Here is a 53,185-nt window from a genome sequence, read left to right as displayed (position 1 = left end):
CAACACGCCTCAATATCTCAAAAGGGCCAATAAACCTCAGACTCAACTTCCCTTTCTTCCCAAATCTCATAACACCCTTCATAAGCGAAACCCGAAGCAGAACCCGCTCTCAAACCATATAGGAAACATCACGAACCTTCCGGTCCGCGTAACTCTTCTGTCTGGACTGGGCTGTACGGAGTCTATCCTGAATCACCTTAACCTTCTCTAACAAATCCTCTGTGCCCAATAGTCTAGCCTCACCCAGCTCAAACCAACCCACCAGAGATCTACACCGTCTGCCATATAAAGCCTCATATGGCGCCATCTGAATGTTGGACTGATAGCTGTTGTTGTAAGCAAACTTCGCCAATGGCAAGAACTTATCCCAAGACCCTCCAAACTCAATCACGCACGCACGGAGCATATCCTCAAGAATCAGAATAGTGCGCTTGGACTATCCGTCCGTCTAAGGGTGAAATGCTGTACTCAACTCCACCCGAGTGCCCAACCCATGCTGAACAGCTCTCCAGAATCGTGATATGAATTGAGCACCTCTATCTGAAATAATGGAAATCGGAATACCATACAGACGAACAATCTTCCGGATATAGATCTCTGCCAACCGCTCCGAGGAATAAGTAGTACACATAGGAATGAAGTGCACGGACTTGGTCAGCCGATTCACAATCACTCAAATGGAATCAAACTTCTTCACTGTCCGAGGGAGTCTAACTACGAAGTCCATGGTGATTCTCTCCCACTTCTACTCCGGAATCTCTATCTGCTGAAGCAACCTACCCAGTCTCTGGTGCTCATACTTCACCTACTGGCAGTTGAGGCACCGAGCTACAAATCCCACTATGTCTTTGTTCATCCGCCTCCACCAATAGTGTTGCCTCAAATTCTGATACATCTTCGCGGCACCCGGGTGAATGGAATACCGCGAGCTATGGGCCTCCTCTAGAATCAACTCCCGAAGACCATCAACATTGGGTACACAAATCCGACCCTGTATCCTCAACACCCCATCATCACCAATAGTCACATCTCTGGCATCACCGTGCTGAACCTTGTCCTTGAGGACAAGAAAATGAGGGTCATCATATTGACGCTCCCTGATACGATTAAATAAGGAAGACCAAGAAACCACGCAAGCTAGAACCCGACTGGGCTCTGAAAGATCCAATCTCACAAACTGGCTGGCTAAGGCCTGAACATCCATCGCCATAGTCCTCTCCGACGCTGGTAAATAAGCCAAACTCCCCAAACTCTCTGCCCGGCGACTCAAAGCATCGTCCACCACATTGGCCTTGCCCGGGTGATACAAAATAGTGATATCATAGTCCTTCAGCAACTCTAACCATCTCCTCTGGCTTAAATTTAGATGCTTTTGCTTAAACTGGTGCTACAAGCTCCGATGATCCGATAAATCTCACAAGGCACACCGTACAAATAATGATGCCAGATCTTCAAGGCGTGAACAATAGCAGCTAACTCAAGATCATGGACAGGATAATTCTTCTCATGTACCTTCAACTGTCTGGACGCGTAGGCAATCACCCTACCGTCCTGCATCAAAACTGCTCCAAGGCCAATCCTCGAGGCATCACAATAGACAGTATAAGAAGTCGAACCTGTAGGCAATATCAAAACTGGGGTTGTGGTCAAAGCTATCTTGAGCTTCTGAAAGCTCGCCTCACACTCTTCCATCCACTGGAACGGAGCACCCTTCTAGGTCAGCCTGGTCATAGGTGCTGCAACAGATGAAAACCCTCAACAAATCGACGGTAATAACCCGCCAAGCCAAGGAAAATGCGAATCTCTGTAGCTGAGGATGATCTGGGCCAACTCTGCATTGCCTCTACTTTCTTCGGATCCACCCGTATACCCTCACTTGACACCACGTGACCTAAGAAAGCCACGGAATCCAACCAAAACTCACATTTCGAGAACTTTGCATATTTCTTTTCCCTCAAAGTCTGGAGCACTGTCCTCAGGTGCTGCTCATGATCTTCCCGACTCCGGAGTATATAAGAATATCATCAATAAAGTCAATGACGAACGACTCAAGATATGGCCGGAACATACTGTGCATCAAATGCATAAAGGCTATTGGGGCATTAGTCAGCCCAAATGACATAACAAGGAACTCATAATGACCATACCGAGTCTTGAAGGCAGTCTTCGGGATATCTAGCTCCCGAATCTTCAACTGATGGTAACTTGAGCGCAAGTCAATCTTAGAAAACACATGTGTGCCCTAAAGCTGGTCAAACAGATCATCAATGCGAGGCAAAGGATAATGGTTCTTCACTGTAACTTTGTTCAACTAGCGATAATCAATACACATACACATAGAACCATCCTTTTTCTTCACAAACAAGATAGGAGCACCCCAAGGCGATACACTTGGACGAATAAAACCCTTATTAAGCAATTCCTGTAATTGATCCTTCAACTCCTTCAACTTAGGAGGAGCCATACGATACGGAGGAATAGAAATGGGTTGAGTGCCCGGCAACAGATCAATGCCAAAATTAACATCTCTATCAGGCGGCATGCCCGGAAGATCAGCCGAAAACACATTGGCAAAGTCTCGTACTACTGGAACAGAATCAACTGAAGGGGTATCAATACTGACATCTCTCACATAAGCTAGATACGCGTCACACCCCTTCTCAACCATACGCTGAGCTTTAAGAAAAGAAATGACTCTACTGGAAGTGTGATCTAAAGTACCCCTCTACTCAACACGCGGCACTCCTGGCATAGCCAGCGTCACGGTTTTGGCGTGACAATAAAGAATAGTGTAATGGGGCGACAACTAGCCCATGCCCAAGATAATATCAAAATCAACCATGCCGAGTAATAATAAATCAGGTCTGGTCTCAAAACCACTAAGAGCAACCAAAGACGACCGATAAATGTGGTCCACAATAAGAGAATCTCCCACATGAGTAGAAACATAAACAGGGGAACTCAAAGAATCCCGAGGTACACCCAGATGCGGAGAAAAATAAGAAGACACATAAGAATAAGCGGAGCCTGGATTGAATAGAACCGATGCAACTCTGTGACAAACCAATATAACACCTGTGATGACAGAATCGGAGGCAACAGCCTCGGTGCAGGCAGGAAGGGCATAGTATCTGGCCTGGCCTGCCCCTCTAGAGCGACCTCTACCTCTCCGACCTCCATCTCTAGCTGGCTGAGCAGGTGGGGTAGCAACTGGAGCTGTAACCATAGCCTGAGAACTCTGCGGGGCACGTTATGGCTGGGAAGTTTGTGGAGGTGCACCCCCCCAAATCTGGGGAAACCCCTCACCATGTGGTGTGTGTCACCACACTCAAAGCAAGCTATGGGAGGACGTGGTGGCTGTGACTGGCTCAAGCCAGGTCTGCTGGACTGACCTCTGAAAGCACCCCGGGCAGGAGGCGCGCTAGATATCGAAGGTGCATAATAAGGCTCCTAAGGCCTAGGAGGAGCTAGAATACCACTGGCCGCTGGAAGAGCTGAATGAATAGGGCGACTCATATAAACCCTACCATGACGACCTGCAGCTGGGGCACGGGCACCAGAGAAATGGCCCGACTCTCGAGACCTCTTGGCCTCTCTCTCCTCTCTCTCCCTAGCATGCATACCCTCAATCCTCCTAGCAATACTCACCACCCGCTGATAAGAAATATCCATCTCCAACTCACGAGCCATGCTAGACCTGATGTTGGGAATAAGGCCCTCAATAAACCGGCGAACCCTCTCGCAAACAGTAGAAACCAAGGCTGGTGTATGTCTAGCCAAACTAGTGTAATGGATAACATACTCCGAGACAGTCATAGTACCCTGGCGCAAATGCTCAAACTCTATGCTCCATGCATCCCTAAGGCTCTGAGGAATATACTCTCTCAGGAACAGATCTGAAAACTGAGCCCGAGTCAGTGAAACAGCCTCATCCGGACTGTCTAACTCATAGGTGCGCCACACTCATAGGGGGCCCCTCGAAGCTAGAAGGTAGTGAAAGAAACCCCGCTCGATCCTGATATACCCATGGTACAGAGAATGCGGTAACACTCATCTAGAAATCCCAGAGCATCGTCCGATGCTAGACCACTGAATACAGGAGGCTTGTACTTCTTGAACCTCTCAAGCCTCAGCTGCTCATCCTCGGAAGCCGCTGCCCTGTCCTCAGGCTGAACTGGCACTGCAGGCGGCACAGGAATAATCTCAGGGACCTACTCAACATGCACTCGCTGCTTAGGAGTGCGGGCGGAAGGGGTCTGTGCCCCTCCCCTGACCTGAGACATAGTTGCATCAAGGGGAAGCAACCCTGCCTAAGCCAAAGTGGTGTACATGCTCATGAACTGTGCCAGAGTCTCCTGAAGAGCTAGAGTAGTAGTAGTAGTAGGCGTATCAGGTGCCTGGACTCCGGTTGGAACTGCTAGTGGTACCTCGGTGGCAGCTCATGCAGGTGCTCTGGCTGCACCACGCGCACATCCTCGGCCTCTACCCCTGCCTCTGACGGCTAAAGTAGGGGGCGCAGGTGCCTGATCATCTCGGGTAGCGCGTGTCCTCACCATCTATGAGAGAATAGAAGACAGAAGTTTAGAATTATGATGTCAAAATATCGCATGACAAGGAAATCAAATGAAATGGAATTTCCTAACAGTTACATAGCCTCTCGTAGATAAGTACAAACGTCTCTGTACCGATCAGCGAGACTCTAATAGACCGACTTGTGATCCATGACTTCTGTGAACCTAGAGCTCTGATACCAACTTGTCACGACTCCAGTTCGCCCTCCGTGAACTATCGTGACGGCACTTAGTCTCTACGATTAGGTAAGCCTAACAAATGCGGAAAATAAACAAAACCTGCGGAAGAAATAATCAAAAGCCAAAAATAACCGAATGAAACAATATTTAAAATGCCGCTCGGCATATACAACACAACTTCTCAGAACCTAATACACTATCCCAAAACTCGGAAAATCATAAAACCACAAGCCTTTGAATATCTAACAGTGTCTAACTTCAGAATATCTAACAAAGAAAAGAAATACTGAAGGGCAAATATTTAAAAGCTAGAATAGAAAGGGACTCCTCGGTCTGCGGATGCGGCAGATGTACCTCGAAGTCTCTAGAGCAGTCACATCCCCTCACAAGTGGTAGGACAGAGTCGACATACCTGGATCTGCACATGAAAAACATGCGCAGAAAGGGCATGAGTACACCATAGCGGTACTCAGTAAGTGCCAAGCCTAGCCTCGGTCGGGTAGTGACGAGGAAGGTCAGGGCCCTACTGAGGTTAAATAAAATATAAAGTTCAGCAGTATAGAACAGAACAGTATGAATAAGTGCAACAAGAAAAGTAACACAAGATATAAAGGACACAACAACTATTATAGAGACAAGGTAAACATAGAAAAGAAATAAGGTCCAGCACCAAATAGCAATCGGGGATCTCCCAGGATACCGTCCTGTAGTCCCAAATATACGTATCCAATGGATCTCCCGGGATCCCGTCCCGTAGTCCAACTCATAGTGCGCGGGGATCTACCAGAATCCCGTTCCATAGTCCCAAATGTAAATACCCAGTACTGGGGGAATCTACCGGGTGCATTCCCGTAGTTCCATATAACGTTGCAGGGGGGTCTACCGGAATCCCACATCCGTAAGTCCCAAATGTAAATAGACAAGGGGGAGCTACCGAAATCCCACCTCCGTAGTCCCAATGTAAATACATAGCAGCAACAAGAAAATACTCAGAAATGTCAAATTCCATATTAAGGCAAACAAGTAAGTCTAGTCTAGCATGCTGCACGGAATTCAGGTAAAGCAGGTTGAGCAAATAAGGTAATTAAATCATTTAGACATGCTTTCCTAAGCTAACAACAGGTTTAATAGTGCAAGTAATAAGAACCGAAAAGAAAACATACTAGTAATTACATAATGAAAAACCGAATTTTCAACAATTAGCACAAGTACGCACTCGTCACCTCACGTACAAGGCATTTTCAATTAACAATAATACCAAATCCTAGGGGGAGGTCCCCCACACAAGGTTAGGTAAGTCACTTACCTCGAACCAGTTCAATTCAACCCGAAACCACGCTCTTGCCACGAGTACTCGACTCCAAATGGCCCAAATCTATTCAATTCAATTGCATAATGTAAATAACACTTCAAGTAACTGATTCTACAAAGAAACTCTAAGCTAATACGCAAAATTAGGTAAAATGACCAAAACTCCCCTCAGGCCCACGTCTCGAAATCGGGTAAAATTTATATTTTCAGAATCCTCATACTCTCATGAGTTCATGCACACCAAAATTATCCAAATCTAATGTCAATTCCCAATCAAAAGTCGAATTCTAGGTCTAAGAACTTTCTTCCAACTTTTCCCCAATTTTCGTATCCAATCCGAAATTAAATGATAAAACTAACTATAGATTAATGGAATATAACTAGAAAGGGTTAAAGAATCGACACCCAATGATCTCCTCTTCAATTTCCTTTCAAAATTGCCCTCTCCCGAGCTCCAAATCGAATTTCCAACTTTTGAAACTAAACCATCGAAATTTCATATTTCTGCCCAGTTGTTTCTGCATCTGCTGTCCCGCTTCTGCGGAGACACGGTCGCATCTGCGACTTCCCACTAAAAGGCCAGATCCCGCACCTGCGGTCTCCCACTCGCAGATGCGGTACCGCTTCTACAGAAATACTCCCGCATCTACGGAACCAGCTGATCCTCCCAAATTTCCGCTTCTGCGATTTCTCCGCCGCTTCTGCGGCTCCGCACCTGCGGAACCCAAACCGCAGGTGCGCTTATGATAGATACCAGCTGAAGCTGCAACCTCCAAACTCCAAAAATCCTTTCGTCAACCATCCGAATTCATCTCGAGGCCCCCGGAACCTCAACAAAAGGCACCAACAAGTCACAAACCACTACCCAAACTTTTACCAATCCTTAAAACACCTAAAACAACATTGAAACCTCGAATTAACCATGGATTCAAGCCTAAGAACTCCAAAATTCTCACAATACTCTTTCGATCAAAAAGTCTATCAAGCCTCGTCTGAATGACCTAAAATTCCCATTATGCTATTCTTGATTGTCACGCCAAAACTGTGACGCTGGCTATGCCAGGTGTACCGCGTGTTGAGTGGATGGGTACTTTAGGTAACACTCCCAGTAGAGTTATTTCTTTCCTTAAGGCTCAGCGTATGGTTGAACAGGGGTGTGACGCGTATTTAGCTTATGTGAGAGATGTCAGTATTGATACCCCTTCAGTTGATTTAATCCCAGTAGTACGGGATTTTCCCGATGTGTTCCCAACTGACCTTCCGGGCATGCCACCTGATAGAGATATTGATTTTGGCATTGATCTGTTGCCGGACACTCAGTCCATTTTTATTCCTCTGTAATCTATGACTCCTCATGAGTTGAAGGAGTTGAAGGATCAGTTACAGGAATTGCTTGATAAGGGTTTTATTCGGCCCAATGTTTCACCTTGGGGTGCTCCTATCTTGTTTGTGAAGAAAAAGGATGGTTCCATGTGTATGTGTATTGATCATCGCCAGTTGAACAAGGTTACAGTGAAGAACCGCTATCCTTTGCTGTGTATTGATGATATGTTTGACCAGTTTCAGGGCGCACGGGTGTTTTCTAAGATTGATTTGCGCTCATGTTACCATCGGTTGAAGATTCGGGACCCAGATATCCTGAAGACTGCTTTCAGGATTTGGTATGGTCATTACAAGTTCCTTGTTATGTCATTTGGGCTGACCAATGCCCCAACAGCCTTTATGCATTTGATGCACAGTGTGATCCGGCCGAATCATGACTCGTTCGTCATTGTCTTTATTGATGATATTTTGGTGTATTCCTGGAGTCGGGTAGATCATGAGCAGTACTTGAGGACTGTGCATTAGACTCTAAGGGAGAAGAAGTTATATGCTAAGTTCTCGAAATGTGAGTTTTGGTTGGATTCAGTAGCATTCTTAGGCCATGTGGTATCGACTGAGGGTATTCAGGTGGATCCGAAGAAGATAGAGGTCGTGCAGAGTTGGCCCAGACCATCCTCAGCTACAGAAATCCGCAGTTTCCTTGGCTTGGTGGGCTACTACCGTCGTTTTGTGGAAGGGTTTTCATCGATTGCAGCCCCTATGACCAGGTTGACCCAAAAGGGTGCCCCATTTCAGTGGACGGAGGAGTGTGAGGCGAGCTTTCAGAAGCTGAAGACAGCTTTGACTACAGACCCAGTTTTGGTATTAACTTCAGGTTCAGGATCTTATACGGTCTATTGTGATGCCTCGAGGATTGGCCTCGGAGCGGTGTTGATGCAGGATGGTAGAGTGATTGCCTACGCGTCCAGACAATTAAAGATACATGAGAAGAATTACCCTGTTCCCGACCTTGAGTTAGCTGCCCATTGTTCATGCCCTGAAGATCTGGCGCCATTATTTATACGGTGTTCCCTGTGAGATTTATACTGACCATCGGAGCTTGCAGCATTTGTTCAAGCAAAAGGATCTAAATTTGCGCTAGATGAGGTGGTTGGAGTTGCTGAAGGATTATGANGCTGATCAGCTGATGAAGCGGTACGTGTTCTCGCCATCTATTTTTGGAGCCCAGTCGGGTTCTAGCTTGCGTGGTTTCTCGGTCTTCCTTATTTGATCGTATCAGGGAGCAGCAGTATGATGACCCTCATTTGCTTGTCCTCAAGGACAAGGTTCAGCAGGTTGATGCCAGAGATGTGACTATTGGTGATGATGGGGTATTGAGGATGCAGGGTCGGATTTGTGTACCCAATGTTGATGGGCTTCAAGAGTTGATTCTGGAGGAGGCCCATAGTTCGCAGTATTCCATCCATCCGGGTGCCGCGAAGATGTATCAGGATTTGAGACAGCACTATTGGTGGAGGCGGATGAAGAAAGATATAGTTAGATTTGTAGCTCGGTGCCTCAATTGTCAGCAGGTGAAGTATGAGCACCAGAGGCCGGGTGGGTTGCTTCAGTGGATAGAGATTCCGGAGTGGAAGTCGGAACGGATCACCATGGATTTTTTAGTTGCACTCCCACGAACTTTGAAGAAGTTTGATGCTATTTGGGAGATTTTGGATCGGCTGACCAAGTCCGCTCATTTCATTCCTATGTGTACTACTTATCTTCGGAGCGGTTGGCGGAGATCTACATCCGGGAGATTGTTCGTCATCATGGCATTCCAGTTTCCTTTATTTCAGATAGAGGTACTCAGTTCACATCACGGTTTTCCAGGGCCGTTCAGAGTGAGTTGGGTACTCGGGTAGAGTTGAGTACAGCATTTCACCCTCACACGGATGGACAGTCCGAGCGCACTATTCAGATTCTTGAGGATATGCTTCGTGCGTGTGTGATTGAGTTTGGAGGGTCTTGAGATCATTTCTTGCCATTAGCGGAGTTTGCTTACAATAACAGTTATCAGTCCAGCATTCAGATGGCGCCATATGAGGCTTTATATGGTAGGCGGTGTAGATCTCTGGTGGGTTGGTTCGAGCTGGGAGAGGCTAGATTATTGGGCACAGACTTAGTTCAGGATGCTTTGGAGAAGGTTAAGGTGATTCAGGATAGACTCCGTACAGCCCAGTCCAAATAGAAGAGCTATGCAGACCGGAAGGTTCGTGATGTTTCCTATATGGTTGGAGAGCGGGATCTACTTCGGGTTTCGCCTATGAAGGGCGTTATGAGATTTGGGAAGAAAGGAAAGTTGAGTCCGAGGTTTATTGGCCCTTTTTAGATATTGAGGCGTGTTGGGGAGGTTGCTTATGAGCTTTCCTTACCTCCCAGCTTGGCAGGAGTTCATCTAGTATTTCATGTTTCGATGCTCCAGAGGTATCACGGTGGTCCGTCGCACGTGTTGAATTTCTGTTTAGTCCAGTTGGACAAGGATCTATCTTATGTTGAGGAGCCAGTGTCAATATTGGACAGGCAAGTCAGAAAGCTGAGGTCAAAGAACATTGCATCGGTAAAGGTTTAGTGGTAGGGTCAGCCGGTCGAGGAGGCAACCTGGGAGACCGAGCAGGATATGCGCAGCCGTTACCCTCATCTTTTCACTATTTCAAGTATGTCTCTATGCTCGTTCGAGGACGAACGAATGTTTAAGTGTAGGAGAATGTGACGACCCGGCCGGTTGTCTTAAGAATTAATGCCCCGATCCCCTATTAACTGCTTTCCCCAAGTTTATTTCTGCTATTTTGATTTACCGGGATGTTCAGTTTTAAGTCTCGGAGAGTTTTGGGACACTTAGTCCCTAAATGTGAGCTTAAATGTTGGAAAGTAGACCGTAGTCGGAACGGTGTGAAGACGGCCTCGGAATGAAAATTCGATGGTTCTGTTAGCTTTGTTGGGTGATTTTGGGGTTAGGAGCGTGTTCGGATTGTGTTTTGGTGGTTCGTAGCTAATTTAGGCTTCAAATGCCGAAAGTTAAATTTTTGAAGTTTCCGGTTCGATAGTGAGATTTTGATCCGAGGCTCAGAATGGAATTCCGGAAGTTGGAGTAGCTCCGTTGTGTTTAATGTGACGTGTGTGCAAAATTTCAGTTCATTCGAACGACGTTTGATAGACTTTTTGATCGAAAGCGTATCTTTAGGATTTTGGAGTTCTTAGGCATAAATTCGTGTTTAATTCGAGGTTTCGATGTTGTTTTAGGTGTTCTAAGGATTGGTACAAGTTTGAATGATGTTTTAGGATTGGTTGGCATGTTTGGTTGAGGTCCCGGGGGCCTCGGGTGTGTTTCGGATGCTCAACGGATCATTTTTAAGTTGTTAAAAGTTGCAGGTTTTTTTCAGCTGTTGCAGAGGGATTTTACCCTTCGCGTTCACGAGTGGACCCTTGCGTTTGCGAAGAGTCAGTGGGGGTCGATGGAATTTTTCCTTGGCGTTCGCGAAGGGTGGTGATGTTTGAGCATCGCGTTCGCGGGAAGTGTATCGCGTTTGCGTAGAAGAAAGTGGTCAGCTGAGTTCGAGGTGGAATTGCTCTTCGCGTTCGCGAGAGGTGTAACGCGTTCGCGAGGGGTTGGTCAGTAGAAGCATCACGTTCCCAAGAGCAGTGTCGCATTTGCTTAAGAGGAATTTTGTTCAATGACCTTTTGTGCTTCGCGAACGGGAGGCCTTGACCGCGTTCGCGAAGAATGAATTAAAATACCTGGGCAGAATGTTTAAAAAGGGTTATTTCGCGAATTTTAGCCTAGTTTCCTCCATTGTTAGGCGATTTTGAAGATTTTTGAAGAGGGTTGAAGAGGGGTTCAAGGGGAATCACTTGGAGGTAACATTTTTGACTTCATAACTCATTTTTATGTGATTAAATACCTGATTAGTGGTGGAAAATTTGGGATAAATGGGTAATTAGGGCTTGAGTTTAAGAGAACCAAAAAGGGGTATTTGAGGGGTCAATTGAACTCCAATTTTTGTGTTCTTGTTATGCATAGACTCGTGAGAGTATGAGGATTCCAAAAATATTAATTTCACCCGATTCTGAGACGTGGGCCCGAGGGGTGTTTTGGTCATTTTACCTATTATCGCGTATGAGCTTAGAATTTAATTGTGGATTCAGTTACTTGAGGTGTTATTTACAACATTCAATTGAATTGAATAGATTTGGGCCATTTGGAGTCGGATACTCGTGGCAAAAGCGTCGTTTCGTGTTGACTTGCACTTGTTCGAGGTAAGTGGCTTGTCTTACCTTGTGTTGGGGACATTCCCCTTAGGATTGGTATATTTTGTAATTGAAATGCCTTGTACGTGAGTTGACGAGTGCGTACTTGCGCAAATTGTTGAGAAATCCGTTTTTCATTAAGTATTTACTAGTATGTTCCTTTTCCTGCTTTCATTACTTGTGTTATTAAACCTGTAGTTAGTCTAGGAAAGCATGTCTAATTGATTTCATTGCCTTATTTGTTCAACCTGCTTTACCTGAACTCCGTGCAGCATGCTAGGCTAGAATTACTTGATGCCTTGATACGAAATTTCCATTTCTGAATATCTTCTTGCTGCTGTTGTGTATTTACATTGGGACTACGGATGTGGGATTCCGGTAGCTCCCCCTTCTCTGATTACTTTTGGACTACGGGTTAGATTCCCGGTAGACCCCCTGCACAGTTATATGGAACTACGGGAATGCACCCGGTTGATTCCCCCTGTACTGGGTATTTACAATTGGGACTACGGGTCGGGATTCCGGTAGATCCCCGTGCATTGATAGTTGGACTACGGGACGGGATCCCGGGAGATCCTCCAGACATATATATGATGGACTATGGGACGGTATCCCGGGAGATCCGCTGGATAGTTGTAGTTGGGACTACGGTACAGTATCCTGGAAGGTGCCCCGTTGTTATCTATGTGTTGAGCTGTTCTTTTTCCCGTGGTTTGTTTGTCTCGGTTCTAGTTGTTGTTGTTCTTTCAATTCTATGTTATTTCTTACTGTTGCACTAATTACACTGTTGTATTTCATACTTTTAACCGTTATGTTTTATTTAACTTCAGTAGAGCCCTGACCTTCCTCGTCCCTACCCGTCCGAGGTTAGGCTTGGCACTTACTGAGTACCGCTGTGGTGTACTCATGCCCTTTCTGCGCATGTTCTTCATGTGCAGATCCAGGTACTTCTACTTAGGCCTACCATCCTTGAGGGAGTCATCTGCTATTGAGACTTCAAGGTACATCTGCCGCGTCCGTAGACCAAAGAGTCCCTTTCCATTCTAGCTGTTAAACATTGCCCGTCTATATTTTTCTTTCTTGTTAGATATTCTGGAGTTATACTGATAGATATTCCAAAGGCTTGTGTTCCCGTGAGTTTCCGGGTTTTGGGATAGTGTTTTAGAATTTGGAGATGTTGTACGGTATATGTCGAGCGGCATTCTATATACTGTTTTCCTTTTGGTTATTCTTCGCTTTTAATTTTTATTTCCGCAAGTTTCCATTTATTTTTCGCACTTGTTAGGCTTACCTAGTCGTAGAGACTAGGTGCCGTCACGACAGTTCACGGAGGGCGAACTGGGGTCGTGACACAAAAATCGGGTCAAACGTAGTTCACAACTAATTCTTGTTTTGTTTTTTGTTGCTCTTTTTATTTTTTTTTCTTTCTATTTTCTTTTTTTTCCTTTTCTATTTTCTCTTTTGTGTTTTTTTTCTTTTTGACTTTTCTTTTAGAATGAACTTTCTAAAACAAAGATATGGGGACATGAATTTTTTCTTTTTTTAATGATTCTAACTTGGTTCCAAAAGAGGGGAGGTCAAAGAAATCAGCACAGGCTCAAAAGGGCACCAAAGGGTATAAAGTGTTTGGATTGCTGAAAGAGGGCCTCCAAATCTCTAAGAATACCAAGTATAATACATGCAACTTGAAGATGAAAATTTGAAGATTACGCATAGCATTTCTTTTGCAGCATCGGCACTAGTATCACAGATATGCCTTCCACCTTTCATTAGTGACTTGTCAAGTACAGAGCTCTTCTTGGGTGATTTCTTCTTCAAAATGGATATGCTCTGTCAGTTCGGAGCAAACTCCCATGGCTTTATGTTGTAACTTGAGATGTACTTGAACTCAAAGTTGCTTGCTTCAAATTGTCTGGGACGCACTTTCTTGTAATAAATTCTTGTCGTCCTCTTAACTTCCCAACTTATCTGTCCAGTTTCACACAGCTCCGGCTCCAAATCTGTACTTATTTCCCTCAAGTGCCCCTAGCATCTTCAAAATTATTTCATTGCTTCATGATTAAACTAATTTTTAAGACCAGGCCTACAATTATGTGTGCATGTCATGTCACTAGATCCAACATGAAAAGAACTATAAAAGCAGAAGAGAACTAAAAAAATGACTAGAAATAACAGAAAAAAGAAATTTGCACTAGACAGATATATAAGCGGTTCGAATAACAAAACAAGCAAACTAAACCGGGGTTACAACCCCGGAACAAACCTAGACAACACTAAACGAGTTACTATGACTAAACGAACTAGGCAAAATAAAAATGATAGAAGGGTTTGAGTCACAAGACAATATCCAGATTACAACCCTGAAATAACCCGGACAACAGAAATGACAACAAAATAAACCACCAAGACTCCTCCCTGGCTAACAAAGAAAGAACGTCTTTCCAACTATCTAGCTCGACATCTTAGCCACTGAGTTCCACATCAGTATTATCAAGACCCTTACCAACTTCAATATCATTAACTTCAGTCGGCAGGTTCCCAGGAGGATTTGCATACTCCCTGTCACTATCCTTGATCACAATTATCCCTTCATGAATCATTCTTTCTATTTCCCTTTTCAAAGCACGACANATATATATATATTTCCCAAAGAAGAACCTCAAGAAAAAATCTTTTTGGATTTTTGGAATTAATATCTTAAAGAAAACTTTTAAAGAGGTACTAAAAGAAAATTCTCTCTCTTTTTTTAATATTTAATCTTACTATACTAAAGGAAATATAAAAGCAATTTTTATTTTGAGTTCTAGATATTTATTTCCTAAAGGAAAACCACCTCAAAAGATTTTTTTTTTAATTCCTAGAATTAGTATTCTAAAGAAAACTTCTAACGGAAATATAAAAACACAAAATTTCTTTTTTTCTTTTGGATTTTTGATTTATAACACGTTTTCCAAATACGAAATAGGAAATACAATAACAAAAGACTCGACAAACTTAACTAGACTATGACAAATTCTAACATCACCTAAAAAGACTCGACATTACTGTAAAAAACTAGAAGGTAAAAGATGACATAAAAAAGAACAACAGACTCAAAACATAATAACTAAAAAAAAAAAAAAAAAAGAAAACCCCTGAATGAGCGANCTTTACTAGTCATGGCTGCCTTGCTCTTTGACCTTGTGTTGTATGGATGAGTTACCTTAAGAACCACAAACCAACCACCCTTCTGCTCAATGAAGATAACAAAAGGGAAAAAAATAGGGTCATCGCGTTAGCGTTAGGGCATTTAACAGCTAAAAATATCACATTGTGTGCAATGCACCTAGCAACAGTTAACGGTTCAAGAATGACCTCGAGGATCACAGGGTCACTTGGCATCATCCCAATTTGTTCATTTCAATCTTCTCTTTTCTTTTCTATTCTTTTCTAGCACTTCTTGGCTTTCTTATTTTCCTTCCTCTTTTTTTCTAATTATCACTCTTTTCTTTCCTCTCATTTCTCACATCCTATAATTTCATCCTCTTTTTTTTCCTTTTATCTTTTTTTTAAAGAAAATGATTCGATCGAACCCTATGTAGGTTGCCTATGTATCATGACGCCGCATGGATCAGATCAATGCGTAGTTCTGGAAGATCGAGAATAGACTAACCAAACTAACATGCTCTTTTTTTTTACCTTAATGACTACTCTGATGAGAAAAAAGAAGAAAATCTTTCTCTACTTAATGCTCTATAATTTATTCAAAACTCAATCTTAGACGAGCACATTTTATTTTTGAAACAGATACTATATGAGAAATAATTAAGGAAAAAACCCTAGAAGAGAAAAATATTTTTTTTATTTTTTTTATTTTTTAGGTAGGAAATCTAAAGAATGAACTAAAGAAAAATATTTTGAATTTTCATTTGATATCGTGAGGAAAGATTTCGAAACAAGAAATGAACAAGTTAAAAAGATGTTTTTGGATTTCAACTTTTAATTACCTAAGGGAGAAACTCTGAAGATAAACAACAGATAAAGTATGTTATTTTTTTTTCTTCTATGTACAATGTCCTAAAGTTCTAGTGAAATAAAACAATATTTTATATATATATATATATATATATNCTAAAGGAAAACCACCTCAAAAGATTTTTTTTTAATTCCTAGAATTAGTATTCTAAAGAAAACTTCTAACGGAAATATAAAAACGCAAAATTTCTTTTTCGATTTTTTATTTATAACACATTATTCAAATACAAAATAGGAATAACAAAAAAAACTCGACAAACCTAGTAGACTATGACAGACTTCAACATCCCTTAAAAGACTCAATATTACTGTACAAAACTAGAAGGTAAAACATGACATAAAAAGAAAAACAGACTCAAAACATAAACAAAAAACCCTCCTTAAGAATCTCCTAAATGATCGATCTTGACTGGATGGTCCTAAGGCGTCTGTCATGCCCAAACTCTAGTAAGTAGATCCACACCTGTATGAGAAAATTAGACCAAATAAAGTTACTCTGTGTTGAGCGGCATTCCTTTTGTAATTTTTTTATCTCTGTTATAGTTGTTGTTATTCTTATTATCATGATACTTCTTACTGTTAGCATTTCCTATTCTGTTTTTCAGCTATAATCAGTAGGGCCCTAACCTTCCTCGTCACTACCCGACCGAGGTTAGGCTTGGCACTTACTGAGTACTGTTGTGGTGTACTCATGCCCTTCCTACGCATGTTTTTCAATGAAATCAACTGGGGATTGGAGGCCCTAAGTTGGAAAAGATTACTATGTTATGCTGGCATCAACTAAGGAGTGGGACCCCATGTTGGGAAAAGATTACCAGGTTATGCTGGCATCAACTAGGGAGTGGGATCTTATGCTGGAAAAGATTACCAGGTTATGCTGGCATCAACTAGGAAGTGGGACCCTATGTTGGAAGATTCATCAGGTTATGCCGGAAGAGTCATCGGGTTATGCCGGAAAATTCATCGAGTTATGCCGGAAGAGTCATCGGGTTATGCCGGAAAAGTTATCGGGTTATGCCGGAAAAGTCATCGGGTTATGCCGGAAGAGTCATCGGGTTATGCCGGAAAAAGTCATCGGGTTATGCCGGAAAAGTCATCGGGTTATGCCGTAAAATCATCGAATTATGCCGGGAAAGTCATCGGGTTATGCCGGAATCAATTAGGGAGTGGGACCTATGTTGAAAATATTACTAGGTTATGCTTGCATCGACTAGGGAATGGGACCCTATGTTGGAAAAGACGTAGCTAGAGATGTGATGACCCAAGCGGTCATCACTTGTTTTAAATTAAATTTTGTGCTTTCGAGGCCTTGAAAACCTCATTTAGAGTCACCTCGAATTGAGTGCGCAGTCGGGGGCGTAGCCGGAAAGCTTAAATATGAAAATCTATGAAAAATTATAAAATTTGGTTATAAAATGAGCAAATTTGACTTCGGTCAACGTTTTGGGTAAACGGACCCGGACCCATGATTTGACGGTCCCGGAGGGTCCGTAGGAAAATATGGGAATTGGGCGTATGCCCGGAATCGAATTCCGAGGTCCCGAGCCCGAGAAATGAATTTTTAAAGGAAAAGCGGTGTTTGAGGCTTGAGTTGGCCGTGGAAGTTCGAGGTAAGTATTTGGTCTAACCTTAGCTTGAGGGATTAGGAGTTGAGTCCTATTTTCTATGTGGTATTAGTTGTGTACGACGTATAGGCATGGTGACGAGTATCTATACGTTGGTGTCTAGCATGACCGTGAGTCTATATATTTTGAATATCTTGATTTCATTGTATTCTTCATGCTTGGTGATGATTTCTAGTTGTTGTGAGAAGTTTGTGGAAGGAATTGAGACCTTTGAACATCTTGGAGCATTGGCTCGAGTTATATTATGAATTGTGAAAGTATATGAGATGATTGAACCCTTTGGAGAATTGGCTCAAGTGGTAAAGCGAGTTATGAAGTATAAGTGAAAGATAGAGAAAGAGTTATTGAAATATTCCCTTGCCGGGATTTAATTATTTAATTGTTGTTCCCTTGCCGGGATTTAATTATTTAATTATTGTTCCCTTGCCGGGATTTAATTTTTCAATTGTTGTTCCCTTGCTGGGATTTCTCTATATTCTTGTTTATTTCCTTGCCCTTGTTTGTGATTGTTGTTTGGGTGAGGAAGAGTGTTAAAGCACGAAGGGTGATGCCGTGCATTGTTGATATTGTGAGGAAAGAGTGTAAAGCACGAAGGGTGATGCCGTGCCGCATGATGTACCATTCCGTGCTGATTATATTGATTACATGGTGATGAGAGAGAGTAAAAGCACGAAGGGTGATGTCGTGCACATCTTTGATAAATAATTGTTTTGGTGAGGACGAGAGTAAAAGCACAAAGGGTGATGCCGTGCAAACTGTTGATTTCTGTTCCTTGTTGATATTCGAGTTGTGTTGTTCCTTTCTTTACTTGATGCATTTCTATTCAGAACTGTTATCTCCCCCATAGCATGTTTCCCCCTTCCCACATTGACTGGTTATTTCTGTATTTCTTTTTCCGCTGTATATATTTAAACTGCACAGGTTTATTTGGTAGTCTGGTCCTAGCCTCGTCACTACTTTGCCGAGGTTAGGCTAGGCACTTACCAGTACATGAGGTCGGTTGTGCTGATACTACACTCTGCACTGTGTGCAGATCCAAGAGCAGCTTTCGGACAGTAGTTGGAGGGCTTCCTTCAGTCCACCCGGGGACCCAAGGTAGACCTGCAAGCGTCCGGGCGCCCTGGCGTCTCCCTCTATCTCTATTCCCTGTTTCATTTTCTTTGTTCAGAAACAGTTTATTTTATTTTCTTCAGACCTTGTATGTAGTGACTCTTAGACAGTCTGTGATACTATGACACCAGATTTTGGGTATTTGAGGTTTTAGAAGTTGTGATAGACGTTGATTCCAGATATTTTATTGTTATCTTCCGCTTAATTATTTAAAGTTTCTCTGATTTCATATTATCGCTTATATTTGTTAAAAAGAAGAAATTTGTTAACGAAGTAAGTAGTCAAGTTTTGGCTTGCCTAGCTCCCAATAGTAGGCGCCATCACGACTCCCGAGGGAGGAAAATCAAGGTCGTGACAAGTTGGTATCAGAGCTCTAGGTTACATGGGTCTCACAGTTCACAGACAAGCTTAGTAGAGTCTGAGGGATCGGTACGGAGACGTCTGTATTTATCCCCTAGATCCGAGTTAGGAAAAATCTCACATTTGTTCTTTCTTGTCGTGCGGTTTGGTTTCTCAACGCTAATTGAATTTCTACTCTGTTCTTTCGCAGATGGCGAGAACACGCGCTTCCTCATCTATCGATCAGCAGCCCGAGCCCCCAGCAGCAGTTCCCGCGAGGGGAAGAGGGCGAGGCCGTGCTAGAGGCCGAGGCAGGGGCAGAGCTCAGCCCCAAGCAGCAGCACCAGCAACAGAGCCTCAGGTTGACATTGATGATGAGGTTCCGACTCCAGCAGTTCCGGTGGGCCCAGCTCAGGTCCCAGGGGGTTTATTGCCACCCCAATTCTTCAGGATGCTCTGGTCCGCCTCGTGGGCCTCATGGAGAGTGTCACCAGGGCAGGTTTACTTCCTATAGCACCAGCCGTCTCTCAGGCTGGAGGAGGAGCCCAGAATCCTGCTACTCGCACTCTGGAGCAGGTAGCTCCCCAGTTTCAGACTCCAACAGCTCAACCAGTTGGAGCGGTTCAGCCGGGTGTGGTAGCTCAGACCGGCGATGGTGCAGCCTTGTCTGCCGACGCTTTGTGGAGATTGGACAGGTTTACCAAGCTCTTCACTACTACCTTCAGTGGTGCATCTACTGAGGATTCCCAGTATTATCTGGACAGTTGTCACGAGGTTCTTCGGACATAGGGATTGTTGAGACCAATGGGGTTGATTTTGCTACATTTCGCTTGTCTGGATCCACCAAGACTTGGTCGAGGGATTATTGCTTAGCTAGACCAGCAGGATCGCCAGCCTTGACTTGGGAGCAGTTCACACAGCTATTTCTGGATAAGTTTCTCCCTATTACACAGCAAGAGGCCTATCGGAGGCAGTTCGAGCGCCTTCAGCAGGGATCCATGACTGTCACCCAGTACGAGACCAGATTTATAGATTTGGCTCGCTATGCCCTTATTATACTTCCCACTGAGAGGGAGAGAGTGAGACGGTTTATTAATGGACTCATTCAGCCGATTCGTCTCCGGATGGCTAGAGAGGCTGGTAGTGAGATATCCTTCCAGGAGGCAGCAAATATGGCCCGGAGAGTTGAGATGGTTTTATCACAGGGGGGTGGTCACAGGGCAGACAAGAGACCCCGTCAGTCAGGCATATTCAGTGGTGCTTCGTTTGGAGGCAGAGATTCATATGGTAGAGGCCATCCTCCTAGGCCTTTTCAGTCAGCACTTCAGGTTTCTCACGGAGCTTCAGGCAGCCGTGGTCCCCAGATGCAGTATTCTGATCAGCAGTCCTAAAGTGCACCACCTGCTCCTATCAGTGCACCACCGCTTCAGAGTTTTCGGGGTGGTCATTCAGGTCGTCAGGGCCAGCAGTCTCAGCAGTCGAGGGCTTGTTACACTTGTGGTGATCCGGGTCACATTGCCATGTTTTGCCCTCGAGCACCGAGCAGCTCTCAGCATCAGGGTTCTCGTGCCATGCTATAGGCACCGGATGTTCCACAAACCACCCAGCCAGCTAGAGCTGGGGGTAGATGTGCTAGAGGTGGAGGTAGAGGTACTAGAGGTGGAGCTCAGGCCGCTAGAGGTGGAGGCCAGCCAGCAGCAGGCCGACCCAGAGATGTGGTTCAGGGTGGTGAGGCCCAGCCCCGATGTTATGCTCTTCAGGCCAGGCCCGAGGCTGAGGCTTCATATGCAGTTATTATAGGTACGGTTCTGTTTTGTGATAGAGATGCTTCAGTGTTATTTGATCCAGGGTCTACGTATTCGTATGTGTCATCTTATTTTGCACAGTACCTGGTCATGCCTAGTGATTCATTGAGTGTTCCTGTTCATGTGTCTACACCTGTGGGTGATTCTATTGTGGTCGATCGAGTCCATCGTTCTTATATTGTGGTGATTGGGGGTCTTGAGACTCGTGTAGATTTGTTGCTCTTAGACATGGTTGACTTCGATATTATATTGGGGATGGACTGGTTATCACCTTAACACGCTATCTTGGATTGTCATGCCAAGACCGTGACCTTAGCTTTACCGGGTATGCCTCATTTAGAGTGGAGAGGGACTCCTGGTCATTCTACCCGCAGTGTTATCTTGTATGTGAAGGCTCAACGTATGGTCGAGAAGGGGTGTTTGGACTATTTACCATATGTTCGTGATTCTAGTGTTGAGGTTCCCTCTATTGATTCTGTGCCCGTTGTCCGGGAGTTTCCTGAGGTTTTCCCTTTAGACCTGCCGGGTATGCCACCCGACAGGGATATTGATTTCTGCATTGATTTGGCTCCGGGCACTCAGTCCATTTCTATTCCGCCGTATCGCATGGCCCCGCCTGAGTTTAAAGAGTTAAAGGAGCAATTACAAGACTTGCTTGAGAAGGGCTTCATTAGGCCCAGTGTTTCACCTTAGGGTGCGCTGGTGTTGTTTGTTAAAAAGAAGGATGGGTCAATGCGAATGTGTATTGATTACCGGCAATTGAACAAGGTTACAATCAAGAATAAGTATCCGCTGCCGAGGATTGATGATTTGTTCGATCAGCTTCAGGGTGCCAAGGTATTTTCAAAGATTGACTTGCGATCTGGCTACCATCAGTTGAGGATTAGGGCATTCGATGTCCCTAAGACAGCTTTCCGCACCCGGTACGGGCATTATGAGTTCTTGGTCATGTCATTCGGGTTGACAAATGCCCCAGCAGCTTTCATGGAGTTGATGAACCGAGTGTTCAGACCTTATTTGGACTCGTTCATGATAGTCTTCATTGATGATATATTGATATATTCCCGCAGCCAAGAGGAGCACGAGCAGCACCTTAGAGTGGTTCTTCAGACTCTGAGGGATAGTCGGTTATATGCAAAGTTCTCGAAGTGTGAGTTCTAGTTGAATTCAGTTGCATTTCTGGGTCATGTTGTGTCAGCAGAGGGTATTCAGGTTGATCCGAAGAAGATTGAGGCAGTCAAGAACTGGCCTAGACCAGCATCAGCTACAGAGATTCGGAGTTTCTTGGGATTGGCAGGCTACTATCATCGGTTCGTGGAGGGGTTTTCATCTATTGCAGCCCCGATGACCAGGTTGACCCAGAAAGGTGCCCAGTTCAGATTGTCGGATGAGTGTGAGGCGAGCTTTCAGAAGCTCAAGACAGCTCTGACTACGGCACCGGTGTTGGTTTTGCCCACAGGTTCAGGGCCTTATACAATTTATTGTGATGCTTCCTGTATTGGGCTTGGTGCAGTGTTTATGCAGGATGGCAAGGTCATTGCCTATGCTTCACGGCAGTTGAAGATTCATGAAAAGAACTATCCGGTTCATGATTTGGAGTTGGCAGCCATAGTTCACGCATTGAAGATTTGGAGGCATTATCTGTATGGCGTGACATGTGAGGTATTCACGGATCACAAGAGTCTTCAGCATTTGTTCAAGCAAAAGGAGTTGAATTTGAGGCAGAGGAGGTGGTTGGAGTTGTTGAAAGATTATGATATCACCATCTTATATCATCCGGGAAAGGCCAATGTGGTGGCCGATGCTTTGAGTAGGAAGTCAGCCAATATGGGCAGTCTTGCTTACATTCCGGACGGTGAGAGACCGCTTTGGATGTTCAGGCTTTAGCCAATCAGTTCGTGAGACTTGATGTTTCTGAGCCCAATCGTGTGTTAGCTTGCACGGTAACTCGTTCTTCATTATTGGAGCATATCCGTGATCGGCAGTATGATGATCCCCATTTGTGTGTCCTGAGAGACACGGTACAGCGCGGAGGTGCCAAGCAGGTTACCTTAGATGATGATGGAGTTTTGAGATTGTAGGGTCGAGTTTGTATGCCTAATGTGGATGGGCTTCGAGAGTTGATTTTAGAGGAGGCCCAAAGCTCCCGGTACTCTATTCATCCGGGCGCCGCAAAGATGTATCAGGATTTGTGACAACATTATTGAGGATGAAGAAGGATATTGTTGCATATGTATCTCGGTGTTTGAATTGTCAGCAGGTTAAGTACGAGCACCAGAGGCCTGGTGGTTTATTTCAGAGGATTGAGCTTCCCGAGTGGAAGTGGGAGCGGATCACTATGGACATCGTTACTGGACTCCCGAAGACTCGAAAGAAGTTCGACGCAGTATGGGTCATTGTTGATAGGCTGACCAAGTCAGCGCATTTCATTCCTGTGGCAGTCTCCTATTCTTTTGAGAGGTTAGCTGAGATCTACATTCGGGAGATTGTTCGCCTTCATGGTGTGCTCGTATCTATCATTTCGGATCGGGGTACGCAGTTCACCTCGCGTTTCTGGAGAGCAGATCAGCGAGTTGGGCACAGAGGTTGAGTTGAGCACAACATTTCATCCCCAGACGGACGGACAGTCCGAGTGTACTATTCAGATTTGGGAGGATATGCTCCGAGCTTGTGTCATCGACTTTGGAGGTTCGTGGGATCAGTTTTTTCCTTTAGCAGAGTTTGCCTACAACAACAACTACCAGTCGAGCATTCAGATGGCTCCTTATGAGGCTTTATATGGTAGCCGGTGTCGGTCTCCGGTTGGGTGGTTTGAGCCGGTACAGGCTCGGTTGTTGGGTACGGATCTGGTTCAGGAGGCCTTGGACAAGGTCAGGATTATTCAGGATAGGCTTCGTACAGCTCAGTCCAAGGAGAAGAGTTATGTAGACTGCAAAGGTCGAGATGTGGCTTTTATGGCCGGTGAGCGGGTAGTACTCCGAGTGTCACCTATGAAGGGCGTGATGAGATTTGGGAAGAAGGGCAAGCTTAGCCCTAGGTTCATTGGTCCATTTGAGATTCTTGATCGAGTGGGAGAGATGGCTTATAGACTTGTATTGCCACCGAGCTTATCAATCGTGCATCCTGTGTTCCATGTGTCCATGCTTCGGAGGTATCACGGCGACCCATCCCACGTGTTAGATTTCAGCACTGTCCAGTTGGACAAGGACTTATCTTATGAGGAGGAGCCGGTAGCTATTCTAGACCGACAGGTTCGTCACTTGAGGTCGAAGAGTTTTCCTTCTGTTCATGTTCAGTGGAGAGGTCAAATCTTTGCCGAGACGGTTAGCCACGTGGGACTTAACCTTTTTCAACTTTATTTTTCCATTGTGGGCATTTGACTTTGATTTCCTTTCTTTTCACGAGTTTTTGATTTCAAAGCATCGGCCATCATGTCCAGTCGAAGTCGACTCGATGCACCTGCCGAGGCTGGGTATCTTCTTGAATATTGGCTCGTATCAAACAAAAGCCCAGTAAATCAATCTTGCCGTATTTTCTTTGCCTCAGTTTTGGAACAGAGTTAGACCGAAAGGGATTCAAAGAAAACAAACAATGGAATGGAGAATGAGTGTAAACAAGAAATGTCCCTATCGGGGAAAGGAAAGAAGGACTTATCTAGAGTGCATGCGGACTTCAATGAGCATGACATGCCTTTTGGACTGGATACCTGATCTGTGAAAACCGTCCGACTTTTAGAAATTCATCACAACTTTTGCCTCGAAACCGAGAAACCTTGCCCAGGACTGCGTCAATGTCAGTGACTGAAGATCCTCTTTTTCGAACAGTGGTGCCCTTTGCGGGTTTTCACGAGCTGACCTCTCTCATTTCTCTTCTCACCATCGCCTTGTAGTGCTCTTTGCGAGTTTTCACTAACAAGACTCTCTCATTTTAGTTTCTCCACTTACTGTCGCCTCACGGTTCCTGTGTGGGTTTTCACCAATAAAACTCTCTCATTTTATTTCTCTCACTTTAATTGCATCGGATCCAAGTAGTTGTATTCTCTGATCCTTGAACATTCTCACCGATTGATCGGAAGGACTTGAAAGGATTTGGGTAAAAATGATTTAGACTGAATTACAACTTTGGAACCATTCAGGCGGGATCATCGCCGAACTGCCCCAATTTCATTTTGGGGGAATTTGGATTTTTATTTTGGTGTGATTGAACCCCAGGGAGAGGCTGCATACGTATCCTTTCGGAATCAAGTCGAACGTAGTTCAGGGAACTTTGTTTTTAATTTTCTTTTTTTTTTTTTTGCTATTACTTCTGTTTTGTTTTGTTTTCTCCTTCTTTTTCCTTTCCTTTTTTTTTTCATTTCATTTTCTTTTTGTCTCTTCTTCCACCTTTTTTCTTTTTTTCTATCTTTCTTTTCTTTCTTTCTTTTTTTTTCATTCTTCATTTTATTTTTCAATCAATGTTTTTTCAATAACACTTTCAGGTTCCAAAGAGGGTAATCAAAGAAAAGCAACCGGCTCAAAAGGTTTACAATGGGTTGATAGTGTTTGGGTAGCGAGAATAAAAGCCTTCTTCATCCCAACCGGAGAACATTAATGTTATATAGAGGATCCAATATAGTACCTTTGACTGCATTTGCATTGACAGTTATTTCATAGACGTTTCCTTCGATGTCCCAAATACAACGCTCTCTTTTGGCAGTACTCTTGTTGCAATGTATGGACCTTTTCAATTTGGAGCCAATTTTCCTTTAGCTGTTCCAATTCTTTGTTTTATTTCCTTAAGCTTATCTTCTTTGCATTTTGACTCTTGATTCATTATTTTGAAGTCTAACAGCGTTTTGGGATCTCTGCATGAAGTCCGCAAGCATGTCATGTTATTAAAATCTGCATTTAACATAACTGAAAAGAGAATAAGAAAAGCGACAAGATTAAGCGGTAAAAAGCGGCATTTAGCACATTAGGCTCAAACATGTAAAAATCAGATAATAAATAAAGCCAAGTATAACAGTTATTCTAAGCTCGAATTCATGACTTCCCCAGCAGAGTCGCCAGAGCTGTCACGCCTCCTTTTTTCCCACCGGAGAGGGGATATAAGGGTGTTTTTCCAATTAAAGTGACATTAATTGAAATGGGATTATTTTATTTATTTTCAGAGTCGCCACTTGGGATATTTATTGTGGTGTACCAAGTCACCGATTTATTTTAAATCCCAAATCGAGGAGAATCGACTTTATTTAAAAGTCTGCGAAACCAGAAATTCTAAGATAAGGAATTCTGTTAACCCGGGAGAAGGTGTTAGGCATTCTCGGGTTCCGCGGTTCTAGCACGGTCGCTTAACTATTAATAATTGGCCTATTATCTGATTTACTACATGTTTTAAACCTATTGTGCATTTTTAACTTTATAACTGCCTTTTAATTATTTTAACCGCTTTTAGGATTTATGGAATTATTTCTTGAACAAGTTACGATTGTCGTACACTTGCCGTTCTGGGACACATCGCAAACCACGCTACATGAAATGCATCAGTGATTCGCGACATGTTTATTTTATTAGTGTTCAAAATTGTTATGATCGGGTCACATGAAATGCACACCCGATTTTGGGAATTAGGTATCATAACTATGTCACGAAAACCGTACCCATAGTCACAATGATTTAATTTCGCGCCTAAAGCAAGCTACGATGTTCATTACTTATTTCCCTAAGCTAACTTTGAGGTTTGTTGTAAGGTCACGACTTATGGAAGTAACGTTGTGGAAAAAGGATAAGTTTAATCACTAGAAATTATTTACAACTTTACACTTCTTACTATTCTATCTATTGACAAGATTCGTCCCAGCCGCTCATTTATGAGTTTTGGCCAGAGAACTCATGGGCATAAAAGCCCAATAGTGCACCAAACTGAATTTTAACCTGATTTCAATGTTGTCTTTAAAGCATATTACTCCAAACGTTACCACATGATTCGACCAAGTTGAAAAATCATTACACAAAATCATAGCTCAAAATTTTTAATAACAACCGATAAACTATCCTTATACAAATTGAGATTGGATAAGGCTGCCGACAAAGAAATCTCCAGTAATTGTTCTGCTCAAAGCTAGATTCTATATATTCATATTCAATACACAACAATTTCACCACTTTCACTTTTCAATTGTTCGAAACAGACACAAAATCATTTGGCTTCAAAATCCTATGATTCAGATTTAATAATCAATTACTAATTTCAGCTCAAGTAATCAGTTAAAATAATCAGTCGAAGAGATAGCTAACATAGAAACGACAAGGCAATTCCGGTGATGAATTCACGAGAAACGAGGCATAATAAAANGGGTGCGCCGGTGTTATTTGTCAAGAAGAAGGATGGGTCAATGAGAATGTGTATTGATTACCGGCAATTGAACAAGGTAACGATCAAGAATAAGTATCCACTGCCGAGGATTGACGATTTGTTCGACCAGCTTCAGGGTGCCAGGGTATTCTCCAAGATTGACTTGCGATCTGGCTACCATCAGTTGAGGATTAGGGCATTCGATGTCCCTAAGATAGCTTTCCGCACCCGGTACGGGCATTATGAGTTCTTGGTCATGTCATTCGGGTTGACAAATGCCCCAGCAGCTTTCATGGAGTTGATGAACCGAGTGTTCAGACCTTATTTGGACTCGTTCGTGATAGTCTTCATTGATGATATATTGATATATTCCCGCAGCCAGGAGGAGCACGAGCAGCACCTTAGAGTGGTTCTTCAGACTCTAAGGGATAGTCGGTTATATGCAAAGTTCTTGAAGTGTGAGTTCTGGTTGAATTCAGTTGCATTTCTGGGTCATGTTGTGTCAGCAGAGGGTATTCAGGTTGACCCGAAGAAGATTGAGGCGGTCAAGAACTGCCTAGACCAGCATCAGCTACAGAGATTCGGAGTTTCTTGGGATTGGCAGGCTACTATCGTCGGTTCGTGGAGGGGTTTTCATCTATTGCAGCCCCGATGACCAGGTTGACCCAAAAGGGTGCCCAGTTCAGATTGTCGGATGAGTGTGAGGCGAGCTTTCAGAAGCTCAAGACAGCTCTGACTACGGCACCGGTGTTGGTTTTGCCCACAGGTTCAGGGCCTTATACAGTTTATTGTGATGCTTCCCATATTGGGCTTGGTGCAGTGTTGATACAGGATGGCAAGGTCATTGCCTATGCTTCGCGGCAGTTGAAGATTCATGAAAAGAACTATCCGGTTCATGATTTGGAGTTGGCAGCCATAGTTCACGCATTGAAGATTTGGAGGCATTATCTGTATGGCGTGACATGTGAGGTATTCACGGATCACAAGAGTCTTCAGCATTTGTTCAAGCAAAAGGAGTTGAATTTGAGGCAGAGGAGGTGGTTGGAGTTGTTGAAAGATTATGATATCACCATCTTATATCATCCGGGAAAGGCCAATGTGGTGGCCGATGCTTTGAGTAGGAAGTCAGCCAATATGGGCAGCAAATCGAAATGGTCCGGTCCGTTCTAGGTGGTCAATGTCTCTCCTTTTGGTGTTGTAGAATTAGAATCGGAGGATGGGCTCCGAACCTTCAAAGTGAACGGTCAGCTAGTCAAGCACTACTTGGGCACAAATGGAGAAAAACATTTGGTGGAGAAGTTGGATCTCAAAGATGGTCCATGCCCCACCAATGAGTGAATCCTAAGGAACACCAAGTTCATCGTGCCGCGACGTTAAATCAAGCGCTTCATGGGAGGCAACCCATGTGTGGTAACACCCTTTTTGGCCTTTAAATTTTTAATTTTTGTTAGATAGATTTAATTGAGCAATTTAAAGTGTGGTTTAGAGGGTAGGGGATTCAAAAGATCAAAACATGGGGTAAGATTGAATGAGAAAGGGAAGAAAAATCACCTTGGGAAGTTTGCTACACATATGCGGTCGCATTTTTACTATGTGGACCGCATTTTGGTCGCAAACCCAAACAGTGTGTTTGGCTAAAATTGGTGATAAAAATGCGAGAAGGTGGTGAACTTTGCGGACCGCATTTCCACTATGTGATCGCACAGTGCACCGTAGTTTTGGCCCTCCAGCAATTAACTTGAATCCACCGCATAACACTTATACGGTCGCATAGTGTGTTATGCGGCGACTTATCCACTGCAAATAGCTTAGGTACATCCCTCGCATCTCTTCATTCATTAAAAAAGAAAAAGTATTTTTTTTATAATCAGAAACAAAACAAAACAATAAAAAAAGAGGAAAAGGAACGGAGAAGACAAAACTACCAGTGCATCACGTACGCCAAGCAATATCCGTAGAACTAATCTTCCAAGTNACATTAAAACAACTAATTAACTTAAAACTAAAGAAAAATACTAATTTTAAAGACTAAAATCTGAATATGCAAAAATGACCTATTTTTATTTTATTTTTACTTAATAAAATTATTCCTACATGCAAATTGAACCTAAGATGGCATGAAATTAAAACGTGACAATTTTTATGATTTTTTTATGATTTTAAAATATTAAAAATGCATGGAATGCAACTAAATAAAGAAAAACTCCTAAAAATCAATTAATGTTATTTTTGATCTATTTTTAGGAGTTATTTTCATGTAGGGCAAAAATTAGGTGCTCACATATACAATTTAGGGGAAGGTAGGATAAATGAACCCCACATAGAAGAATATAGGAAAAAAACATAAAATTAGTCGATCGGTTGAAACTAATTGCATTCGCTAGCCCAAAAACATATAAAATATGTATATTTTTTGTATATGATACACATATATACAAAAAAAAAACTATTTTGTCGGCTATTATTTTTAGGAGCGGCTAAAATATACATTTCTCGAAGAATGTACCAACTTCTCTCGTGCCAAAAGATACATTTCCAACAATAAAAGAAACTCTCTTCAGCATGCAGGAAGAATACCACAAAGTTACCCAAAGAAACTTCTGCGGAAAAATTGTTCAATAGGAAACTGCAAATTTTGAACTTCAGGTTTCCTATTGTGGGAGTTTTTCTCATGTTTATTTATTGCACAAAAAAACTATGTAGAGTAAATAAAAAGGTTTACTAAAAAAGGAATGGGAATAAGTTAAGGAATATATAATCTGAAAGAAAACAAAGAAAGCAATTCAAGAAAGTTCTCTTTGAGGAATTTTCTGTGTATATATACACTACAAACTTCATCCTATCCATCAACAAGAACAAAGAACGAAGGATAAAAGGAAATATAACATAATAACAAAAAGGAAAGAAAGAAACACAGGAAATGAATTCAAAGGGAGCTTCAGCTGCTACACCAACTCAAATATATGAAGATTTTGTGCCAACATCAAAACTGGTTCAAGAAGAACTCTCTGACACTCTTCACCTTAATATTCCAGGTGCTATTCTTTACTCATATTATCTGTTTCCTCCTCCCACCACTGACGGATTAACAGCCTCTCTACCGGATCCCACTCGTGGGAACACATTGGATATGTTGTTGTGGATTCAGTATATTATATTGCATCTAACTCGCACTATATATATATATATATATATATATGCAAGTGCTCGCCCATGTGAGAAACATGTTGGCACATATATAAAGAGTAAACAAACTGACGTAAAATCTGGATTCACCACTGCCTCCCGCCAAAGTGGTGCTGCAATACATTTGCGACAGAATGATTTAGACTGATCCAGTATTTAAAAGCAGTGGGTGAACCTCTCAATATATATTGATACTTTAAATAAAAAATTCCTTAAAATTTCTACAGAACATATATACAGATGACTCCATCTAGTGCATAGTATATGTTGGATTCCCCGCTGGTGATTAACCTTACAACATGATGAGAAATTACAGGGATTCTATAAAATGAAAATTTTGCTATACTGCTATATGAGATTTTTTCCGCTATGCTCAGAATACCCCCACTGGTGATTAACCTTACAACATGATGAGAAATTACAGGGATTCTATAAAATGAAAATTTTGCTATACTGCTATATGAGATTTTTTCCGCTATGCTCAGAATACAGTTAATAATTCTCAAGAAAATGAAAAGTTCATAATCGGATGAAGATGGCGTATCTCACAGTAACTTATTCCATGCCTTATGTCAACTAAGATATCTGAGTAGTCATGTATCCACATCAGGCGCGACTGTTGTTATTTTCTCAATAATTTTCATAGTTAACCTTAAAGATTGAAATTCTATCTTCTGGAACATATTGATTTCATATATGATAACACACTGATCGAGATTGAAATCATCAGGTTTCAAGAAGGAACAGGTGAGGGTTCAACTGACCAGAACGGGAATTCTGAAGATCAGCGGAGAAAGGCTGATTGGGCAGAATAAATGGCAGAGGTTTCAGAAGGACTTTCCTGTTGCAGAAAATTGTGACAAAAGTAAAATCAGTGCAAAGTTTGAAAATGGCATTCTTCATGTTAAACAGCCAAAACTGATAACTTCAACACTGAAAAATGATAAGGAATTGCCAGCCTCAGAAGCTGAGAACACCCCTGCTAAAAGACAGAAGACCTCTTTACGAGATGAATTTACTAAGCAGGATAATGCTGATATTAATAACTCTGCTAAAGAGCCAGCAAAAGAAGAACAAAACAACACTAGTCCTAAAACCACTGAGCAAACAGAGGCTAGAAATCTTGAAGAAAAATCACCAGCAGATAAAAGTAGTTCAAGTAGTTCTTACAGTGAATCTGAAAGTGATGAATCGTCTGATGATTCGACGGATGATGAAACAACCGGAAACGCTAGCTGTTTCGCTGCAAACCTGAAGAAGCCAAGGAAAATGATGAAAATGACTCTTGTTGCTCTGTTGATTCTTGGTATTGGGATCTATGTCGCCAACATGATGAAGTCTGCGAACGAAGCTGAAGAAATGGATCTAGTTTTTCTGTAGCCCAAAATTGGTTGGGATATTTGCATTTCCTCCCAGCTGACTGTGAATAGAATAACTATTCAATTTCTAAACTGTAATCAATCAATTTGTTTGAATAAATCATAAGTGCTAACGAGGTGAAATGGTCTGCATCTCATGTGTGCTTTCTAAAGGGGCGAGCAAATGACCAAATCCAAGTCCTAATCGCTCATTTAACTCGACAGATAAAGCAGAAAAGGTGACTGTAAAAGGGAAATGGGATCAGGAAGCAGAGTATCTGCATCTGAGGTCTCTAACCATCTAGCAGCAGTTAAAGATATGACAAGAAGAACTCGGGCAGTTCCAGTTAGTCAACTAAAATATGACAAGAACTTACCCGGCTAAGTTCATATTAATACAACTTAACTTCCAAACAACTTCAATGTTTCAGAAAATAAATTATAAAAATACCTTAAATAGATGATAGCTATAATCATCCTTGCCAGCCTCTGTGTTCAAGAGGACACTAAACGTAAGTAACATGCCTCTGCAGTCTTCGTCATGGTAGAATTTGCATTCGGGATGATAGATGAATCGGATGGTGTCATTGCAACTGATGATATAGTTTCTCTAGGCAAATGGCACAATGATTCCACCGCAGAAGGTGGCTTCTCATTTACATTGAAGATGCATCAACCTTTTCAGCACCTTGGACTGTGGAGATGGATATTTAGAGTGAGCCATCTCTTCTTCATCTTCCAAAGGTATGAATACTTAGTTGCATCAGAACCGGTAATAATAAGCCAATCACATTAGTTGGAACGGGTACATGGTGAAAAATACGAGACGGACCTCTGGATTGTTCTTGACAGCCAGAAATGAACAGAGTGAATCCATGCAAGGTTCAATTTTGATAAGTTCACCTTCCAATTCCGAGAAAACAGTTGAAGGATCATCGGTAAGGAAGGATTTGCCTGAAATGGGAAAAGATGTCAATTTACTGTACATAAGTGAAATTTTCAAAGTCATCCAACAGCATTAAAATGTCATTGTTTGTTAATCTCAAGACAAACATCTATTAGCTTGAACAAAGTCTCCTTAACATCGATTTGGCTTGTGTAAAGAAGGCGGAAGAGAATACGAACATTTTGTTAAAGCCATATAAGCAACCTCGGCAGCATAATACCTGAAGACTAGTAAAGAGCACTGAAATGCTATTCCTAGACTTACAATGTATCCTGAATGAATGTAAATCCGAGTTCAAGTAGAAAGCTTCCCAGGACTTTCTAAACGGCAAACCCTCTCTTGACATTAATGCAGCCTTCTCAAGATCTTCAACCTCATCGTTAATAGCCAAAACAATTTGATAACAAGTCTAAAATCTGAAAAGCAATAAAACATCAGTCAACATAGATGTGTGTGATGCCAAATGGGGGAAAGAAAAGCGTTGAAGCTTAAGAATACAAACCTCGGTTTGTCATCTCAGTTTAAAATGGTAACACGGACTGTAAGCATTCCCTTCATTGGGTGCTTGCTCATGCTTTGTGCAGTGAAGACCAGAACACAGTCATTTGTTTTGTGCGACTGACATCCATAATGCGAGGCTTAACATCGCATCCATAACATTAAACCCATTCTTCCGCTGTAAAAGCTTCTCCTGGAGTTTGACTACTTTGCTGATTTCCTCTGTAAAAGGAATAACTGCACTAGTATATAGCGAACTTGTTAGCCTTGTATTCTAGTCGAAATTTTCTCATCTCTAAAGTCGCATTGTATTCTAGTCGAAAGTTTTCTAATCTGTAAAGCCACATTATATTCTAGTCGAAGTTTTCTTAGCTCTAAAGTCGGAGAAGAGTATTGTTTCCTGGAGAAGAATATACCAGCCATGCTTCACTCCGTCATGGAGAAAGAAGCTTCTCATCTGATAGGAAGCTGTTATTGATTCTCAAAATGATAGAAAATGATACGACTGCTAAACACCATTGAAAAAACTATTCTTAGACTTTTGATGTGTATAGAAAAGAAAACTCACATCATTTCTCATATTAAGAGTGAAATAAAATATGATATCCAAGATAAAGTAGAGTGGCATAACAATCAAACATTAGAACCGATGTACCTCCTCAACAAGCTTACTTGGATGTTCTAACTGCCATTCTTTCACCTTCTGCATTTCCATTAGATGTGATTTTCTTTGCAGAGGTAAAGGAAATTACATCATAATGGTAAATATAGCTGAATAAACCAAGTGAAATAAATATTCACTTATTACTTCCCGAGTGAAATTGTGGTATCATCCCCACTTGTGGGAATTCACTGGGTTTGTTGTTGTTGTTGAGCGAGTGAAACTGTGGTATCATGTTAAACAAAGAAGGATCCTCGGCGATAAGGTGTATAAGTAACTTTGCTGTAGCTGCATCAAATGAGAAGCCCCTTCCAGTCATTTCCTTCAAAAGAGTTGTCATTTCACTAGTTCTGCGAAACTTGAGAAATCCTCGAACAATAATATTGTACGTGGCATTATCTGGAGAACAACCATTATCTTCCATTTTTTTAAGCATATCTTTAGCTTCATCTAACAACCCTTCTAGACAAAACCCATTTATTATCATATTGTAAGTTATCACATTGGGAGACAATCCAATTAAAGAAAGCTTCACAAAAATAGCACGAGCTTCGTCGACCTTACCATTTCTACATAATCCGTCAATTACAATACCGCAATTACAATACCGTAAAGTTCAATATCAGTATATTCTTTCTTTCTTTCCAACTCATGAAAAAGCAATAAAGCTTTCTCAACACGCCCATTCAGAAAATAACCACCAAGCAAAATGCCATTAGTGCATATATTAGGTTTGAGCCCTGTAGATAGCATCTCAGCAAAGAATTTATCGGCAAAGTCAGTTCTTCCAACTTCAAATAGACCTTGCAAGATAGTACTATATGTAACAATGTTAGGTTTCGGTCCATTTCGAGAAATTACACGAAACAAATGCATGGCTTCATCCAATTTCTTTTTCTTACAGTATCCATTAATTAATATGTTAAAGCTAATAATGGTAGGCTCAATGCTCTTATCTATCATAGAATCGAAAAGTCTCCTTGCTCTATCCATTTGACCGCGCAAGCAATATCCATCAATTATCACATTGTAGGTGACCACATTAGGCTCTACGCCTTTTTCAATCATGTGTCTCATTACCTCCTCAGCATCTTCAACTTTCCCTTCTTTGCATAATCCATCTGTTACAATGGCCAAAGTGCGCACATTTGGATAAATATTAAGATTTACCATTTCAAAGAACAAAGGCCTAACCTTTTCCCACTTACCAAACTTACAGAGACCATCAATCAATGAATTATATGTGACAATGTCCAGAGGAATGCCTTTTTGTTTCATCTCTTCAAAAAGGCTAATTGCGGCATCTAACATTCTATCTTTGCATAGGGCATCTATAACAATGTTATAGATGTATTCATTGGGGTTAGTGCTTCCTTGTTCCATTACCCGTAGCAAATCAAAAGTTTTTTGAGTATGGCCACTTTTGCTAAGCCCATTCATGACTGTGGAATACATGAATCATTCGGCTCACACATATTCTCTCTCACCAACTTTTTGAACAAGTTAATTGCATCCTTTATCTTATTTTTCGCAAAGAGTCCCCTTAGTAAGGTGCTAAAGGTGACAACATTAAATGAAATGCCATTCTTCAAGTAAATGGCTAACACCGAAAATCTGCAATCAGAACGATGCATTAGGCAATAACTGTTAATCACAATACACAAGATGTAATCACTAATTGGGATATCAGATTTCAGCATTTGTCGAAAAAGGGAAACAACAGCAGCATAATGCTTCATATTTACCATAGTCTTTAATAATTTCGAGAAGCTAAAAACAGAAGGAAGGGGCTGAGTTCTGACCATTTGACGAAAGAGACTCGAAGCATCATCTAAACACTTGACATTCTCAATATGCTATGAGATGAAGAATAATAGTATCTGATTGCAATTGGTGAAGCAGAACGTGAAATAGCAGAAAAAGAGGGAATAATACCATTGGAAGAGTAACGCAGCAGAGAAATTCTCGTCATCTGATTGCAATTGCTGAAGAGAAATTCTGTTTGCCCTAATTTGTTTGCGCTTCGGATGAAATACATTTTTGTTCACGTGACATTTTCTTAAAATAAACCTTTATTTCATTAATTTTTAAATTTAATACTATTTGTTTGTAATCAATTTTTTCAGGCTGAATTTGTGAAAAAAGTTGGCCATTATTTAGGTTGAATTTCTTTTTATTTAGCTAAAAGTAATAGAGTTTCAGCCAATTCTTTGTATAGATTTGGCACAAAAAAAGAAGAAGAAAAAAGTAGTTTTAAAACAAATTATGATTGCATCTAAAGAAGAAATACAAAATAGAAAGTTGAAACTCCATTATTTGGATAAAAAAATAATTGGCTAGAATAACATAATTCTAGCAACTGCTTTTTCTTCGGATTTGACCCCAGAAAAAGAAAAATATTACAGCTAAATAGCAAGAAATACACAATTGAAACTCCATAAATCTTGGCTAAGAAAAGTTTGATTCCACTAAAAATAATAAATTCTAACATAACTTTTATAGATTTGGCACGATAAATAAGAAATATACAATGGAAAAAAGTAGCAATAGCATCTAAAGATGAATAAAGGTAAATGCATAGTTTTTTTTTTTTTTTTTTTTTTTTTGAGTAAAAAGGTAAATGCATAGTTGGTATTGCATTATTTTGGTTAAAACCTTTTTTTTATTTGGCTAAATTTAATGGAGTTAAGCTTTTCTAAGAACCCTTAACACAATATACCTCACTTATATTGTTGGCCCCTAATTAAAGGAAATTATCTATTAAGCAAATCCACTCCATATGTTTTAAACTTTGGACCAAAATTAAAAAATAAAAAGGATTTTTCATTAAACAAAGCATTTTATTATGGAAACATTTGTCCTTATTTTAATCTATACAATAAACAATTATTCAGTAAACTATTCATTGTATACTACTATTATATATAGCGTGTTAATATTACAAGTAAAATAAAATATACACAGTAAATAAAAATAAAGGTATATTTGGTTTGAAAATTATATTCAAAATTAGAATATTCTGGTATATTTGGCTTGAATATTATATTTTAAATTAAAATATCATGGGATGTTTGCTTTAAGTATTGTATTATTTATTAGAATATTTTGGTATATTGGCTTGAATTAGTATTCTTTATTAAATTATTATAATTTGGTATGTTTGGCTTGGATAGCTATACTGGTATGGTGTTGTATTTAAAATTNCCCTTTTGTAACGACCCATCACGAGGGTGCCCCCTTAGGTTTTCGCCTATGCTATCTTTAGCTCCTTGTACTACACAATGTTTACCTTAATATAAATAGTTTTGTCCTTTGGACCAATGAAAACAACAGCAGCATGTACAATTCAATAATCACCAACATTTGAAGACACTCAGTTTTTTTGGAGATTTAAAGTAGAAACAAAAGCAAATATTAAGTAAAGAACCAGAGAGAAAACACAGCTAAATCGCAGAGATAATGCAGAAAAAAAGAAAACGAGAGAAAACCTTAACTTAGCCACTGAAATCACAGAGAAATATTACAAAAAGTTTGTACAAGAAATGGAGTAAAAGGAAGAAGAGACGAGATGTGAAGAAACAAGAATGAAAAAGTAACGCTTGGTCTAAGGCTTTTGTAATTGAGCGTAGTGTTAGAATTACGAAAAAAACCTATAAGGGTTACAAATGTAAAATTATTGATCAACTCAAAATAGTTTAAAAGCCAAAAAATCATAAGTTGAGATTGCTCAACTTATGGCTTTTCGTTAGTTTTAAGCATTTTATAATTTAATTTAAGCATTTTTGATGTTGTCAAACACAAAAAATAAAAAATTTAAGCTTTGTTTGACCCGCCTAAAAGCCAATCCAAACGGGCTCTTCGTCATTCATGTCATTCATTATCTGTTTCTTCCTCCTATAAATGACGGATCTAGACTAGACGCAAATTCGGTAGAATCAATTGCATCTAACTCAAACTTCATATGTGTGTGCGAGTGCAAGGAAAAAAATTCGAAAAACCCACTAATTCAAACCCACCTTTTTCGACACGTCACCTTTTTCGAACAAGTGCCTTACTATGGAGCTCGGGGCTTTGAGATTCCCTGTGATGGTGGGCCATTATGTTCCCTCGTCTCCCCTTAGAGGGGAAGGGTGGAATTATTGAGGAGTTTATGTGAGACAACATCAGAATATTCCAATTTAATAGAGTCATTAACCTTACAACATGATGAGAAATACAACGGACTTAAAAAGTTATGCTATACTGCTATATGAAATTCTTTTGGGAAGAAGAAATGAAGTCACATTCCAAATTCAAAGTTCACTATTCTAAGAAATTTATGTGTCCACTTCATGCACATTTTCATCATAATTTTCATAGCTAACCTTGAAAGATTATTCTCTAGCTTCTGCTATGTATTGACTTCATATGTGTACACACCGGTAAACATTAAAATTCCACGGGGAGCCGAAGGTCTACCAGAAATAACCTTTTTGCCTTTTAAAGGTAGAGGTAAGGTCTGCGTACAGTTTACCCTCCCCAGACCCCACTTGTGGGACTACACAGGGTTTGTTGTTGTTATTGCTGTTGTTGTCATCTGAGGGTTCAACAGAACATGAATTCTGAAGATCAGTGGACAGAGGCCTACTGCACAGAACAAATGGCAAAGGTTTCAGAAGGACTTTCCTGTTGCAGAAAATTGTGACAAAAGCAAAATCAGTGCAAAGTTTGAAAATGGCATTCTTCATGTCAAACAGCAAAAACTGATAACTTCAACAGTGAAAAGGCCACAGAAGCTGAGAATACCCCTGCTAAAAGACAGAAGACCTCTTTAAGAGATGAATTTACCAAGCAGGATAATGCTGATAATACTCTTGTTAAACAGCCAGCCAAAAAAAATGCACACTAGTCCTAAAGCCAGTGAGCAAACAGAAGCTAAAAATCTTGCAGAAAAATCACCAACAGATAAAAATAGTTCAAGTAGTTCTTACCGTGAATATGAATATGAATCAACAGATGATTCGACCGATGATGAAACGACCAGAGATGCTAGCTGTTTGGCTGCAAAACTTACGAAGCCAAGGAAAGTGGTGAAAATGACTCTTGTTGCTCTGTTGGTTCTTGGTACTGGGCTTTACATCGCGAACATCATGAAGTCACCATTTCATAGCTAGTGGAACTGAAATGCCACAGGATTTACTGGAAAAAATTCTATACCTGACTAGCTATCTGACCAGAACCAAATCAATGGATTCACATTCGTCCTTATTACAACAAGTACATTTTGAAGTGCAAAGAATACCAAACAATCACATCATCAGTAGGTATTCTGCCCTCCAAAAGTCTTAACACAAAAAAAGATACTTTAAATGGCAACTTAGTGCCAAATCTTAGTACCAGTTAGGCTGTAGTTGCTTGGTGTTTCTCAGTGACTCCCAAGCCGATCTACATGAGATTATCAATATTTTCTTGATAATGGGCCATGTGTATGTAGTCCAGATCTCAATTTATAGGAGACTGGATGGCCCCTCTCTGTAACACAAATAAATATTTTATTTCTGTTACGTTCTAGGATCAAACAGAGGGTAGATAAACAATTTTCAGAGAATATACAAGAAGCACTTTGATTGAAGGAGCCAAAGTAGCAATCTCAGACAATTGCCAGAATTCAGAAATCTACATATTAAGAAAAAAAATTCTCTTTAACTCTTGCATATAGCAATTTCAAACAGGACTTTTCGATGCTAATTCAAGCTCACTTGGTGCTGGCCAACTGCGTGCGGAGGAGCTTAGCAGCAACTACCATGTTGCTGAGAGCAGGATTAACTTTAGAGGATGTTGGTATGAAGGACTGCAAGCATTTTTTTTTATTCTGTCAGCAATTTCTTCTGTTGATGGAATCCTTGGCGAATGGATGTCATACACTCCAGGACCAATGCCAGCACCTTCACTCCCTTGTGGAACACAGACAGAATTCCTTATCTGACCTGGAGTTTTCGACGGTGATCATGTCAGCATCCATGTCGATAATTGAATGGATGATGATATCATCGAAGTCTGAATAGTGTAGGTGTAAATCTGTCACAAACAAGGGCCAAGATGATTAGATCCTTGTAAAACAAAAAATAATAATTTGGCTCAATATATTTGTCACTTTAGAAAACAAGAAGGCAGTAATTATTTTTCCCATTTCCACCCTTACTACTTCAAGAAGGCAAATAGTCATTACTGACCCAATTTAAAGAAAAGATAACGGTAATTTAATCAAAAGTCCCTTATGGTTAGTGCTACTAAATGAAAATTTTAATTATTAAAACCTTAACGACAGATAAAAAAACAACCAGAAAGAGTATCAAGAAAATTCATAATAACACAAAACACATCCCTTACGAGACAAATTTACTAAACAGGATAATGCTGGTAATACCCCTGCTAAAGAGCCAGCAAAAGAAGAACAAATGAACACTAGTCCTAAAACCAGTGAGCAAACAGAAGCTAAAATCTGAAGATGAATAAACAGATGATTTGATGGATGATGAAACAACCAGAGACTTAGTTGTTTAGCTTCAAATCTGAAGAAGCCAAGGAAAGTGATGAAAATGGCTTTTGCTGCTCTTTCAGTTCTTAGTCTCGGGTTCTATGTCGCCAACGTGATGAAGTCTGCGAACAAAGCTGAAGAATGAGATTATTCTTTCTGTAACTCAAATTTGGTTGGGACATTTGCATTTCCTCCCAGCTACGATTGTGAATAGAATAACTAACAAAGTATCCCTTTTTTTTTAGAAGATAACATGTTTGTATATTAATATATAAACTTCACTAGAACTGTGAAGTCACCCATAATTATAAAGGGGAGTGCATAAAAACCAAACACTTCTAATCCTTGGTCTTCTCACAAGGATTCTAGAACATCACAAATGGATTCACAATCCTCCAAAAACTTTCCCTTATACCAAAAATAGAAAGAACTAGACATTTCATCTTCTGGATGTTACTGAACTTGAACCAAGTTCAAAGCATCTTTGATTCCTCTCTTCCGAAATTGTCCACCATATGCAGGCTGGGGCATTTCTCCATCTCTCTTTATGTCTAGAAAGATTACATTATTTATTCCAGCAAGCTAGAACTTCAAGTATTCTTCCTAGCATAGCCCATAAAATTCCCCTTAGGTTGATGAAAATCCTCCATAATTGTATGGTCAACTTGCAATTCGAAAAGAGATGACTTATTGTCTCTGCCTCCTCTCCACATAGGTAACATCTAGAGCATAAGTGTCTCCTCTCTTGATTAAATTGTCTTGTGTCTGAACTGCCTCTTTTGCTAATAACCATGTAAAGAAAGCAACTTCATAGGGAATTTTGACTTTCCATTTCAGCTTCCATGGCCAACATCCAACCTGATTATTATGTAATCGTTCAACTTGTTATGAATCTAAAAAAACATCATTTGAATAAATCACAAATGCTATTGAGGTCAGTGAAAAGTCAGAGCATCATCTTGCATTTGCCAAAAGAAGGTAAGGAGGGAGAGGGAGAGACAAGACATAGATTAGTAAGAACATAAAAGATATCTCAAGGTTGAGCAGCTACTTAACAGATTATCTACTGATGATCATTGTCTATTGGATTGCTAATCCAAAGCTATATGCAAGCACAATATGAGATGATCTGTCTCCAGTACAGATGTAGCAAGAATAACCTGAAAATGGTCTTATATGGTACAGCTAATGCGTATCTCCACATGAGAGAAAGACAGAGAGAGTATGTGTAAAATTAGACAAACAGTAGGAATAGGACGAATGTCCATTACCAAAGTCATGCTTTGTTCACCTAAGCCTGAAGAAGATAGCAACCGCAAATAAACAGAACAAAAGGAATAACTAGGGCCATAAACAAAGAATTAAAACCTTTAATATCATATTAATAGCCACTTAACTTCCACAACAACACTTTTATGTTTCAGAAAAAATTATAGAAAGGTTCCTTAAAGAGATCGTAACTATAGTCATCCTTGTTTCAGTTTACCCTCTATGTTCAAGAGGACGATAAACGTAAGTAACAAGCCTCTAGTAATATATAATTAGGCGCTACACTTCTCACTGGGGAATTCCAAGCTCACAGAAACCACTTATCTTCACCAATAGGAAGCACAACACAATCCTTGGGCAAGAACTAACCTGGAATGGATTTGTACACTCTGATCCTGTTACAAACGAGGTAATTTTGGTTTCTACAGTCTTCCTCGCGCTAGAGTTTGCATTTGAGACAGCAGAGGAATGAATTGGTGCCATTGCAGCTGATGATAGAGTTTCTTTAGGCAACTGGAACATTGATACCCCGCACACCCCGCAAAATTGAAGATGCATTAAACTTTTCAGCACCTATGGACTGTAGAGAGGTATGTTTAGAGTGAAGACTGAATGAGTACATGATGCAGAAAACTTTGAAGTTTGAACACCTTTTACCTTCCCTTTCTTCATCCTCCACCTCACAACTCAAAACTGAAGTTGAATTTGGACATCCAACTATGGAGTTCCCTTGCTATTTGATAATCAAAAGCAAGCTTTCACAAGGAGAGCTTTTCAGAGCTAGTTGAGTCACCTGGCTGACGAGTCTTTCCGTGAAATTATTAGAAGTTAGTTGTCCTAGCAGTGTAAAGTAAAAAAAATCATTAGGGAGTTTACTTTCACGTAGGCACAAACACAAAAATTACTTTTGCTTTCTTCAGGCTGGGGAACATCTTTCACAGTGAATCCATGCAAGTTTCGGTTACAAAAATTTCACCTTTCAAGTCCGAGGACACAGTATGGAAGCATTTGACTGAAATTGGGAAAGTATATTATTCGGTAGCCTTCCAACTGCATTAACAAGTCATCATTAAGTTAATCTCAGGGAAAACATCTATTAGCCTGAACTAAGTGTCCTTAACATCTATTTGGATCAATATGAAACCCTATTGTTCTCACTAAAGCGAGATCAAATTACAAAATCCAAGTCCTAAGTGCTTATTCAACTTGACAGATAAAGTAGAAAAGGTTACTATAAAAGGGAAATGGGATCAAGAAGCAGAATATCTGCATCTGAGGCCTCTAATCATCAAGCAGCAATTAAGATATGAACTTATTTAAGTAGTTGTCGTTCTGTAACACCATAATGAAAACGCAATTTAAAAAAGAACTTGGGCAGTTCCAGTTAATCAACTAAAATATGACAAGAACTTACCCTATTACGTTCATATTAATACCACTTAACTCCCAAAAAGCACTTCAATGTTTCAGAAAATAAATTATAAAAACACTTTATATAGATGGTAGCTATAATAGTCCTTCATTCAGTCTAGCCTCTGTGTTTCAGAAGACGATAAACGAAAGTAACATTTTTTTTGATGAAGCAAGATAATTTCATTAAATGGCATCAAGAAGATGCATAGCAAAAAATATACAACAAAAGTGTGGCTGCTCATATACAAAAACTTACATAACTAATGAGCATACACAATCCCAAAAAGATTCAAAGCTAGTTACAGGGGCCTGGTTTAACCAAGTAAATAAATTGACTAGACAAGTTGCTTTAAGAGAGTGATTAGGAGTTGAAATCCCATCAAAATATCTGCGATTTCTCTCATTCCAGATGCACCAAAAAATTGTAGCAGGCACCATTTGCCAAGTTTTTTTGATGGATTTCCCAACTGTAAGTAACATGTTTCGACTGTAATACATAATTAGCTACACTTCTCATTGGGGAATTCCAAGCTCACAGCAATCCACTTCACAAATAGGAAGCACAATAGTACCAGTGGGGAAGACCTCATCCGGAATGGATTTGTACACTCTTACCCTGTTAGAAAGGAGGTAACTTTTGGTTTCTGTAGTCTTCCTCGCACTAAAATTTGCATTAGACAAAAGAAACCAAGAGATTATTTCCCGGAGAAAGTATTCTCCCTAATTCTTGCATAAAAGGGTAAAGCTGCTATGGCAGTTTCAAACATGACTTTTTGTCGGATCAACTATGGTAATTCAAGCTCACTTGATGCTGGCCAACTGTGTGCAGTGATGCTTAGGAGCTGGTACCATGTTATCATGTAAGCTGTGGTGTTACATTTATGGTTATGTTACCAAGACCTAAGAAACTATCAAAAATATTGTTTCTACAGCTATTACTAAGTTACATAAAGTTGTTATTGATTATTGAAAAGATAGAAAACTATTACCTGAATAACTAAATACCACAGAAAATGATTTTCCTAGACTTAACATATGCACATAAGGAAACTTTCATTTCTCATATTAAGACTGCAAAAAAATATGATTTCTAAGATAAGGTTTGAAAAACAATTAAAATAGATGTACCTCCTCAATAAGCTTGCTTGGACAGCTCAAGCAATGTTCTAACTGCCATTCTTTTAGCTTCCGCAATTCCATTAGATGTGATTTCTTTCGCAGAGGTGAAAGGAAATTGCATCACAGTAATAAGTCTAGCTGAATAAACCAAGTGAATAAAATTTCACTTCTTATTTCCCGAATGAAACTGTGGTATCATGTTTAGCAAAGAAGGATTCTCTGCTAGAAGGTGTATCAGTAACTTTGCTGTAGCTGCATCAAATGAGAAGCCCCTTTCATTCATTTCCTTCAAAAAAGTTGTAATTTCACTGATTTTGCTAAACTTGAGAAATCCTCGTAGAACAACATTGTAGGTGCCATTGTTTGGCGAACAACCATTCTCCTCCATTTTTCTTAACATATTTTTAGCTTCATCTAACAATCCTTCTAGACAAAATCCATTTATAATTGTGGTGTATGTTATCACATTGGGAAACAATCCAATTAAAGAAAGCTTCTCAAAAACAGCATGAGCTTTGTCAAGCGAACCATTTTTGCACAATCCATTAATTACAACATTGTACAATTCAATATCAGTATTTTCTCTCTGTATTTCCAACTCATGAAATAGCGACATAGCTTTCTCAACAAGTCCATTCTGAAAATAACCACGGAGCAAAATGAGATTAGTGCATAAATTAGGTTTGAGCCCCGTAGATTGCATCTTAACAAAGAATTTTTGCGCAAAATCAGTTCTTCCAACATCAAATAGACCTTTCAAAATAATACTGTAGGTGAAAATGTCAGGTCTCAATCCATTTCGAGAAATTTCATGAAACAAATGCATGGTCTCATCCAATTTATTGTCCTTACAATATCCATTTATTAATATGTTATAGCTAACAATGTCAGGCTTAATGCTCTTACCTATCATGGAATCGAAAAGTCTCCTTGCTCTATCCATTTGACCGCGCAAGCAATATCCATCAATTATCACATTGTAGGTGACCACATTAGGCTCCACACCTTTTCCAATCATGTGTCTCATTACCTCTTCGGCATCTTCAACTTTTCCTTCTTTGCATAGTCCATCGGTTACTATAGTCAAGGTGCAGACATCTGGATAAATATTAAGATTTACCATTTCGAAGAACAAAGTCCTAACCTCTTCCCACCGACCAAGCTTACAGAAACCATCAATCAATGAATTATATGTGACAACGTTTGGAGGAATGCCTTTTTGTTTCATCTCTTCAAAAAGGCTAAATGCGGCATCCAACATTCTATCTTTGCATAGGGCATCTATAACAATGTTATAGATGTATGCATCAGGCTTAGTGCTTCCTTGTTCCATTACCCTAAGCAAATCAAAAGTTTTTTGAGTATGGCCCCTTTTGCTAAGCCCATTCATGACAATCGAATACATGAATTCGTTAGGCTCACAAATATCCTCTCTCACCAACTTTTTGAACAAGTTAACTGCGTCTTTGATCTTATTTTCAGCAAAGAGTCCCCTTAGTAAGGTGCTAAAGGTGACAACATCAAATGGAATGCCATTCTTCAAGTAAATGGCTAACATTGAAAATCCGCAGTCAGAACGATGCATTAGGCAATAATTGTTGATCACTATATTCAAGATGATATTATTAATTGGGATGTTCAATTTCAGCATTTTTCGAACAAGTGAAATAACAGCAGAGTAATGCTTCATGTTTACCATAGTCTTTAATAATTTCGAGAAGCTAACAACAGAAGGAAGAGGCTGCGTTCTGATCATCCGACGAAAGAGGCTCAGAGCATCATCTAAACACTTGACATTCTCGATATTGCAGTGAAATGAAGAATAATATCTGATTGCAAATGCCGAAGCAGAAGGTGAAATAGCAGAAAAAGAGATAAAGCGAAAAATACCATTGGAAGAGTAACGAAGCAGAGAAATTCTCGTCATCTGATTGCAATTGCCGAAGAGAAAATTATTGTATGCTATCTCTGTATGCCCTAATTTTTTCAGAAAACTTGTTCGTGATACTAATTAGTAACTGTATTATTTAGGCTGATTTTTCATATTTAGCGAAAAGTAATGGATTTTTGGCCAATTCGTTTAGGCTGATTTTTTATATATTTAGCTAAAAGTAATGGATTTTCGGCCAATTGTTTGAGGGGAAGTGCACGGTTAGCCACTAATAACACATGTATTTATTTTTAAGCCATTGTTTAAAATGTCTTTAGTTTTTAGCCACTGCTTTAATAAACTTTAATTGCTCGGAAGAAAATATGCTTCCGCTCATGTCCTTAACTTTTGTACTTTAGAACTACATGTCCTTAACTTTTGAACTTGAAACTCTAAGTTCAGTACTTCAGGACTACATGTACTTAACTTTTGAATTTAACTTTAGGACTTCAGGACTACATATCCTTAACACAATTATCTAAACTTTTGAATTCCTAATTATCTGTTGTTTAAGAAAATCTAAAAGTCACTTCTTTTAGAAAATCAAAAGTCACGTCCTCCCACGTCTGTGATTATTATGAGTGAATGGTTTACCAGGCAATTCAACTCCTGAAAGCAGACACAAAAGGAAATGAGAGGCTTATAAAATTTATATGATTAATGCATTTCGTTTCTTCTGTTCAAAATTGGATTTCAAATATGAAAATAATGGAAACACTCATACGGACCCCAGAACGCCATTGCAAAAGGAGAAGTGGAGCTATAAGGAATGAATCTGAAAATGGCGTATTTCCGTTTGGGAAGGAAAGGGTAATACTGCCTTTTCGTATTAATTTTAATAGACTAGTGGCTACTTTTGCTCAGCATTAAAAATGCTGAATAAAAAGTAAATATCACTTAAAAAGTGGTTACCCCACACAAATTTTACTTCGTTTGACAGATTTGCACCCAAAAAAAAAATACGCAAGTTTTAGAAAAATTATCATTTATCTAAAGAAGAAATAAAAAGTATATATACAGTTGAAACTATATTAATTTGGATAAAAAATTTAATTGGTTTAGAATACCTGCAACTTTTTTATTAGAATTTGACCCTGAAACAAAATGCACAATTTTAATAAATAGCCACTACATCTAGAGAAAAATTATTAAAAATACACAATTGAACTCCATGTTTTTGGCTAAAATAGAGTTTTTCCAGCTAAAAATAATGAGCTTTAGCCAAAAAAGAATTTTATATAGATTTGGCTCGAAAAGAAGAAATATACAAATGAAAAAAATAGTCGTAGCATCTAAAGATGATTAAAGGGAAATACGTAGATGGCAAAACTTTATTTATTTGGCTAAAAAATAGAGTTCAGCCAGATTTTTTTTTTTTTTACATATTTGGCCCGAAAAAGAAGAAATACACAGTTGAGATAAATAATTATTGAATCTAAAAAAAATACAAAGCTAAGATAAATATGCATTTTATATTTTGGATGAAACAAGAAGAAATACTAATTTGGAGCAAATAAATAATTTTATGACTACGTGAAAATATGAAAATATCCCATGTCGCAATGGTGTGGGGGCGTCAGAGGCTGTTATCTCGTGGCCAACTCGAAGGGGCTGAGGTTCGACGCAAAGCTTTTTGGTTGTTAAGTAACAGCATAAGTCCTTCTGGTTTGCATTAAAGTGGCTTAAGTAGCCCCCGAGGAGTTCGTTTATTCTTTACGTCTGAGTTTCCAAAGATATGACGACCGACAACATCTAATGGATCCCCGTTGGCAATAACCACGGTAGTAGTTGCGGAACTACTGGGTCGGGAGAGGACAACCTCTTGTTCCCGATCCTCTTTCTTCGCTTCGGGGACGGAGGTCCTACAGTAGGTAACAGTAAGCACAAGCAAGTTGACCGAAGGGGACTAGCACATCTACTCCTCCGCTGAGCTGTCGTTCTTATATATAAATGAAGGTGTCCATTATATAAATCCTCACTATCCATGTCGTTCATATGAGTTCATTTCTAATCTTAATATATGTCTTCAAGTTTTCTACAAACTATATATTTCCTCTGTTCATTTCATATAGCAAACTTTCCTTTAGTATGTTTCAAAAATAGTGTGTATATATATTTGGCGAAATACATAAACAGCCCCTTCAAGTTGTCCTCAACGGTCAGATGGACACCTCAATTGACCCATTTATCATTTAGACATTTCAAATGACTATTAAGTGTATCAAGTAAACATTCGAGTGGAGCAGACTATATGCGTGAGCTACACTTGCCGGGTGATGTGTCAATAAACCAATTAAGGAATGACAAGTGTAATTTATAATTAAAATATTTGACGCATGTAATTAATAAGAAAATAATATCTTTTTCCTTATTTCCAACTACACCATCCCCCCCCCCCCCCGCGTCCACACCGCCCAACCTATTCTTCTTCCTTACGCCCCAAAGAACCCTAATCACTCAAACAAGCAGCCGCCGCCCGCCCCTCTCAAATCTGCTGGAAATCCGCCGGCGAACACCCAACAACCGGAAATCCGCCCCTTTCATATGTAAATATTGTGTTGAAAAAGAATTTAGATAGGACGTAAAATGCAAAAGCCTAAAATCTATTACCAACGGCGAGTTGCCGTAATTGTGCGGGTGTTTTGTATTCCCTTCTGTAATTGATCTTTGTTCAGCTTTTACAGATTCATATATTTATGTTTCTCCGTCTCTAGATTTGCAATGTAATATTTATGAGGATTTGCAATAGAATTCCCTGTATTTTTGTATGTGTGCCTCCCTTCCCCTTTTCCCTTGAATCGTTTGTTCACGAGTTGCGGATCGGAAGATAATCTCTATAGAGTTGTGCTACTTCTAGAAAAGGGATGAAGAAGAAAATAAGAATTTAAGAGAGTTTGTACCATCACAATAGAATTTTTTTATTTTGATGTGCAAGAGTCCGAAGCTCAAACTTTAGCTCCATGTAACCTTTGGTTCTACACTATTTTCCAACTACCCTTTCGCACTTATATTTGAAGAAAATTCTTGTTCTAGCAATTTAATTGGAAGGTGATTTTCACTTTGCTTCCAGCAAAGTATTCCAGAAATTGTGTGCTTATTTTATGTTTTTTCCATTTGTTGTAATTTGGAAGAAACTTTTTAATTGTTCTTGTTTTTCATCAATGGTGAAACTTGAACAAGAAAGAAGTATGAAGATGAAGGTAAGTGGGTCATTAAAATAAGGTTAANAAATAGCATTCATGATACTCTAATCCTATTCCCTCAAGCCAAAGTTAGATCAAACACTTACCTTGGTCCGAAAATAGCAATCAAGCCTCTAACACCGCCTTCCCTCTAGAATTCTACTCCGAAACAATGATATCTAATCATAATTAATTCAATAATATCAAATGCGGCTCAACAACATAATCACATAGCCTAGAAATGAATTTCCTACCATTCTTCCAAAAATAGCAAAATCCGACACCGGGCCCACATGGTCCAAACTCGAGGCTCGGACCAAATTCCAATCACCCATAACCCTAAGAGTTCAAATATGTAATTTGTTTCAAGATTCGACCCCAAATTGAGGTTGAATCACTCAAAATTCCCAAAGCCCTAGTTCTACCCAAAACCCCCATTTTCTACCTTGAATTCATGATTTAGGGCTAGGAAATTAGTGTTTAGATGAAAGGATTAGGAGATAATGAAGTTAAGAATACTTACCCAAAGAGATATGGAGGAAGAGGAGCTTGAAAATCGTCTATGGAGTGTGAAAGAGAAGAGTCCGTTGAAAAAGTGAGAAAAATCCCGTAATGAAGGTTCTGTTTTTTTTTATCAAAAATCACTGGACGAAATTGTTCTATGCGATCGTGGAGCAAGGGATGCGATCGCATAGAGTAAGAGAAGACTGGTCACTGCGATCGCATGGGAGGACCTGCGATCGCATAGAGGAAAAAAAATGGGGCTGCTCAGATTAAAGCTATGCGATCGCGGGGGTAAGGGCTGCGATCGCATTGAAGGACTTGACAAAGCTACGCGATCGCGTTGGGATTATTGCGATCGCATAGAACAAACGGGGCAACTTGAAATTTACTCTATGCGATCGCGGAGGCTCCTATGCAATCGCATAGAGCAATGTACCAGATACCAGCAAACAGCGAAATACCAGATTTTTCTAACTGCAAAACCACCCCGAACCACCTCTAAATCACTCCCGAGCCCTCGGGGCTCCCAACAAAACACACACACCAACTCAATAACATCCTACGAACATACTCGAGCGATCAAATCGCGAAAATAACATCCAAATCAAAGAATCAAACCTCAAAACTCATGATTTTCATTTCAAAGTTCATAAACTTCCAACTTTAGCTATTTAGGTCCGAAACACGTCAAACGACGTCCGATTTCGACCAAATTACACAGGAAGCGCTTAACGCATATTTAAGACCTGTACCGGGCGTCGGAACCAAAATACGAGCCCGATACCTATATTTTCTAACTCATTTTCATTTCCATTTTTCCTTATTAATTTCAGAAAATAATTTATCAGAAAAATTCTTTTACCGGGGTTCTGGACCTCGGATTTCGACTCCGGGCATATGCCCGAGTCCCATATTTTTCTACGGACCTCCCGGGACCGTCTCATCACGGGTCCGGGTCCGTTTACCCAAAATGTTGACCAAAGTCGACTATATCAATATTAATATCATAATTTACCAAATTTTTCACAGGATTCATATATTTTAACATAAAAATTTTCCGGCTTCGCGCCCGGAGTGCGCACGCAAATCGAGGCAACCAAAAGTGAGGTTTCCAAGGCCTCGGAAGCACAGAACGAATGAGGAAACTGGTGATGACCCTTTTGGTCGTCACATAAACATTCGTTCGTCCTCGAACGAGCATAAAGAGCATACCTAAAGTAGTGAAAAGATGAGGGTATCGGCTGCGCATATCTCGCTCGGTCTCCCAAGTCGCCTCCTCGGCCGGCTGACCCCGCCACTGAACCTTTACTGAAGCAATGTTCTTTGATCTCAACTTTCTGACCTGTCTGTCCAATATAGCCACTGGCTCGTAAACCTAAGATAAATCCTTGTCCAACTGGACTGAGCTGAAATCCAACACGTACGACGGGTCCCCGTGATATCTCTGGAGCATTGAAACATGAAATGCCGGATGAACTCCTGCCAAGCTGGGAGGTAAAGCAAGTTCATAAGCAACCTCTCCAACACGCTTCAATACCTTAAAAGGTCCAATAAACCTCGGACTCAATTTTCCTTTCTTCCCAAATCTCATAACGCCCTTCACAGGCGAAACTCGAAGCAGAACCCGCTCTCCGACCATATATGAAACATCACGAACCTTCCTGTCCGCGTAACTCTTCTGTCTGGATGAGGCTATACAGAGTCTATCCTGAATCACTTTAAACTTTTCCAACGCATCCTGAACAAAGTTTGTGCCCAATAATCTAACCTCACCCGGCTCGAACCAACCCACCGAGTCTCTGGTGCGCATAATTAACCTGCTCACAGTTGGGACACTGAGCTACAAGTCCGACTAGGCTCTAAAAGATACAACCTCACAACTGGCTGGTAAAGGCCTGAACATCCATCGCCATAGGTCTCTTGATACTAGTAGGTAAGCCAAACTTCCCAAACTCTCTGCCTGGCGACTCAAAGCATCGGCCACTACATTAGCTTTGCTCGGGTAATACAGGATAGTGATGTCATAATCCTTCCGCAACTCCAACCACCTTCTGTGGCATAAATTTAGATCCTTTTGCTAAAACATATGCTGCAAACTCCGGTGATCAATATAAATCTCACAAGGCGCACCGTACAAATAATGACGGCAGATCTTCAAGGCATGAACAATAGCAGCTAACTCATGGTCGTGGACAGGGTAGTTCTCTTCATGTATCTTCAACTATCTGGACGCGTATGCAATCACCCTACCGTCCTGCATCAACACCGCTCCAAGGCCAACCCGAGAGGCATCACAATAAACTGTATAAGACCCCGAACCAGTAGGAGATACCGAAATTGGGGCTGTAGTCAAAGCTGTCTTGAGCTTCTGAAAGCTCGCCTCACACTCCTCTGTCCACTGAAATGGAGCACCCTTGTGGGTCAATCTAGTCATAGGGGCTGCAATCGATGAAAACCCCTCCAGAAAACGACGGTAGTAACCCGCTAGGCCAAGGAAACTGCGTATCTCCGTAGCTGAGGAGGGTCTAGGCCAACTCTGCACTGCCTCTATCTTCTTCGGATCCACCCGAACGCCCTCACTCGATACCACGCGGCCTAAGAATGCCACAGAGTCCAACCAGAACTCACATTTTGTGAACTTTGTATATAACTTCTTCTCTCTCAGGGTCTGAAGCACTGTCCTCAGGTGCTGCTCATGATCTTCCCGACTCCGGGAGTATACAAGAATATCATCTATGAAAATAACCACGAAATAGTCGAGATATGGTCTGAACACACTATCCATCAAATGCATAAAAGTTGCTGGGGCATTGGTCAGTCCAAATGACATAACAAGAAACACGTAATGACCATACCGAGTCCTGAAAGCATTCTTCGGGATATCTGGCTCCCGAATCTTTAACTGATGGTAACCTGAGCGCAAATCAATCTTAGAAAATACTTGTGCGCCCTGAAGCTGGTCAAATAGATCATGAATACGAGGCAAAGGATAACGGTTCTTCACTGTAGCCTTATTCAACTGGCGATAGTCGATACACATACGTATAGAACCATCCTTCTTCTTCTTCACAAACAAGAAAGGGGCACCCTAAGGTGATACACTGGGCCGAATAAAACCCTTATCAAGCAAATTCCTATAACTGATCCTTCAATTTAACTGAATGTTTCACCTCATCCTTAGTCCATAACCTTAGGACAGGACCCAAACTTCAAAATCTGCCATTCGTCATAGGATCCGAATTCCATATCATCACACTGCATTAGTCTTATTTCAACACTCTTCAACTTTTAATAGCGCTTAAATACTTCGAAATTGTTTTTCTTCAGGATGTTACATTCTCCCACACTTAGGGTCATTCGTCCTCAAATACACAACGTAACTTATCTCTTTCTTCGCACATCTTAATGTCTCAAATTTTTCTAACTCCCAAATTTTTCAGAAATTTCGGCAGAGCCTCCCCTGCAATTAGGCCTATCCACCTGCCAGAGTAACACCAAAACAATTCCTAACAACACATCCACAACCCAATGAAACACCACAATGTATATATCAGTAACACTAATCTCAGCATTTCAAGCATCGCATTATCATAATGATATCTAGACATGAAACACATCATATGTATGCCCATAGCCACGTCTCTGGCCATAAAAAGTTGTTCATAAATTACAACATTGCCAATTAGCCTTATGTTAACAAACATCTT

The 53,185-nt window shown here is 40.5% G+C and overlaps 2 protein-coding genes and 1 pseudogene across 2 annotated transcripts; 2 read left to right on the top strand and 1 right to left on the bottom strand.

Moving 5' to 3' along the window:
• LOC109240932 (RNA-directed DNA polymerase homolog) lies at positions 21,301 to 21,723 on the top strand. Its single transcript, XM_019407627.1, has one exon. The coding sequence runs from the start codon at positions 21,301 to 21,303 to the stop codon at positions 21,721 to 21,723; it is 423 nt and encodes a 140-aa protein (XP_019263172.1).
• On the top strand, positions 29,622 to 31,592 carry LOC109226300 (inactive protein RESTRICTED TEV MOVEMENT 2-like). The gene is made up of 2 exons (XM_019391090.1): positions 29,622 to 29,930; positions 30,812 to 31,592. The coding sequence occupies exons 1-2, from the start codon at positions 29,816 to 29,818 to the stop codon at positions 31,459 to 31,461; spliced, it is 765 nt and encodes a 254-aa protein (XP_019246635.1). The 5' UTR covers positions 29,622 to 29,815; the 3' UTR covers positions 31,462 to 31,592.
• Positions 29,817 to 45,913, bottom strand: LOC109235900 (annotated as a pseudogene).

The sequence above is a fragment of the Nicotiana attenuata genome, chromosome 1, assembly GCF_001879085.1.
Source record: "Nicotiana attenuata strain UT chromosome 1, NIATTr2, whole genome shotgun sequence".
NCBI classification, from domain to species: domain Eukaryota; kingdom Viridiplantae; phylum Streptophyta; class Magnoliopsida; order Solanales; family Solanaceae; genus Nicotiana; species Nicotiana attenuata.
This window is presented reverse-complemented; position numbering and strand designations above follow the sequence as displayed.

What these genes read in the sequence shown, in the direction of transcription:
- LOC109240932 (XM_019407627.1), top strand. Translation starts at nt 21,301, where the DNA reads ATGTGTATTGATTACCGGCAATTGAACAAGGTTACAATCAAGAATAAG.
- LOC109226300 (XM_019391090.1), top strand. Translation starts at nt 29,816, where the DNA reads ATGAATTCAAAGGGAGCTTCAGCTGCTACACCAACTCAAATATATGAA. An exon ending in TCTTCACCTTAATATTCCAG is followed by an intron (nt 29,931 to 30,811) that starts GTGCTATTCTTT and finishes TGAAATCATCAG; the next exon opens with GTTTCAAGAAGGAACAGGTG.